We start from the raw sequence: 72,089 nt of genomic DNA on the forward strand, positions 1-72,089 counted from the left end.
TTTAATATAAAGGGCAAAGATTATTGTTTTAAGCCGTCTCATATAAATGTTATATGCTTAAACGATAAGTTCAAGAAATATGTAATTGGGGGAATGTGATCTAAAGAAGTTAGATTCATGAGACCATTCTCTTTCGTATACATATCCTAAACATTCCTGATCATAGGATTGCCAATTGGGCATTGACGGTCTGTTAAGATCAGTACGTGCTAAGTGACTAGTCTCGAGTCATTGGTGTGACTGACTCCAAGACAAGCATGTAGGTGCTTAATGGAGAATGAGTTCACTGAACACTATTAACAAGGAGTTCTCATATTCATGTCACATGAGAACTCATGGTTGGGATAATGCAAAGTAGTCATTTGACCTAAGGCATCATAGTTGTCTAGTGGTTAGGTCTTTGATCTTTGATTATGTCAAAGTCACTCCATCAGAGGGTGTCCACGACATAGTTGGGATTAAGCCACTTAGCCATGAAGGGAAGTGAATGCGCAACAAGGAATCTCTAACCTTCAAACCATTTGAGGGAGAATACTCTATGATATGATTAAGAATCTCTGGCTAGAGTATGAATGAGATTTAGGAAGTCATTCCAAATCATATTCAAGGTAATCATATAAGTAAGAGAATCACATTGGATAATAGACATGAATAAACTATCAAACCAAACAATGTGGTCAAGAGTATTGTATTAGAGAAGGACCGTATTGCATTGTAATCCTAAACTGAATAGGTTCTCCACCTCTTCTGATTAGCTTGGGTAGCCATTACATACTGCTAGGTGTCACTCATGGTTTGTGGAAGCCCTAAAGATGAGTAATCACTAAAGGGAGAATTGAAAGTATGTTTCAATTCACAATCGATTTGAAGAGTTCTAATCGCCCACTGTCTCGCTAAAAGGAACCTAATGGATCATACACCGTGTAAGGTAGAGATTGAATAAACAATGGAGATGAATAAGGATAATTATATGGTTTAATTATTTATGGCTAGGATTAATATGTTAATTAATCAAACGAATAAGTTCGTTATAGACCTCGGGTTAGTTTTGGGCCACAAGGCCCAATGGGATTTGAATGTCAAGCCTAATAACTCAAGTTGTATGACAACTTAAAAACACAAAGGGCTTGAAAGCCCAACAAACCCTTAAGGCCGGCCATATAGAGAAGGGTAGTGAACTTGCCTTAATTGCAAGTTTGCCACTCCATTGTGAGGTGGTATAAAGATAACTTTATAGCCATTTCATCCTTAGGGTTTCTTTTGGAGAAAAGATGAGAACACAAGGCTCTATTTTCTCTCTAAGAGGCTGGCCACCCTAGAGGAAATTAGGCAGCAATCTTACTTCCTCTAGGTCACTCATCTATTCATTAATGCTCTCCTTGGTGTGGAGACTTAGAGGTTCTCTATTTTGGGAACTTGGAGAATCAATTCATCCATCCTCCTCCAAGAAATCCATGGAGCTAAGAAGTAAGGAATGAAGGCCCTATCTCTTGGGTGATTAGTCTTTGCTTATGCAAAGAGGAATCAACAAAGGTATAATATTTCTCAACTCACTTTGTTCTTGAGTTGAGTCTTGGTTCACCACACTCACTAGGCCTTGAATTTCATGGGTAAAGTTTTTGAGTGCATACAAGCATGATTGCACCTTTTAATTGTTAATTGCATGCATAGATGTTGCTCAAATGAACTAGTTTTCACAAATATTTCCTTCATTTTCGGCCATGAAATTTCTGAAGAATCGATTGAGATATCGGGTGGGAGATCAATGGATAAATGATAACATGATTATTTTTATATAGAGAGACATTTGATAGTATTAGTAATGAAGTTGTCATGCAATGCTTTCACAACATGAAAACGCATCGAGGAATATGGTAATATGTCACATCCCAGCCCGGGCCCCCACCACATCTCGTGCTCGACTCCGTCGTAGCACGATATTGTCCACTTTGGGCCCCGACCACGCCCTTACGGTTTTGTTTCTGGGAACTCACACGAGAACTTCCCAGTGGGTCACCTATCATAGGATTGTTCTCGCGCGAACTCGCTTAATTTCGGAGTTCCGATGGAACCCGAAGCCAGTGAGCTCCCAAAAGGCCTCGTGTTAGGTAGAGATGAGAATATACATATAAGGCTTATAGGATCCACTCCCCTTGGCTATGTGGGATGTAACAATCCACCCCTTTTAGGGGCCCGACGTCTTGGTTGGCACACTTCGGGCCAGGGATTGGCTCTGATACCAAATTGTCACAACCCGGCCCTGGCCCTCACCATATCTCAAACTCGACTCCACCGCAGCAAGATATTGTCCGTTTTGGGTCCCGACCACGCATTCACAGTTTTGTTTCTAGGAACTTACACGAGAACTTCCTAGTAGGTCACCCATCATAGAATTACTCTTGTGTGAACTCGCTTAACTTCGGAGTTCCGATGGAACCCGAAGCCAGTGAGCTCCCCAAAGGCATCTTGCTAGGTAGAGATGGGAATATACATATAAGGCTTACATGATCCACTCTCCTGGAAGATGTGAGATGTAACATAATATATTATATCAAAAAACTTATGGTTAATATGTAAGTATTTTGTAGTAAATTCGTTAGCTTTTTATTTTGTGAATTTGTTGTTTAACAATGCCTCAATCCACACAGATTGCTGACTTCGACTATGATCAAGATCATGTTCACGAATGATATTTGCAGCCTTCTCTCTCCTTGATAATTCCACCAACATTTATGAGAACGAAATTCCAATGCAAATAAGCTTAATTTGGATTTTCAAGAATTTCTTCAAAATCTCCCATTACATGTTCGTTGTAACTCACCCCAAAATCTAAAGTACAAGCAAATATATCAAACCATTAGGTGGAAAACCCTAGAAGGATAATACTTCATATTTTTCATTGTTTGGGTGATCTCAAAGACATCGACATGCGTATAATTATGTTATGAAGTTAATGGAGAACCAATTATACTATGCTTTTCTAGATCACTTCTTGCTACAAAGTCATGGATTCTCAATTTTTTTTATCTTCCGTTATGATGGATTCTCAAATCTAAATCTTCAATTTTGAAAGGGAGGAGATACAACATAGAAATAACCTCATAATTCGAATATGTTAAGTGGTGGGGTATAAAAATAAAAATACATTGTGAAGTCAAAACTTGTAGGTTTGGCTTTCCTTGTCAAATATTGTAATTGAACCACACACATGCTCAATATAGTTTTAGGTTATACTCTGATTATGGGTTGTTGCTGCTAGAGTAAATGTTTAAGATGTGACACATTTCACCTTAAAAGGTTTGTTCATGCATGGGCATTTCATATCTATATTTGCGTTGCATTCTGTCTAGTTTGATTGTCTCGTTAGTTTTGTGTGCTGACTTCTAGCTGTCTAGGCACACAAATTAATTAAGACAACCCACATGGGCTGACTAATACCTTTTTGCTAGTGGTCTGTTTCTGGCCCTTAATCTGCTCACATTGTCTGATGGGTTGACAAGTGGTTTTTGTCCTTGTTGGATGTGCAAAAAATCAAATTTGTCTATATAAACTCAGCTAGGGTTGTCATCCTCTTTGGTTAGGGATTTTACATGTTTCATAGGAGTGTTCTTAAAGCTTTGACCTGCCTCTTGGTGTTCCTTATTAGAAATCCTTTCCCACAAAATCACATTCATGCACTAATCACCCAAAGCATTGTATATTAGGGTAACATTGTCTTTGTGATTTTGTTTTAAGTTTGTGGCTAGGAGATTCATACTTTATGTCAAGAGTGTTTTCAAGCTTGTAGCTGCCTTTTGTGTTCTTACTTGAAACCCTAGCCACAAAATTACATTCATGCACTTAACACTTAAATCGTTGCATATTTGGGTTGTATTGTCTATGTGATTTTGTTATGTGTTTTGGTCAAGTTTTCCAAGTTTCAAATCTTTAAACTGACCCCTTTTGGATTCACGTCTATTTCATTCTTCAAGTGTTTGACTGGTGAAACTGACTAGACACTGAATCCAGATTTGCATCAACTTCATCATAACGATATTTGTATAAGTTGATTTCTTCTCGGTGCCACAAGATGATGAGCTCAGGAGGAGCTGTCATTTCATGAAGCCCGAAGGAGTCCATCTCGTGTAAGGCAAGGTTGCACAAAGACAAGCAAATATATGGATTTTTAATTGCAGGATATTCCCTTGGTACCAATTTCATACATTAAACTCATGAATTTGATTTTGTATTATACAATAGATGACACATTTTTAGGAAGAGAATAGAATAACCAAATAGTAGAGTAGAAATTAGATAAATCCCAAAATTAATAGATAAAATTTATATCTATTAAACTAACGCCACTGTAACAATTTATATTAATTAAATTTATATCTATCAAACTCAATGCGTCTAATTCTTGTATATATGAGTCAAACTCACTTACACTGTTGTGAAAGCCTAAAAGTATAAAAGAATAAACTCAATGCGTCTAATTTAGACCTGGCATTCGTGTTGTGTTTCCCGTGTTCGTGTCGTTTTCGTGTCATACCCGATATCTTAACGGGTCATGTCGTGTAACACCTATTAAAATAAACGAGTAAAATGACCTGACCTGAAATCGACCCGATAATATTAACAAGTAATATAACCCGACCCATTACCCATTAAGGAAAATACATTTTAAACCAATAAATAATCAAATGAAAAACATAATTCTAAATAAGTATATACATACCATATTATCACATTCAAAACATAAAAACACTTTGTCCTTCAAGTATTACATATTTACATACCCAAAATAAGAGCATAATAAAAATATAAAAAAAAAAACATTAGAACATTACAAAATATCAAATGTTCAAAAGATTTGCAAAATTAAGGGAGTTATGTTTCAAGGTTTGGAACCTTGCACATTTTCTTACAATCAAACCCTTCAATTTTCATCAATCACCATAGGAAACGGTATTGGAACTTTGGCTTGATATATTGTCTTCAAGAGTTATACTGATGATATTTTTAGTGAGGCTTTCTACATTAGCACTCTCTTCTCATTTATCCTATGGCTATTGTGTAAGTAAAGTTTTTAATAGTTTTTTAATTAATGTAGAAGTGTGAAAAATATAGAAAAAATATATAAAAGCTCGTAATGACAAACTTTACAGCTTTCATGAAGGGCTTAACTTTGAAATGTGCCACTATAATCATATAAATCATAGATCAAAATTTAACCGTCGATTATTGTTTACATTTATGCTTCATTTTTCTCACCAATTTTGTTTTTTCAGATTTTCTTTTTTGAAAACATGATCTATTAGAGGATATAGGAAGATCAACGGTTCAGATTGTTGATATTATGTTCAGAGTTTTACCGTTAGTGGTGTTTATAAAGTCTCTACAAACTATATAACATCAACTCATATTTCAATTAACCGTAAATATTGGGACGTGATATCAAAGATCTGAACCGTTCATCTTCCTACATCCCCCAATAGACCATGTTTTCAAAAAAAGAAAATCCTAAAAATGAAATTCAATATAAAGAATAAAGCCTAAACGACAATGGACAGTTAAGTACAAATTTAAGGTTTATGGATTATAGTGTTGGATTTCGAAGTTAACCCCTTCACGAAAGTTGTAAAGTTTATCACTACGAGTGATTGTGTGTGTGTGTGTGTGTGTGTGTGTGTATATATATATATTTTTTTTTTTTTACATTTCTCACACTTCTACAATAATTATTATTAATTTTATTACTTTTACACTCAAATAAAAAACACTATTCATGACGGTTTGGAGGGTTTTAAAAATCTAAACGATAATGTAAGTGTAACCATTGTCTACTCGTGGAGGAATGATGAATCACGAGTGTTTATATATTCCTTCACATTTTTCATACTAGTAGGGATGTCTTAGTGCCTATACTAATACTATACTAGTTGATTTTAATTTTGTACAGCAACATGTTAAGTAAAATTTATCCTATTAATGATAATAAGAAACTCTCATAATAAAAATAAATAAATGAATAAAACTTAATTTTTTAAACTTATATAGAATAATTATACAAAAATATATATTTAATATAGAATATACCAATATATACAATATGACTATTGTATTTTATAATAATTTTTTTAGTAATTAAACTTTAAAATTATAATTTATTTTTCTTAACGGGTCGAAACGGGTTATCCACGTGTTACCCGCGTGTATACTCGTTAAGAACCTGTTATTAATAGGTTCTTCACGGGTCCCTGATAAGGACCCGATTATTTATCGTGTTGATCCAAAACCCGTTATTTTCGTGTCGTGTCACCGTGTCATGTAAGAAATTGCCGGGTCTAGTCAGATTCTTTATTTGAGTCAAACTCACTCACACTATGAAAGACCTAAAACTAATAGAAAGCCATGCTAAGCATCCCTTAACTAACCCACGTACATTGGTCTCATCCCTAAACCCCTCTCTCCCTCCCTCCCTCTCTCTCTCTCATATTTTATTTGTTATATCTGGGTTGGTGTCCCACTCTGAATTTTAGAGCACCAAACCGGTCAGAAATTAGATAGCAAGTGAAAGTTGAGGTGAGAAATCATATAAATCTGTTTCACTCACTCTCTTGTGTTTCTTAAACCCTTTAAAATAGGAATCATGTATAAATCTGGTTGTTGGATTACATTATTTATGTTGATATCTTGTAACGGATCTACCAAGTAGCTTGAAGACATGAAAGGAATTCAGTTAAACGCACTTGTCTAACTGAAGTGACATTTCCCACTTAATTGGTGAGGTTGGTGAGTCTTGGGTTATGGCCATGATGTATGTCATGTCTAATATAAAACCGTTTCCCAACTAAGTCATATTAACGGGTTTAGTTCACCCACTTAACTATAATGTTTGTGCTTATTGCTTATGATGGTGACAACATCATTTGACTTATCAATTAACTTTAAGGGTGGTGCTATCCGCAAGCATTTTTACCTCTTACACATTTTTTTCAATTTTTAGCTATCGGATTGAATGAATTGAAAAAAAAAATCAAATGACAAAATTAACAAGGAGTGTGTGAGAGGTAAAAATGAGTATGTAAATAGCATCACCCTAACTTTAATTGCAATATATCGTGCATAGTCATATCACGAAAGTACGGTCACACTGTCCTAACCAACTTACTTAATTTAGGTCTATTATGTTGTTAAGTTTTGTTTTAATAAGTAGTACACAAATGGTAAAAAATAAAAGAAAAAGATGATAGCTGGTTAAGTAATAACTTAATCATCAATTTTCATGTTATTTGGGCAAAATTTGTAGACAAAAATAGATGATAGTTGGTTAAATATTAACCCAATCAGCAGTTGGGTAATACTAGGGAGACTAAACTTGTAGACAAACTTTGCAAACTAAATTATTTATCACCAATAAGAATAAACTCATTTATCAAGGCTTAAGTAATAATCTAATCATCAATTTTTATGTCATTTAGTTTACAAAATTTAATCTCTGTAACATTACTCAACTGATTAAATATCACAATTATGCATGTCACCATTTGTCAAGTAAATTATCAATATTTTGTTTTCGACGTTAATAGCAAGATAATGGATTGATTTGGGAGTCAACCGCATATGTCCACTTTTTCAAAGAAGAAAAACTTATCTTTTTTTTTTTTTTTGAAACACCGAAATAGATTAAACTAGGCAAAGATGCCGAAGAAAAACATGAGAGCCTACAAAGAGGCAAACAACCAAGGATAGTGCAGACACAGGTAGTGGAAGGAGCTACAAGGATCCTGATGCCGCACCTGGTGCGAAAACGTCACTCCTAACACCACCAACATACAGACCTAGTGTGGACAAGACAGTCCATCATTACATAGAACATGAACTAGGGAAAATAGAGGTTTGTCCAGCCAAACCATATTGCACATTTCTGGACTCCGTCGCGACGCCAAGAGGTGCGCGACATTGTTTGCTGATCTTGAAGTCCAAGACCAGCAACAGTCATGGAAAGACTTTCCTAATCTAGCACACTGTTAAAGAATAGGGAAAGCATCCCACCTACCATTCGAAAGTGAATCCCGCAAACATGAAATTGCCTCAGAGGAATCATATTCAATTATCACATTACGCCAACCCAAATGTTGACCCAACTCAGTCATGCTTGATTGCTAATGCTTTAGCCATCATCACACTTGTAGCCTCCATGGGGTACCAACTTGCACCTACAAACTACCCCTCATGATTTTGTGCAACTACGCCAGCAAATCCATGACCCAAATTGGTATCCCAACTAGCATCCACATTTATCTTCATTACCCCCGAAGGTGGAGGAGACCAAGGAACAAAATGCACCGGTGCTGAAGAAGTAGAAACTGGACAACTACCCACTGACTGTTTAGCAGCCAAGAAAGCCTCAATTGTAGTGGAAATTGATTGAATAACATACCTAGGATTAATTGATTGTTGGTTGAAAATAAAATTGCACCTTGTTTTCCAAATATACCAACATGTAAAAGCTATATAAGATAGACCCTTCTCTTATCTGAAGTCAATCTAGGAACCGCCTCTAGATAGTTAAGTAGCTAAGCTAGCCATGAAGTGATTTTATGCTTTTGTATCCGGACACCCAAAGCTCCTCCAAACCACACCACCTCCACCCAAGGACAGAGCAACAAAAGAGGCTCAATAGATTTGTCATGCGCATTACAAATAGGACACAAAGGAGATGGAGAAGATCTTTTAAGAAATAAATTAGCCATAGTAGCAATAGCCCCATTAAGGGTTTTCTACATAAAAACACTTGATTTTTGGCAAAGCCTCCATTCTCCACATCCATTTCCAAAAAGAGCTAGGAATGATGACCGAAGTGGATGAACTCATATGTCTGAATTGTCCCTGTCTGGTAATAGCCCAATGATAACTCGAACAAACACCATTTTTCGCGAAAGGCCACACTAAACGATCCGGACTCAACGGGTCACCAATGGTAGTATCCAAGATCGCATCATAATCACGTTGCAACACAAAATCTTTCAAAAAATCAATATTCCATTGCCCAATAGCCTGAGAAATCAACGAGCTAGCCCTCAAATTTCTAGTGACTGGCACCATACATTGCGGTTCCGGTTGACCCAAGGGGACATATGGTAACCATCTATCCTTCCACACCCAAACCTCACGACCATTCATAATCTGCCAATGAGAGCCCCTAAGTAAGATATCTCGTCCCACTAGTAAACTAGACTAGGCCCAGGAAGCATGCCCTCCCCTCTTAGATTCAAGGAAAGCAATTAGAAAAATAACAAGTTTTAAGAACTTGCGCCTACAATGTATGCGGCTCCTGTATCAATCTCCAACATTGCTTTGCCAAAAGAGCGTCATTAAAGATTTCAAAATTTCTAAAACCAAGTCCACCTTCAGCTTTAGATCGGCATAACCGTGCTTGAGATACCCAATGAATGTGATTCTCTCCACCCCGTTGACCCCACCAAAATTGTGAAATCATTGCATCCAGTTCATGACACAAACTCTTTGGGAATTTAAAAAGGTTCATCGGGTGGGCAGGATTGCTTGCGCCATCGCCTTGATGAAGACTTACCGTTTTGCTTATGAAAGCATTGATTGTTTCCACCCTTGCAATTTCCCCAATATTTTCCCTTTAACATAGGCCAAACCACATTTCTTTGACCTACCCCAAATAGCTAGTACCCCCAAATATGACCCATAATCTCCGACTTTTACCACGCCAAAAATGTCAGTTAGTTCCCTTGATAAGCCATCCAGAACATTTCTACCAACGAACACACTTGATTTCTGTTTGTTTACCTGTTGTCCAGATGTCAAACAATAGTGATCAATTAATTAAGTGAGACACCGACAATTTTCCTGCGTGGCCGAGAGGAAACTAAGGGTGTTATCAGCAAAGAACATGTGGGAAATAACCGGACTAGCCCCATTCATTTGAACACCTTGTAACCATTGCCGTTCACTGGCCTATTGAAGCATAAGAGAAAACACTTCAATGACCAAGAGAAATAAATAGGGTGATAATGGATCACCTTGACGTAGTCCTTTTGAATGAGCAAATTTTGATCCTGGATGTCCTTTAATGAGAATGGCAAACCTTATTGACGATAGACATCGCATAATCATACTTCGCCAACAAGAATTGAAGCCCATCTTCTCCATCATAGCCAATAAAAAATCATATTCCACCCGATCATACGCCTTACTCATATCTAACTTGATCCTGAGCTCAAACTTGTGTCGTGAATTTCGAAGCTTGAGAAAATGGAACAATTCATGAGCAATGCCTATATTAGACTATATTTGACGACCCGCAAGAAACGCATTTTGTCTAGGTGATATCAAAGTCGGCAAGATCACTTTCAGTCGATTCGCCAAGACCTTGGAAAGCACCTAGTAAGAATAATTGCATAAACTAATAGGTCTAAATTGTGAAACAGAATCAAGTTTCGGCACTTTCAGAATTAAGACAACTTGAGTAGCATTAATCCGAGCTGGATGCTTTGACTTCTCCATAATATCCCAAATGAACTGATTCACATCATTCGCAATAATATCCCAATATGAATGATAAAAATACCTTGAAAGCCATCAGGACCTAGAGCTTTAAGTCCCCCCATTTGTAGAGCAGCTTGTTTTCAAAGAAGGCATTTTACTGAAAAACATTCACATTTCTCGAATATTTCAAATACACGAAAATATGCTTATTTCTTTGTATTTATATAGTTATACATCAGCAGCTTTCACAAAAACATATTGGGAAATTTTATTTGAACCCATGTAACCTCACTCTACACCCAACTTAAATTTAAAATGTGAATGGTCAGTTTTACCCTATTGTATAATTACATTCAAATACAAGATGAAATCAGAAATCAAACTAAAATTTATCAATAAACCCACTAATCAATATACCCACCTCCGGTTCCAATGACAACTGAGGGCCTAAGTTAATTATTATTACTAGTGTATGTGTATGTATAAAATGATTTTGAGTCCTATAATTCATGCAGATTTGAATTACTGTGGCTAAAACCCAAGTGATGCCTAAGAATATGGATTTACAGATTACAATTCCACCACCCAATACACCTAATCTTAAAACCGAGGTAAAAACTTGAGATTAAAGCATTTGAAAAACGCTACTGCATTTGTTTATGAAGCGGCAATGGGATAAAAACAAGGGAACTTTAACGAAAAGCACCCGGTACTGTTCACTTTAACGAAAAACCACATTTTTACACTAAAAAGTCAATCTTGGTACTATTCACTTTACCCTTTATTTTGTCCTTATCATTAAAACTCAAAGTTTTCAAGCCCTTTTCATTAGTTTTCCATAAAAACAATGGGAATGCAATTCAGATAAAGCACTCAAGGATTAAAACCAACTTGATTTCTATTGTAAGAGAAATAAGCATATTTGTTTAACATTTTAATCTCAAATAAGCACAAAAACACCGTAGCATATGAGTTAATTACTTCATCTAATCTTGTCTGCTCACATTACTTCCCGATTCCAGATTGCTTGTTTGATCAATTCATCAAACACGACTCCATATATGTATGCACATTACACTCTCAATCAACGAGTTGTGGAAAACAAGTTGTAGAACACTGATTTTGGATTTTTATTTTTAAACTGGGTGTAAAGATAAATTTGCATATTATATTAGGTTTGTGAGGGTAGTTTAGGTAGTAAAATTGGGTTTAAAGAGATATTGATAATTTAATTAAGAACTATATGGGTGTAATAAATAAGTTGGGTGTAGAAAGAGGTTATATGAGTTGAAATAAAATTTCACAAACATATTTAGTGGGTTTGAACTTTGAAGTTTTAGTTAGTGGAAAAATTATACATAATATTTATCTAGATATTTGGTTAAAGGTCTTGAATTCGATTTCTTTTTTTGTTGATTAAAAAATAACGTTGAAATTAATGGATTTTTTAAATTTTATTTGTGTTAGTAACTTGGTGTTCCTTATCTTTTCGATGTAAAAATAAATTTCTTAGTTCCAAACATTTACACCCTCAATTTTTTTTCTTGGACATATGAAATGAGATCGAACCTATAATCTATCACATTTTCTTTTTCTCATCGTCACCTGAACTTGTAGAAAGAGATATTGGCCAATAAATGTCATGAAAGATATGTGCACCTAATACAAAAAGATAAGTTTAGTTGGGGACCATCTTCTGATGGGATTTTAAAGTTATATTTTAAGTTAGTTTTGACTTAGTTTTGAAGAACATGTTATATTTTTAAAGAATATGTTATATTTTAAGGTTAGTTTTGAGTTTAATTTTTTAAAATAATCCAACCAAACAAGTTTTTAATACTTAAAACTTGAAAAGTGTTTTGAGTTTAAAATGTTGAATTCAAGTACGGTCCTAAACTTTTTACATGACTTGACTACTACTACGAAATCATCTAAATAATCAAAAAAGACTTGCTCGATTTTCTTACATTTATGATAATTTTAACAATTGTTCTTATGCTGCAGTTGCTACTCATTTCTGAAAGTGTATTTCCTACTAGACAAGTAATCATACTTTCAGAGAAGTCAAGAGTTTTCATATAATAGTGCCTCGATTACGATTGGATGAGTTTGGTAATAAGATCTTATAGAAGATCTCTTTGTGAGTTTTGCTCTCCGTTAATTAAAAAACAATCACTCTCTTGTAATTATGTTGTTAGAACATAGGCTGCACCACTTTCAGATGGGTCATGAAGAACCTACTTTTGCCTCTTTTTTTTTCTGTTTTTTTTTCTTCAAACAATCAATATTATCTTTACTGAGAAAAGGAAATGGGCTTAGCCTCGCTCAAATTTGTTTTTGGCGAGAATCGAAGTTAAGACTTTTACTTATAAGTGAAGAAGAATATCACTAGATCGTAGTATTAAGTGGCTATTTTGCTGTTTGGATTTTGGTTTCCATCATCAATACGTGATTTGTTACATATCACATGTAAATATTAATTGATAGACAATGTTATGTGTCGACCTTCATTAGGAGGCTTGAGCGTGAGAGCATCTCTAAAAACCTTTTATCCAAACCTTTCTCTTGTCGGAATATAGTGATGGCATAAAATGCCTCTTTGTCTAGTATTACATGATTGAACTACCTCATGCTATTACCTTTTCTTCTTGCATGCGCACCGCACATATTTCATTTCATTTTAACACATGATCTAGACTCCTTTCTGCTCGTAAGTTAAAACAAAAATTCATATGTATGTAAGAAATGCCAACTACGTACATCTCCCTAACCTAGTTGTGTAATTTTAACACATGATTCATATTTATTTGCCACTTTTAGAGAAATAATATTAATAAAACTTTATAATATGTAAAATGATTGTACCATGTGTCCACACAATAATACACTCATATTACTCGTATGTCTTGTAAGGAATTCGTCGAACTTTCGTTCACATTATTATTTTTGTATTACAGCAATAGCATTAGAGCAACTCTAGCCCTTCCAATTGTCCTTGCAATTCTGTGATTCAAACCCCCAACCCCAACAAAAACAGTTCCAGCCCACACAAATCAGTGGAGCTGTAGTCATGCTAACATCATCATGAAAAAATAAATTTACTGGTGAAGGTGTTGCAACAAGAGACGGTGGGCGAGGGCGGAGTCTGGCTTCCCTGCGGTCGAGAAATTCAGATTAGAAGACGAAGTGGAGGAATCCGGCTTCTCTGGGGTAAAGAAAAGAAGTTGGGGAGGCCTTCCCATGATTTCTGAGTTTTGAGAGGGGGGAGAGAGAGAGCGAGAGATCTATGGTTGACATTAAAGAAGCCAAGATTGAGTCATCGAAGTGTTGATAAATACTAATTGTAGTTTGTTTGGTTTGTCTGTAAATTGTTAGTTTTGTTAAGGGCATAAATGTAATATGTCAGAATGCCCACAACTATATATAACAAACTCTGTGTAATTATTCATTGGATTGAATAATAAGAAATCATTCCGTTTCTATATGGTATCATAGCCTTTTTCACCTCACGGTTTTCTCTCTCTCGATCCTCTTCGCTTCCAATTTCTGACTTTTCTTCTCAATCTCTGCTGTGATTCTTCTCTAATCTTCTTCGATCGCATCTTCGATTGCATCTTCGATCTTGTTGATTGGTGTATTTCTCTCTGCCATCAGAAATGACGTCACCGTCAAAATCGTCTTCTCCCATTGAGTCGGTGCAAGCTGCAAACCCTAATTTCTCCAGTTCTACGACACCTTCGAATTCGTATGCCTCTCTTACCATACAAAACATTGGAAGTATGGTGCCAATCAAACTCAAACGCTCCAATTATCTTCCATGGCATGCATTATTTGCCCCAATTCTGCGCAGGTATAAGCTTCTGAGTATTATCGATGGTACTGAGGTTTGTCCCTCCCCTCTTCTTCCTAATCGTTCTATTAATCCAGCCTTTGAAATTTGGTATGTGAAAGATCAGAATCTTCTCATCTGGTTGAATTCTACTTTGTCTGAAGAAGTGATTCCTTTCACTGTTGGTGTCTCATCGTCTCGGGATCTATGGCTTAAACTTGAGCAGCGTTTTGGAGGTGTCTCTGATGCTCACATTCATCAGTTACGATCTCGTCTTCAGTCTATTCAGAAAGGTTCACAGTCAATTTTTGATTATCTTCAACAGATCAAGGAAATTTCTGATGCCTTGATGGCAGCTGGTGCTCCCGTCACCGATCGTGATCTAATTGCAGCTACACTGGCTGGCTTACCTGATGAGTTTGAATCTTTTACTGATTCACTTCTTCTTCGTCTGTCCACCACTACCCTGGATGAATTGCATGGTTTATTACTCACCAAAGAACTCTCAATGTCTCGAAAGAAGAAAGCTATTTCATCTAGCCTCACAAAGCCTTTCCACGCATTTGCTGCTCAATCGCAGCCTTCTCTCTTGCCTACACAACCACCACATCAAGCGCTTGCTGTTCAACCTCAACCTTTTTGTGGAAATTATCGTGGAAATCATCGTGGCAATTATAGAGGCACTGCTCGTGGACATCGTGGCAACTTTAAAGGCAATAATTTCCGTGGCAATAATTTTCGTGCTAATACTTTTCGTGGTGGCCACTCTCAAGGCTCTAGTGCTCTCACTTGTCAAATCTGTGGATCACACAGTCATGAAGCTATTGACTGTTTTGATCGCATGAATCCGGATATTTTTGGTAAAGTTCCTCCAACCAAACTTACTGTTATGTGTGCACATTTTTCCTCAAAGCCTGCTCCTTCTTGGCTTATTGATTCGGGTGCAACTTCACACATTACAAATGACATTTCTAACATTTCATCTCCTACTCCTTATCGTGGTGAAGACAAGGTCTACATTGTTGATGGTAAAGGTTTGAAAATTAACAACATTGGTTCCTCTTTTTTACACACTCCCTCTGCTACTTTTAAGCTGCAAAATGTTCTTCATGTACCACAAATGCAGCACAATTTACTTTCTGCATATCAATTTTTCAAAGATAATTACTGTTCTTTGACACTTCATTCTGATGGATCCTTTGTAAAGGATCGTTCTACGGGGAAGACGCTTTTGCGGGGATCGGTTAAGGATGGTTTTTATCCCCTGCAATGTTCATCTCCATCACCTCCATGCTCTGCTGCTCCAACTACTGCCTTAATCAGTCTCAAAGCACCGGTTTCAGTATGGCATAATCGTCTTGGCCATCATTCTTCATCCATATTCAAGCGTGTTCTGTCAAAGAATAAAATTTCTATTACTGGACGACCTTCAGTGGACTTTTTTTTGTTCCAACTGTGCTTTTGCAAAAAGTCATAAGCAATCCTTCAGTTCTACTAGTTCTACTTCTTCTTCCCGTTTAGAACTTTTACATTGTGATCTTTGGGGCCCTGCTCCTGTTATGTTAGCAAGTGGTTATAGGTACTATCTGTTACTTGTGGATGACTATAGTAAATACAGTTGGTTCTTTCCATTAAAGTCCAAGTCTGAAGTGTATTCTGTAATAGTTGAGTTTAAGAGTTATGTAGAAAATCTTCTTGGTAATAAAATCAAAGTTTTTCGTTCTGATTCAGAGGGTGAATTTACTAGTATTGCACTACAGAATTTTCTCAACACTCATGGTATTATTCATCAATTTAGTTGTCCACACACACCTGAACAGAATGGTTGTGCTGAACGGAAACATCGTCATCTTGTAGAGACTGCTCGTACCCTTTTGGTTGCTTCTAATGTACCTCATGTTTTCTGGGTAGAAGCCTTTTCCACTGCTATATACTTGATTAATCGACTTCCAATTTCTGGCATATTGCAATCTCCATGGGAGTTATTATTTCATATTTTACCTGATTACAGTCGACTCAAAGTATTTGGTTGCAGCTGTTTTCCATGGCTTAAGCCTTACACAACCTCCAAACTGGACAGTAAAAGTAAATACTGTGTGTTCTTGGGGTACAGTCTTCAACATAAGGGATACCAATGCTTAGATCCTTTAACGCAGCGGGTCTATATATCTCGCCATGTTGTTTTTAATGAATCAACATTTCCATTTCAGCACTCTCAACCATTGTCCAAGTGTGATTCTCGAATAAATGCAGCCTCTCCAATTGTTCCCTCCATGGATTTGCAGTTTACTATTCCTAAGAGTACATCCCTTCATCTTTCTGCACCTGTCTCATCAGTTCATCATGGTGTGTGTCCTCTGCTGACTTGCACACCCATAATGCTCCTACTCCGCATGCTATCAATCATTCTTCACATGTTGCTCCTGTTCATCCACCTACTGCCACTACTGACACACATGCTGCTACTACTGATCATTCACCTATTGCCACTATTGACTCACATGCCATTACTGTTGACTCACATGCCCCTACTGTTGACTCACATGCTGCTCCGATTCCTCATGTTTCTGCTACTGTGCACAATAGTCATCCTATGACTACACGGTCAAAAGTAGGAATTTTCAAACCCAAAGCATTCTCGGCAACCAACCATCCTCTTCCCTCTTCCATTGAGTTCGTCCCCAATACTTATTTGCAGGCTTCTAAGCATGCTCACTGGAGAACTGCCATGCAAGAAGAGTTTAATGCTTTGCAATCTACAGGCACTTGGGTTCTTGTCCCTTCTTCTCCTCTTCACAATGTTGTTGGTTGTAAATGGGTTTTCCGGATTAAGAAACATCCTGATGGTTCTATTGATCGATACAAGGCTCGGCTTGTTGCCAAAGGTTTTCACCAACAAGAGGGCATTGACTATAAGGAAACTTTCAGCCCTGTAGCCAAGCCTGTTTCTATTCGTATACTATTGTCTCTTGCTGCTCAGTTTAATTGGTTTTTAAACCAGTTAGATATTAGTAATGCTTTCTTGCATGGTGATTTACAAGAAGATGTTTTTATGCAATAGCCTCCTGGGTTCAGTGATCCCTCATTTCCCAATCATGTTTGCAAGCTTAAAAAATCCCTCTATGGTCTTAAACAAGCTCCCAGGGCTTGGTTTGACAAATTATTTCAAGTGTTGTGCTCCTTTGGTTTTGAGCAGTCCTCTTCAGATGCTTCTCTGTTTGTTTTACAAGCTCCAACCTTGGTTATAATTTTTGTATATGTTGACGATATCTTAGTCACTGGCCCCAATGCTAATCTTTGTCAACATTTTATCAACAAACTGAGCATTGTCTTTCCAGTTAAAGATATGGGCTCCTTACACTATTTTTTGGGTCTTGAAGTGCACAGATCTTCTGAGGGTATATTTTTACATCAAGGAAAATATTTACTTGATCTCCTTCAAAAGACCAACATGGATGGCGCCAAACCCTGTTCCACTCCCTTAGGGACGGCCAAACTTGATCATACAAGTTTACTTTTGTCTAATCCCACAGAGTATCGATCCTTAGTGGGTCCATTGCAATATCTCACCTGGACACGACCAGACATATCTTTTGCAGTGAATCAAGTATGTCAATTCATGCATGCTCCACGAGATTCTCATCTTCAAGCTGCTAAAAGAATTCTCAGGTTTTTGAAAGGTACTATTACCCATGGATAGGAAATCTTCATCTTACAGCATATTCAGATGTTGATTGGGTAGGGTGTACCTTTGACAAAAGGTCCACCAGTGGCTACTGCGTCTTTCTTGGTTCTAATTTGATCAGTTGGAGTGCCAAGAAACAGTCAACGGTTGCACGCTCATCTACTGAAGCTGAGTACCGGTCTTTAGTTCACACATCGGCAGAAATCACATGGATCTGTAAAGTTTTCAGAGATATCGGTTTTTCACTACCTCAGATTCCTCATCTTTGGTGTGATAATATCTCTACAATCTCTTTAGCTTCTAATCCTATTTTCCATGCCCGGACTAAACATATTGAAATTGACTATCATTACATCCGTGAACTTGTTCTTGCTCATCTTATCAAGCTTCAATATGTTTGTAGTCAAGATCAATTGGCCGACATTCATACCAAATCTCTGTCCCGGCAGCGATTTCTCTATCTTCAATCCAAGCTGTCTCTTGGTCCTTTTGATGCTTCCAAGTTCAGCTTGAGGGGGTGTAAAGAAGCCAAGATTGAGTCATCGAAGTGTTGATAAATACTAATTGTAGTTTGTTTGGTTTGTCAGTAAATTGTTAGTTTTGTTAAGGGCATAAATGTAATATGTCAGAATGCCCACAGCTATATATAACAAACTCTGTGTAATTATTCATTGGATTGAATAATAAGAAATCATTCCGTTTCTATAGACATTAATATTTGTTTTTACGAAATACCTTTCTTTGACCAGTGTGTGTCGTATACAATCTATCTGATAAGAGATACAAAGGTAGACAAGTATACACGCTGTTGTGTGTAAATTTCTGTCTGAGTTGACATATTCAAGACCGTATCTCTTATTCTTTGTCCAACAGAACAGACGATATGGATAAGAATTAACAAAAACAGGAAACTCAATTAACTTGCTCCTAAATAAGACAGATTACAAATTACAACCTTTGGCAGTTGCCCTTTGGTTCGTTAACTCCCCAGTCCCCCCCCCTCTCATCACGGCAAAATTTACGATCCCTGAAAGCAACGGCTGCGATTACATCACCACCCAATAAAATAAAATAAAACCATTTAAATAATCAACATGTTTTGGGTACAACATATCCAAAACCAAAACGCAGAAGAGGTGTATAAATATAGCAACATATTATATATTCGTGTGTGTGTGTGTGTGTGTGTGTGTGTGTGTGTGTATGTATATGTATGTATATATTCCAATGACATCCAAGTTGGTAATTGTGGTGGGAATTTGGGTTTCCTATATTGATCCTCCAAGAATAACCACCTCCTAAAGATATCCCATTTTTACTTTCTCTAAAAATTTGCCCTCTGCATTTTTTCTTCTTATTCTCCTGCCTTCTCTCTCTCTCTCTCTCTCTCTCCCTCCCTCCCTCCACAACTCAATGTAGTTGAGTCTTTTCCTCCTTTTGTATTCAGGAGGGCCTCTTCTTTCTTCTTCTGGTTTAGTGGGGTCCCATTCCGGAATTCCTACTGTGTAATTTGGGAAACCCTGCGAAGCCTAACCATGGCGGTGGAAGGTATGCTCTGCCCCTCCTCTGTTTTTACTTTTCCTTTTTTTGTGTGTTTGCGGCGGCCGGTCGGTTGTTGTGACCCTGCGTGGGCGGTTGCAGGGAAACTGATCGGCTGCGAAAAATGAATGGGAAGTTTTGGTGTATCAACCTGAAAAGGCAAAAGAAAAGTTTAGGAACAAAATTTTGTATATGCTTCTCCTCCTCCTCTTCCTTTTTTGGCTTGTGTTGCAGCCCTTCAAGGGTTTTTGTATTTTTCAATCTTTCATTGCTATATATTTATTAACTCGGGCGATGTTCTAATTAATCTAACTTAAATTACGAGATTTGTTGCTCAAAATTGGGTTGCAAAAGGACGAGCACGCTGTTCTACACAATTGCGCTAAATTGCGATATTCTAACCAATCTAATCATTCGTTGTCATTTTGGTTCCTGAAAAACCGAAAATAAAACATAGAATCTTAAGATGGTCAGAAATTTGTCTTTGTTTTGCTTTTGCTCTGTTTTTTTTTTGTTTTTTGTTTTGTTTTGTTTTGTTCATTGCATAACGATTTTGTGGCGCATTGCAATGGCAGAGACCGTAGGAGAAACTAAAGGAAACCCAGAAATGGAATCAGAATCACAAGGCGGTCTGAGGAAGATGGAGTCGTGCGAGGAAGACACGTCACCGAGGGGCGTGTTGGAAATCCCTGTCACCGACTCGGACTACAGCGGCAGCAGCTGCGCCTCGTCATCTTGTTCCGAAAAGACGATGGGCCAGCACCGGACGCTAATGCGCAGCAACGGGTTGCAGAGGAGAGGCAAGGGAATGTTCGATGCCTTGAAGAAGAAGTCGGCGAGGCGGTTTTCGACCATTCCAATATTGGCTGCCAGCTACGAACTGTCCAGGAGAAACTTGAGGAGGAGACTGGCTCGGATTTGGAGCACCGAGGAGGAGGAGGAGGAGGAGGAAGGAGCTGATGAGATGTCGGTTACGAAGCCGTCATGGAGGAACTTTGATTACGCTGAGCTTGCTGCTGCTACTGGCAATTTCAAACCTGGTGAGCCATTGTTTTCCATTATGTTATTCATACAAGTCCGTCTCGGTTTTTAGTCCAACTTTTCGACTAAATTTTGTTTGGAAATCAATTGTGGGACCTGGCTGCTTTACCACTACTCTAGTATCATAGATTCAGCTAACTAGGATTAGGTTTATGCTTTCAACGACCTCTTCTTTATAATATAAAATCAAAAATATTATTAAAAACATTCTTTTTATTATTGAGTAAGGGCGATGGGGAAAGTGATAATCCCCATGCGGAAAGTGTTAGAACATACTAAAATGAAAGGTTAAACTTTGCGCTTGCGTTACTTTTTTTTCAAATAAAAAAGTATCATTTATTTTATAAATTTAATAGATACAGAATTCTTATGTATATTAGAAACGGAAGAAACATTTGGCTTCGTATTACTGCTAATTAATTATGTAGGTTGTCATTGCAATTGACTTTACCTTTGGCACGATTCTGATTTTTACTGCTACTAACTATATTGTTGGACCCATTTTTGTCAAAATATTTCCAATTTATGTTTCTGTTTTGACAGCAAAAACGATTTCTTTAGTCTTTGGGGAGTGATTTTGGCACTTTTGGTTCAGCTTCTGGCATTCCAAATCGATTTTCTATAGTTTATCTACGCCGCGCGAATAATTGAAGTGGTTAATTTTTTCACTTATTGATCCATGGCAGATAACCTGATTGGCAAAGGTGGGCAAGCAGAAGTTTACAAGGGGTTCTTATACAATGGAACAGTTGTAGCAGTAAAGAGGCTAATGAAGAAAGATAACGAAAAAGAAAACGAGGATCGAGTTGGCGATTTCTTGGCAGAGCTTGGGATTATTGCACACATAAGGCACCCGAATGCTGCTCGCCTACTTGGCTTTGGCATCGACGGTGGTTTGCACCTTGTCCTGCAATTTTCCCCACATGGCAGCTTAGCTTCTCTACTCTTTGGTACCGCATTTGTGTTCTTGTTTTCTTAATCCGTTTGTTTCTCCAGTATCGTGTTTTAGTTTCGCTGATGAGAAGATATTCTGCGTATCAGGTACGTCAGAATGTATGGATTGGAAGATCAGGTTTAAGATAGCAATTGGGATAGCACAAGGTCTGCGATATCTCCATCACGAATGCCACAGGCGCATCATTCACCGGGACATCAAAGCCTCTAATATATTACTAACCGAAGATTATGAAGCTCAGGTATTTTTTGTCTTCTTCAGGTCTGGTTAACTTCTCATCTATGGATTTTCTAAACGTAATCGGAGTTCTATTTAACTGTAATTGCAGATATCTGATTTTGGACTAGCAAAGTGGCTCCCAGAAAAATGGACTCACCATGTTGTATTCCCTATTGAAGGCACATTCGGGTTAGTTCGCAGTTTCAATTGTTCGTTTGTTATGATTGCTAACTTTCATCTGTCATACGTTTTCAGGCTTACGAACCTTCAAGTGTTTCAGGTACTTGTCTCCAGAGTACTTCATGCATGGAATTGTCGACGAGAAGACTGATGTGTTTGCATATGGGGTTTTATTACTGGAGCTCCTGTCAGGTCGGCGTGCAGTTGATTCAACTCAGCAAAGCCTTGTGATATGGGTAAGCAAATGTTATGTAAAACTTACTGTGTTTACGCCCCTTTTGCCTTTACGGAATTCAGAAGTGGAAAAGCGGTTAGAATTAGGATAGATCGTGAGTCCAATCCCATCTCCATGTATCATAAAATTGCAAGTTCGATAGTCAATTTTTCTCTCGTGTTATACGTAGGCAAAGCCGCTTCTAGATGCGAGTAATATGAAGAAGCTAGCAGATCCTCGGCTGGAGGATGCATATGATCCGATTGAGATGAAAAGAGCCATGGTAACGGCTTCAATGTGCATCAGTCACCAATCCACAAAGCGTCCATACATGAATCGGGTATGATATCAGTTTCTTGTTTCCAGTTAATTTGTTTGCTCAACCGTTGTGCAAGTTTGATGAATGTTGATAATTTGTGAGCGTGCAGGTAGTGCAGATCCTGAAGGGCGAGGATGGCGTTGCAGATCAGTTGAGAAAGAAGTCTACAGCAGTGAGATCACTGGTCCTAGAGGCATGTGACTTGGAAGATTACACTTGTTCGAACTACCTCACCGATCTCAACCGCTACCAGCAATTGGTGTTGGATCAGTAGACTGCCGTTGCTCTTTCTCCTGCAGCCTCTCGTTGTTGTTGCATTGCAGCTATCAGTGTGAAAGTTTTGGGATTGTAGTCCCCTTTTGCTGTATCTTTCCTCAGGCACTCGAACTGAAGCAACTGTTGATTGATAGCTACATATTTGTAGAGAATACTAGGAAAAGTGGCATTTTGTTATTGTTGTGGCATGATATGTTATGTTGTGAAACGATCAATTAGAAAATTGTACATTCAGACGTTGAACGCAGCCAATGCTTTACTAGTTGAACGATCGAGATTGATAACCTGGCAACATAACATACCGTAATATCTAGCAAAAGGAAGTTACTTTTAACAAAGTGTAGCCCATGATGGGTGTGTTTATGTTATCTCTTCATGTAAACAATTCTGAATCAAGTTGAATGTTTTCCTTGATCAATTTGTCATTCAATCTTTGCATTGGTTCATTAATGTAATAATTGAAAATTTTGGGACCCAAACGAAAATAAATATTTGCAGAAGCACCCTCCAAATCATTATACACAAACACCAACCAGTAAGTTTACCACCAAGGTTCAGTTCGCCTCTGTTCTCTGTACGAAACTCAAATCAACGACCCAGATCCAATTGGATTCAATCACCGCCGTTCGATCTAATGACACCGGAGGTAGTGCTGCAGGTCGGCCTTCTGATCCTAACCCTAGCGATGTTCTTCGCCATACACAATCTCTCCAGAAACGTCCTGACCAAGCTCCGAACCAACAACCGAGCCAACCTCCAATCGACCCGCCACTTCGTCCACGGGTCGCATCTCCTGACCCGAGCCCGATCCACTCCTCACAAGGCCCAATCTCAGGCCCACGCCAAAAACGCCCTGACCGAGGCCGAGAAGGCGCTGTCTCTGTCGCCCAGGGACCCGGGCCCACACATCCTCAAAGCCCTGTCGCTCGATCTCTTGGGGCACAAAACGTCGGCGCTGAAATCGCTCGACGCGGCTCTGTCGCCGCCTTGCGTGAAGTCGCTCTCGGAGAAGGAGCGCGGGGACGCTTTGGTGAAGAGGGCCGAGTTGAAGCTCGGGCTGAACCGGAGGCGCCGGGTGGACTCGGCGGTTGAAGACCTGGTGGATGCGGTCAAGCTGGGTCGGGCGGAGGGGGATGCGACGGCATTTTGTCTTTTGGGTCAGTGTTACGAGTGGAAGGGCATGAGGGATGAAGCCATAGACGCATTTGAGCGGGCCTTGACGGTGGATTCCGGGTCGGATTTGGCCAGTCAAGGCTTGGATCGCTTAGGATCCTAGCCCATGAAATTGGTATAATTTGATGGATTGTATGAACTTTTCGGGTTTAAAGGCCCATATTTTTGTAACAAAGTATATGTAAGATTTGTTTTTCCTTGAGCAGCAGTATGTAGTGATTTTCTTTCACATGGTAAAAATATACAGAATAAGCCTTGGTTGTAGCACACGTAGAGTAGATTAGGCAAGTTGGTTAGAGCATATCTCTTTTTGCACCCGAGTTCAAAATCTTTTGTTTTAGTTCAAAGTTGTTTAAATATCGTATTAGCAAATTCATATTAGGCAAGTTGGCTAGAGAGTTGCGCATTGTGTTGTCCTTAGTTTTTTGCCCTACCGATCAGTCCGACAACCAGTCCGGCATCGGCAGCTCGAACCTCTGCCCCGGGCCTTCTCTGATCTGAATTCATATATTATATGTGGAGATGAAAAACGAACAAAATCAAAGAGAATGCAAGCGTGGAAAGACATCCAAAGAGAAAATTCTTAAACAAAGTAATGGACAACAACATTCCACATTTCCCACCTTAGATACAAAACCCAGCTTCCTACTGTCTATCCAGAACTTTAGCCTCCAAACAAAAAACCTCCTATGCCTTTCCTAATCCTAAATCCTAAGGTTGAGAGGTGGATTGGAGTGAGGGTCAGATGTTGGTCAGCCGGATAATGTTAGCGGCTAACATGCTAATGCAACAAGTTCTGTTTAATCCTATCGCCGACGACTACTGTTTGGTACTCTTATCAATGGGATTGGTGATTAGGCCAAATGTAAAACTCAGCTGGCTGCTGCGGCATCATGCTCATCTGAGTTGCAATGTTAGGGTTTAGTCCAGCTGAATCCGACGCGCCATAGTAGTTGGGTTGAAATTGGTGGAAGAGGTGGTGATAGTAAGTGCTGGCAGCTGCAGCATCGTATGGGATCCCACATGGTATGGATTGAACTGGCTGCATGGAAGTGAAATTGATGTTGCTGCCAATGCTGCATTGAGGATGCTGCTGATCATGGTTCACAGATGGTCTCTGCTCTTCTGCTTCGAGTGAGAGCTTTAAGCGCTTTGCTGCCCCGCCAACAGGAAGAGAACTCTTGCCAATAGCTTCAACGTCGTATCGGTTCATCTCAAAATTTGTAACCGCATTAATACCCCTAAACTTTATGGCCGCTATATCATACGCCTCAGCGGCCTCCTCTTCAGTAGCTGTCCACAATAAAAGGCCAGGACATTATCAAAATGTGCAGGATAATTCTCTTCCAAAGACCAGGAAACATCCAATTTCAATGTGGTGCGGTATCAGACGAATCCAGATAAAAACTAACAAATCAATCAGGGTATCTAAAGAATTCATGCTTAGGGTTTAGAAACAAAATTAAGATCAACTCGGGAGACTTGAATTTGTCTCAAGTAATCAGTATGTCACTGTGAAGTAATTTTAAGCCAAAAAAGTACTATAGAGATCCAAACAAAACATGCTGGTTAAAGTCGTTACCGAATGTTCCAAGGTATAGGTCTTTGTTCCCGGCAACACGGCCTATTCTTGCTTGCCATCTGCCTTGTTGATGATGCCTGCAATATTGAATTAAACAATGCATAAATGAAATACAACTTGCTTATGTAACATATATAACAATTCAGGGTTTAAGAAACAAAATGTAACGAAGAATGATTTGAATATCGATGTACTGACCTTGTAACCCCTCTGTAAATAGAAGCACCTCTTGAAAAACCACTGCTTTTCCTGCAAGTGAAAAATTGGGGAGAAATGTTTAATTAACCGCACATAACATACGCGGGGGGGAGGGGGGGGGGGTGGAAATTCCGAAGGGGATCGGTCAGAGCAAACCTTCTGAGAGAGGCAATGAATTCTTGCTTGGTCATATGCTGCATATCTTCCAGTTCTTTGCTGTAAGTTGAAACCTGAGAATTTGAAAACCAAATTGTTAAGTACTTCGCCGCCCACCTTCTCAGTACTAAAGAACATTCGAAATATTAGAATTAATTCTTTGTGCATTACAGGGAAGTTGGTGGTCGCGGTAGGACCCCAGTATTTGAGAGCAGCCAAATCATAAGCCCTTGCTGCCTTATCTTCCTTGTCATATCCACCTGACAATTTCACAAAGTTTAATCAGCTTTTAAATATAAGTCACATAATTAGAAGCAAATTTATTTTTATAAATATAAATTTCTTACCCAAGTAAACTGTAGAACCGGATCAGTAGTTGAGTGACAGAAATATATCCATAATCCCACATTTTATGCAAAAAAGTCAAAAGAATTCAACATCAGCTTAAATAGCAGTCAAAATTTTCAGCTAAAATAGATAATCTTCATAGATTTGAACTTAATCAAGTTAGTTAAAACAATAATTTCTCTTTACTTTGCGCCTAAGTTTGAATTCTACTAATCATAATTTAAATGAATTCCGTATCAATTAGTGTGAAATTAGGGATAAAAGTCCCAATCACAACTACTCTTTTACTTTTTGGACTCAGCTTGTCTAAGTTACACTCCAATATTTATTTAACCTTTTACCTCACAGGCAATAGTACATGTAACTATACATGGATTTGGAACCCATCCCGATTCCTTTTATGAGAATCTTAAAGATCCTTATATCTTATTTATTTATCATAAATTGTATGATCAAAAATCATTTTAATTTTAATTTATTTAAAATTAAACACAAACAACATTTAATAAATATTGACTACAAAATGTATAATGAAGAGATAAATGTGAGGATCCCCCATCCTACAACACATATCAAGTTTACCAAGTATGGACCAGAATCTAGGTCTCGCACTTTATCAGGCTCCAGTCCAGGGAGGTCACTTTCAACAAGTTTCGGCGTTGATAAAGGAGTATAATATAATAACCAATTCAAGTGGGTGCTTCGGTCAAACCCAAAATTGTAGAGAGAGGGAGATGAAAGCAAAAGCAAAAGCAAAAGTTGAAGGTGGTCAGAAAAATATCAGAGTCGCTGAGCTCTGCAATTCTGTAAATTCACAGGTGGAGAAGAAGGAGATGGAAGAAACTGTGAGACAACAAAGCAAGGAAATTTAAAAACCCAGATGAACAAAATGGCGGCCGATCTGATCATGTCAAAAGATTGATTGAAAGAAAGAAATATAATCAGAGAAATGAAAAGAAAAGGAAATAGGATCCTATCGGCATTCTTTTTGTGAGGATTCGAAAACTTCATCGTGTCCGTTCATTTATCATCGTAAAGATTAAAAATTCTCAAAAAAAAGAAGGAAGAGACAAGAAAAGAAAAGAGGGGAAACTCAGAAAACACGAAACAGTAAACGAACGTACCAATTTGTGGTACATAGATAGCAGCGTCAATCAATCATGCGAGACTAGCGAGACTAGCGAGACTAATGAAAAAGAAAGTTTCTTTCCAATTAAATTTGATTCATTGGTTTTGCCTTTGTATACTGCATCTGCACAGTGGCGGAGCTAGAATTTTCGGTGAGGAGGGGCCTCTCATAAAGGTTTTTTTTAAAATTTTTTTTAAGCGGATGGTATTTACAAAGCTAATATGATATATATCAAAATCAAATGTTCAAAACAACATATGCACATATAATATTACATACTCACAAAAAATTATAATTATCCTTGACGACTATTCAACTCAATGAGATAAATAAAAACTTTACGAACCATAAATCTCATGTAATATGTAGAATAAAGCAGAAACAATAGAGAAACAAAGAAATTTAAAACTTATTTGTTTAATAGATTTCAAATTTAGGATTATAAAATGTATGAGATATCAAAAAGAAAAGGGGAATTTTTTAAATTTTCATAATTAAAATTGAATGTTTTCTATTTAAAGAAAACCGAAATATTGCTTTGATTTTAAATGCTATTAATTTGTGTTAAGGAGATAGATAAAATATTAAAGCTAATTGGGAGATGGGGTTATGCTTGAAACTTGGAAAGCAGGACTTGAAGCAATATAAGGATGCATAATTCCCTTATTTATATATATATATATATATATATATATATATATATATATATATATATATTTGTTTTAGAAAGCTAGGATAGGCCCAGGCAACCCCTGGTCCTTAACTCCCTCCGCCAGTGCATCTGCATGCAAGCTTCTTTTCAGAGCTACAGTTTTTACTCTATGCATTATGTGTACGAAAATGCTACGAAACACACTAACATTTTTGACCGTGTATCTTCATTATCGCATCAGACCAAAGATTTAACAACTACACATAGCGGTACACAAAAACACCAGGGCGTATTAAGATATACCGAAGCATACTAGAAAATCTCCATACCTATGAGTGTACACAATTACACATGTTCGTATACTGTATCTATTAACACAGAATGCAGAAAATGAGAGAGAGAAAGAGACCTTGACGCCCTTTCCTGGCCTGACCCTCTCTTCTACAGCTGTTATCCCATAGATGCGCTTCATATCTACCCGTCCACCGGTGTCTGCGCCAAAAATACACAGAGATAGATTCAGAGTCGCAGACGGTCTTTCTACTTTTTTATCCATTTTTATTTACTTTCTCATTAGCTTAAATTAATCAGTCAAATCCTCAAACCCCACAATTTGCACAGAAAGTCGATTTAAAAGCCCAAAACCCAACATTTATTAAAAGCCCAACTCCCTTAATTATTCCCTCCCAGACGCATGCATTGCATTCCCACCAAATTTAATCAGATACCCCTTTATTTAAATATGGAAAATGTCAACATTAATTCAATAATTAATTAATTAAATGAGAAAAATGGGATTATGGGATGGATTTCTTCTTCTCACCTGGTGACCCCTCTGTAAATCGAAGTCCTCTGACCAAAAGTATCAGCAATCTTCTTTGAGCCGTCGTTGTCGACGGCGACAATGGCCTTCTTCTGATCGGAAGAGCTTTGAGTGGTGGTGACTCCAAGCGACAAAGCATTCGTCCTGCAGCTGGAGTTGTAGACCCCCAACTCGTTCCCGTTCGACTCAATGGAATGACCCCCGAACTCGGCGCAAGCGAGCTGCTGCTGATGCTGAGTCGTCCGGGCCATGGACGCGGAGTCCTCCACCTCCGAGCCCGAGTTGGTCGAAAAGGCTTGGAACCCGGTAATCGCCTTGAGATCTTCCTGCTGTTGGTGGTCGCCGCCGAAGTAGGTGGAGCTCTGGTCGTACATGTGGGTCAGGGACGATGAGTCCTGGGTCTCTGTTTGGCTATTGGAATAGCGCACCATTGATGACGAATCGCCGAGAAAGTCCTCGAGCTTCGGGATGTGCTGGGTATGGCTCTGTGGGTCGACGAACGGTGACAGATTCGGCGAATCGGACTGGCCTTGTTGCTTGCTTTGATCCTCACCGTCTGTGAAAAACACTTGGGATTTTGGGTTCGTCTGCCACCCTTAAAAAAAGAAACAAAATAAAACAAAAACTCTGATTATTACGCACATGCAGTTTAGAGATATAGAGAGAGCATTTATATTTTCTTGCCAACCAAACAGAAATTTCTTGTACTTTTGCTCCGACTCACCTCCCTCATCAGCCAAACAGATGACAAGTTTTTCAGATTTTCACGTGACCCAAAAGTAAGATTTCAGTCGGCGATTAAAGACAAAAAAAATGTTCTTTAGTCATATTTTCTCAGTGAACACTTATCACAAACCGGTTGTAAACTATTTTCTCGGCAACCAAACAGAGCACAAAGAAAGCTCGATCGGACAAAAGAGAAAGAACCCACTTACCGTTGCTGGCATAGAAGTTGTCGAGGAAGTAGTGGGGGGAGGCGGCGGAGGACGCGTCATAAGGGACGAAGGGAGATTGATCGGACTCAGAGGACCTCAGCATTTCCATGGGAGACATGAGAGAGAAGGACAACCAATTGCTCGCTGGAGCCATGTATTTGTATCTGACTAATAGACGTTTCGGGTTTGCTTTTTGTCAGCTTGTAATAAATCTGAGGAACCAAAAAATGGAGGAATCGTCACAAAAAGAAACTAATTAATTAAATTTTCTCAGCAAACAAACAGCCACTTGAAAGAAAAAACCAATTTCAAATTTTTACATTTTTGTTTCTCACTCCCCCATAAAACTGAAACTGCCTCGAGCGTTACTGAAGAACGATACTCACGAGGTTAAGCTGGTAGATTAAGCTGGCTAATAAGTTTGATTAAGGACTCGTAAGCACAATGCATGCATAACCCATTTGGGTTTTAGCTCAAATGCTTCAAAGTTGAGCTGGGTTTTTAGAGAGAGAAGCTTAAAGTTGAAGAGACAGAGAAGGTGAAGGAGAAGAAGGAAGAGAGAGATGAGAAAGAAGTTGTGGTTTAATATAAGAAGAGGAGAAGAAAGTGAATAATAAAAAAATGGGGGTGAATAGGACTTTTGCGGGTGGGGGGAAGAAATTTTGCCCAAAACAAGTTGCGGAAGATCCGGATTGGGCGGCTCCAGCTCTGCTGTGCTTGAGTCCATCTTCAACCGAAGGTTGGCCAGATGGCTAGTTTTAGCTCTCTGGTCCTTCAAGATTCTTCAACATATTAATATTTTAATGAACAATACAAGGTCATATTTGTCTCCATCTCCAACCGACGGCCAAAGGGTCAGAGGCCTCGTTTTAGTCCTGTCACAAAAAACCGTCTCCAACCGAGGGTTAAACATAATTTATTATTTAAATTTAAAAACTACAACTTATATTTAAAAACTACAACTAAAATTTAAAAATGAAAAATTAAATTTAAAAACTACAATAACTTAAATTTAATATTCATAATCATTATTACCTTCATCATCCGCCATCGTAGGAGTATAGTCTGTCACAAACAACTGCAGTCAACTCATAATTTCTTTTTTTTTCCTATCAAAATAGGTCTTACTCATTGGAGTGTAATTCGAAGTGTTCCTTTCCATATTCTTATCATTCATCTCTTCTTGTATTTGCTTGACCTGTTCTTCATGCCTACACTTCCTTTCTTCCGCCTCAAGGGCATTTTGCTCCGCCAATAATCGCAATGAGGCCGCCACTTCATGTTGAGCGGCGTAATCAGCATTTGCCTTGCCCTTTTCCCTCAACCTTTGGGCCTTGTTTCGTCTCATAGCCCTAGGTAAAGAACTTTCGGATGGAGTCGGATTTTCTACCCTTGTTTGTTGAATGGTAGGAGATCCATCTTCATTCATATTTACAAATAGGGATGCAGCTCCCAAAGGATCCACACTATGTTGAGGTGGATCTTCAAATAACACCCACCCTTTACAAATTTCCCAACAACCGTGAAACTGAAAAGGTTTTGAGCTGCCCTCCATATACAATTCCTCCACTTGGCGTACCTAAAAAATATAATTACAAAAATTTTAGAAAATTAATTCATGAAATTAAATGTAATATAATGACATATAATTACAAAAATTAAATGTAATATAATTAAACATTTAAAATAAACTGTGAAAACACTAACTTCGTCATAGTAATTGGCGCCGCTTTCATGTCTACTTGCGGCTGCTAATAGTGTTTGATGCCATTTATTCAAACTTGGATGAAGATGTTTCTTCCATCTTGAAGAACAACTTTCGTGGTTTCGGGTATTCGGTGGAATGGTGTCTTCGTAGAACTCTAAGTATTTTTTGGACAAATGAGTCTAAACATCTTCACTTGTTTGAGAAATCCCCCTCACACCCCCTCACACTATCTTTTGAGACCCATCTATAAGCCTTGCAAAGAGCTTCATCTTCTTTTTGGGTCCAAGCCCTACTTTTCATTGCAGATGAGGCCATTTTTTTTGAAAAAAAATGAAGGAAATATTGAAGGAAATTATTGAAAAATTGAAACAAATATTATAGATGAAGGAAATATTGGAAAATATATTGAAGTAAATATTGAGAAATATATTGAAGGAAATATTGAAAAATATTGAAGAATGAAATATTACAAATGAAGTGAAGAATTGAAAGAACTTCACCATATTTATAGAAGAAAAGAAATGTTTAAATTAAAAAAAAAAAAAAAACCCAACGGCTAGCTGCAATGGCTAGCTGACTCAGTTAGCCGTTATATTAAAAAAAAATTCAAACTATTAGTGTCGGTTATAACCGACAATATTAAAAAATCCTTTGTTAATGTTGTTGGTATAACCGACAATAATAGGAAAACTATAAAAAAGAATAGTTAGCCTGGGGCTGGTTGGCTGGCCGAAGTAGCCAACCCTTTGGCCCTTTGAAATTTCGTGGGGCCCTCCCAGATTCCTAAGCCCTCTGGCCTAGCCCTTGGTTGGAGACGGTTTTAGGGCTATTTTCGGCCATCTGGCCCTCTGGACCCTTCGGTTAGAGATGGCCAAAGGCCATCTCTATGGCTGGTCAAATAGCTCGTTTTAGTCATTTAATCCTCCAAGATTCTTCAAGATATTAATATTTTAATAAACAGTACAGGGCCGTATTTGCCTCCGTCTTCAACTGAGGACCAGATTGCTCATTTTAGCTCTGTCACAAAAAACTGTCTCCAACCAAGGGCTAAACATAATTTATTATTTAAAAACTACAACTTAAATTCAAATCCAATGGCTAAGTGAAATAGAAGTTATAGGAAAAAAAATAGAATTTAAAATAAAATGAAACAAATTTTGTGAAATAGAAGTTAAAAAAATGGAATTTAAAAAACAATATGAAACAAATTTTGTAAAATAAAAGTTATAGGAAAAAATAGAAGTTATATGAAAAAATTTGTAAATAAAAAATAATAATAAAACTGTAAAAAAAAAAAAAATCAAATGCAACGACTAGTCAGCTAGCCGTTGCATTTGAATTTTTTCTTAAGAATTCCTGTCGGTTATAACCGATAGGAAATCTGACACATTTAAAAAAATTATGGCCAGCCCTCTAGCCCTTTGGCCCTTTCTGATTCCGTGGGGCCCTCTCAGATTTCACAGCCCTCTGGCCTAGCCCTCGGTTGGAGACGGTTTTTTACCTATTTTCAACCTTCTGGCCCTCTGGACCCTTATGTTGGAGATGGCCTAAAATGTATCTCATTTGAGTCTCCTTAATATGTTAACACATATTTTTTAACTTAATTTAAAACTTAATTCTGTTAACTTTATTAGCACTCTAAAAATCTCATTCTGCACTCCTTACAAGTGTAATTTTCTTTCTAATTATAAAAATTTAGAATGCCAAATGAGATTTTAAGAATATTAATAACAATTCCCAATAATAAAAAACTGTTGAGTTAACAAGGTGAGCAAACCCAAATAAGATTCTTCACCTTCTTTTATGTGGCTGTTGAGTGAACAAATTTCTCTGTTCAAGCTTTCTGGTAGAATGTGAGATTAATGAACAAGCTTTTGCATCCCAACTGGAAGGTGATCAAAGAACTCCATGCTATGAATCAAGTATGGATACACACACACACACACACACACACACACACACACACTTATTGAACCATTTATATTTTTCTTGCTGAAATATTCATATATAAATTTAACTCTTATATATTGTATTTTTCATTTTTCCTTAAGGATATGGACGGAGAAGATAATCCCAGTGAAGCCAATGGAACAAAAGCATATGAAAAGCCAATTCTGAATTATGAAATAGGTATTGACTTGAATTCTGTTATAGACTGTGAAAGCAATGAAACAGTACATTTGGAAAAAACTGATGTCCGGAAACAATTAGTTCCAGTATTAGGCATGGAGTTTGAGACAGAAGAAGATGCCTTTGAATTTTACAATGCATATGCTTATACCATTGGCTTTAGTGTTCGAAAAACTAAAGCTCATACAAATGAGGATGGCAAGTTAACGGATAGACTTTTTTGTTTGCTAATTAGAAGGGTATCGTAAAAAAAATAAGTGTGATCCCAACATCAGTTGTGGTCGATCGGCAAAGAACTATAAGGTTCTTAAATTTATTTTGAGCATACACATCCAACATCAAGTCCTAGTAAGACTCATTTTTTAGGTCGCATAGGAACGTGTCTTTTGCACAAAAATTTGAAGTTGATATGGCTGATATTTCAAGAATTGCTCCAAGAGAAAGTGTAGAATTTATGAGTAGACAAGCTGGTGGTCATCAAAATCATGGATTCATTTATGATGACTATAACAACTACTTGTGTTCTAAGCGAACAAGAGAGATCAAGTTAGGTGATACAGGCGGAGTGTTGGAATATTTACAAAAATGTAGTTGAATGATTCTAATTTCTTTTATGCTATACAACTGGATCAAGATGATTCGATTACTAATATCTTTTGGGCTGATTCAAGGATGATGGTGGATTATGATTATATTGGTAATGTTGTATGTTTTGATACCACATATAGAAAAAATAAAGAAGGAAGGCCTTTTGCAATGTTTGTTGGTGTCAACAATCAATGTTTGTTGGTGTCAACAATCATAAACAAACTATTGTATTTGGATCTGCATTATTGTATGCGGAGACCACTGCAACATTCAGTTGGTTATTTAATACTTTTGTCAAGGCTTCAAGGCTTTGTTTGAAAAAAAAAACCAAAAACTATTCTAACTGATCAATATGTAGCAATGGCCAAAGCATTGTTTGAGAAGTAGCCACAAACATGTCATCATTTATGCTTCTGGCACATACACCAAAATGAAGCTAAGCAACTTAAAAGCGTTTTTGAGAATTTTAATGATTTTGCCAAGGGGTTTAGTAGTTGCATAAACGACCATGAGGATGAATATGATTTTCTAGATGCTTGGAATAACATGCTACATAAATATAATTTTACAAACGATGATTGGTTGAATCGATTGTTTGCCATAAAGAGAAATGGGCATTAGTTTATGGGCGGCAAAATATTACTACTACTTAGCGTAGTGAAAGTATGAACAGTGCTATCAAGAAGTATGTCAACTACAAATATGATTTGCTATGATTTGTTAAACATATTGAAAGGTTGGTTGATGATCGTCGGTATCAAGAGTTAAGACCTGAATTTAAAGCAAGTCAAAGTTCCCTTGCATTGTCATTTCCAGTAGAAATATTAAAGCATGCAACATTATTTATACACTAGCAGTGCTTAAATGGTTTCAAAACAAGTTATGCAAAGCTCATGATTGTGTCTTGATCATCAATGGTGAGATTGGAAGCATCAGCAAATATGAAATCATCCCTCATAGGAAGAATTGTCATTATACAATCACATTTGACTCGACAGACAATATTGTTTTATGTAGTTGTAATAAGTATGATTTTGCAGAAATCTTGTGTGCACATGCTCTAAAGCTTCTTTCTACAAGAAATATTACAAGCATTCCAACTCAGTACGTCTTGGAGAGGTGGACAAAAAATATCAAGTCTAGGAGTGCAAGAGTTACTGTCAACATATCAAGTAAAGATTACCCAAATGCCAACATTGTAAGGCGTTATAAAGAGCTATGTCGATTTCATATTCAATTAGCAGCACGAGCAGTAGAGTCATCGAAAGCATATGAAATTGCTAAGACTGAACAAGACATTGGGAGAGATTGATGCATGTTTGAAGGAGAAAGCAACTCAACAACCAACTCAAGTGAGTGCATCTGAGCTCAGTGAGACTATATGCATTAATGATAATGTCATTTAAGTTAGAGGAATCAAAACTAAGGACAAAAGTTGCTGGAAGTTCTAAGAGGCCAAGAAATGCTCTAGAAAAAGCCACAAAAAAAAAAAAAAGCCTCAAAATAAGGAACTAAAATATTCAATTGTGGACTCCGTTGCCGGTTCTATACAAACAGCTTTACCTTGTACTCCCATATTGCAATCGGTATGTAGCCTTGTGATTTGTGGATTCATTGAAACTTATGGTTTTGAACATTTATTTTACTTTCATTTAGTGATGACTTCCATCTAATTTTGTACGGTTTTATAAATTTAGGTTGGTCAACCCAATATAATGCCTAGATATATGCATTTTGGACAGCCATGTGATTTTTCACAGGTATATAGGTTCACTTATACAAGCATACTTCTACAAGCTTGCACTTATTTTCTTAAATATATTGTTTACTTATAAGCATATTTTTTTGCACTTTTGTTTATATGTATATTAGCAATACTATTTAGGATCCAAAATTGTACAAGCAGTTATCCGCAAGGTCCAACTAGCATGGTTAATTTATTGCAGGTAACTATTTTGCAATGGGTTAATACTTTCTTTTTTTTTTCATTTATAATTTCTTTCTTGAAGGACTAATTTTATGTCATTATATATATGCATATAGGCGCAGATACAATTACCAACAACGAAGGATTGGGCTTTGATAAGCTCTCAAATGACAAGCACCACGAAGACACATGATAATGATATGAAAGTGCAAGATGCAATGAGAAGAGTGCTCAAGGAATTTACTTGGTTTTGGGACTAAAGCTTTAAAGATCCATCTTATTTAGTTTGATGTTTGGAAAGTAGTGACTATCGGTTCTTCTGATTTACTAATGACTCATAAAATAGTTTGATTGAAAAGAACGAATTTTACTTTGGTTTTAGAGTGAAATTTGTTCAACACCAAGCACCTGCAAGAGCTTTCATTAGTCATAAATCAATTCTTGCATTTAAATGACATATATAGCACTATAGTTTTGGTTTTGTGTAACTCAATTACCTCAACTATGAATGATGATTTCATATTTGTTATAATCTCACTTGCCTCAAACTGAAATATAGAGCACTACAGTTCTAGTTTTGTATATAGTGAAAATTGGAGCTTTGTATTTTCTGCACGAGGATAGCAATAGCAACATACACACAATCGATAATTACTAAAGCCCTCAGTTTTCCTACTCAACTCTTTACCCAGTAAGTAGTAGTCCCACTGCTTAGAATCTTTTTTGTCTTCATTAATCCTTAACTCCTAGAATCATTTTTGTCTTCATTAATCCTTGTTCACCTTGGCAACTCAACACCCACGAAAAGAAAGTGAAAAATTCTATTTCAAATATGGCTTTTCATATGCTTCACTGGGATTATCTTCTCCGTACATATCCTTAAGGAAAAATGAAAAATACAATATATAAGAGTCAAATTTACATATGAATATTTTAGCAAGAAAATTATAAATGGTTCAATAAGTGTATATATATACATATCCTTATGTGCAATGCTTCAGATTATGCATTAAGGACTGTTTTAGGACAAAGGAAGGACAAGAAACCACACGTCATCTATTATGCATCCTGGACCTTGAATGGTGCATAATTGAACTACTCCACTACTGAAAAAGAACTTTTTGTTGTTGTGTTTGCTTTAGATAAGTTTCGTTCGTATTTACTTGGTACTAAAGTTATAATTTACACTGATCATGCAGCTTTGAAGTACTTACTCACCAAGAAAGAAGCTAAGCCAAGACTTATTCGCTGGATGCTTCTCCTTTAAGATTTCGATATCGAAATCCGGGACAAGAAAGGAAGTGAAAACGTGGTGGCTGACCACTTGAGCCGTTTGGTACATGATGAAGAGACCATACTTATCCTAGAAGCATTCCCAGACGAGCAGCTGTTGTCCATTAAGATAAGTGAGCCATGATATGCTGATTTGGTGAATTATTTAGTGACTAAACAAGTTCCAAGCACCCTAAACAAGCTCCAACGTGATCAACTTAAAAATGATGCACAGTTTTATGTTTGGGATGACCCTTATTTATGGAAATATTGCCCTGATCAGATTCTATGTAGGTGTGTGCATGATTTGGAGTTTAATTCAATTTTAACTTTCTGTCACACTTATGCATGTGGAAGTCATTTTGGTACACAACGCACATCACTTAAGGTTTTAGAATGTGGATTTTATTGGCCTCCTATCTTTAAGGATGCTAGAACTTCTTGTATGACTTGTGATCGTTGTCAAATAGTGGGCAATATAGGTGCGAATGATCAAATGCCGTAGACCCCCATCTTTTCGGTCGAAATTTTTGATGTTTGGGGTATTGATTTCATGGGTCCTTTTCCTTCCTCACATGGTTTCCTTTATATTATGCTTGATTTGGATTATGTGTCGAAATGGGTGGAAGCAAAAGCCACCCGTACTAATGATTCTTAAGTGGTTGCAGATTTTATTAAAACTAACATATTTGCAAGGTTTGGAATGCCAAAAGTACTTATAAGTGATGGGGGTTCCCATTTTTGCAATCTAACCATTGAGGCGCTGCTCAAGAAGTACAATGTCACGCATAAGGTTTCCACACCTTATCATCCTCAAACAAGTGGGCAAGCCAAGGTTTCTAATCGAGAAATCAAACCGATTTTGGAGAAGACCGTTGGACCAACTTGGAAGGATTGGAGCTTACGTTTGGATGATGCACTGTGGGCATATCGTACAACGTACAAACCACCAATTGGGATGTCACCATTTCGGCTCATCTATGGAAAATCGTGTCATCTTCCTGTTGAGTTAGATCATCATGAACATTGGGCAGTCAAGACATTCAATATAGATATTGATGCCGCTGGAATTCATAGGAAGATTTAATTGAATGAGCTTGAAGAGATTCGAAATGAGGCGTATGAAAACGTTCACATTTACAAGGAGAAAACAAAGGCGACCCATGACAAGATGATTCGTGGTAAGACATTCTCTATAAGGCAGAAAGTGTTATTTTTCAATTCTCGCCTTCGTTTGTTTCCGGGTAAGTTGCGTTCTAAATGGATTGGCCTTTTGTTATTGCTAATGTTTTTCCTTATGGTGCAGTCCAAATTCAAAGTTTGAAGACGGGATATGAATTCAAGGTCAATGGACATCGTTTGAAGCCCTACTACGAGACTTTTGAGGAGCATGCTGTGGAGGACATACCTCTTCATGCCATTGGCCCTATTGAAGCTTAAATGGAGGTTTCATCCGGCTGGAAGACGTTAAAGCAAGCACTTCTTGGAAGGCAACCCATGTGTTCAAACGAGGGCTTGATGGAATTCTAGCTCCATAACTAGATTTGTGTTCTTAAACTTTACTCTTTATTGCTTTTACTTTGCCATGATTGTCATGTTTGTTAGTTGTTTTGATTGCTTGCATGTTAGTTTATGTTTGAAACATTGAGGTCAATGTTTGGTTTACGTGTGGGGGGGGGGGGGGAACAAGCTGTTTTTACATGATTTTCGTGGGATTTTACCACCTAGCACCACTAGAGTTGTTTCTCATTGTTTTTAAATGTTTTTAGTGTGTTTTGAAGTGCTTTAATGTTTTGAAAGAAAAATACGAAAATTTGAAACAAATAATTAGAAAAAGTTTTGAAAAATCCAAAAAGAGTTGTTTTAGAGTCGTTTTTGTGTGTTTGTGTCTTAGGGTACCTTCTAACACAATGATGAGGATTTGGTTTTTAAGTGCATGAATGTTAAAGAAAGTTATAAACATGGGTGGAAGTTTGATATGCTCTTTGGTTTATGCTTGGTTGTAGTTGTCATTAACGAATTCACATGTAATCACAAAAGAGAAAAAAAATCAGTTTTTGTAACATGCTTGAAGAAAGGAACTCAAATTAACACTACAACCCTGAGACACTTGAGCCTATGCTTTAGTTGGAGAGTTATTAATCTGAGAATTCTTGTTTTCTAAAGTCGTTGCATGATCTCATTATTTCTTTGCTTGGTTGCTACTTAGAATGCGTTTTTCATCATTTTACTTCCAAATACTAGAACTTATGCCCGTTTCATTCAAAGCTTAAAATTGAGTGCATAACATATAACAAGATGAAGTTGTTTAGTAGTTACCACCAGAGCCAAAAAGCCTTAATCCCTTGCATATGTTTTGTAGGTTTAACCCCGTTGAGCCTTATTTAGCCTATTTTCTTTGTTAGCCACATTATCATTACCTAGCCTAGAATAGGACTATCCATACCCTTGTTCTTAAAGTATAGTGGAGCATGACTTAGAGGGAATTCCTTTTGATCAAACATATTGCAGAAAACAAGTGTGGGGGAAGTTTGTTTCCAACGAAGAAAAAAAAAAGAAAAAAAAACGTGAAAAAGAAAAAAAAAAGAAGAAGAAAAAGTTGAGAAAGAAAGAAAAAGAGTTCAAAATAAGTGAGAATGAGCTCACAAGTATTGATTATTGAAGAAAGGGTCCAAAAGTTTAAATATGGCCCTAAATATTGTGTGAATCTTCCCCTTGTGTTTAAAGTTAGTTGCTGCATTCAGAAGTTAAATTCTAAATGTTGATTTCATTACTTTGCTTACTATTGCTTTAAGAACCTTTGTTTATCCTTGACATTTCTTTGTTAGCCAATACCCTTAGCCCCATTACAACCCTTTGACTTTATCTTGGGTGTTATGTGTTTCAATATGTAGAGTTTGAAATTGGTACGAGCATATGGAATCCCTGGTTCTCGTGTTTAAGTAGTGGCATTCCGCTCATGAGATCATATATATACATGCATTAATAATTCCAGAAAGTGCCTTCTTCAATTATAACATATGTGAGTGTTAGTCTACATGTTTACATCAATCTTCTCACATATACCTAGTATAGGGAGTGTAGTCTAAAAATCTGTGTGGAAATAGAGAGTATATCCGGTGAGGAATTGAGGGAATTCTCTAAGGCATGTTATTACATTCAAACCATTGTTTTAATTGATTAAATGCAAGCTAGTGAGTGGTGACTGCGATTAAGTGTGAGCTCGAGGGTAAGGATGACTAAAATCTATAGGAGTAGTGATCTTTGGCATGCCATGTTTCATTGGAAATCCCTGAGGCAAACGTTCGAAGGTCTAGATTATGTTTCGTTTTCTTTGTTTTGCTCGAGGACTAGCAAAAGCTCAGTTTGGGGGAATTTGATAGGAGCATATTTATGCGACTTAGTTAGCTTGTTTTCTTGCATTTTGCATAGCTAGTTTCTACTTATTAGAGTGTTTGAAGCTATTTTCGTGTGTTTGTAGGTCTAATTGACAAAGGTGGCAAGAAAGTGCAATTTGGAGCATTGTGGAGCAGTTTTGGGCCAAGAATGGATAGCACATGCATGGAGCAAGGTGGATGGACGTTTTTGAAGATCAAATGAGGATAGGAATATGTTAAAGAGATGGAGAAATTAATTTAAGACTTGGAAGATAAGGAATCAGCTAAAAAGAAAGAACATTATCCAAAACCTTATCCAACCTTATCATATCCAAACTAACCTTATCTTATCTTATCCTATCCTAATCTTATCACACCTTATATCCAGCTGCAAGGGGACCTAAATATCTGATTTCTAGAAGGTTTATCTCTGCCCTAGACTTAAGTCGCACCACCCTTTCTAGAACCCCTAGAAAGGTGGTGCCTCTCCCTCTTCTAGAAGCTTAGGAATCTGCCAAGGAATCCCTAAAAGAGTGCCGCACCCTTGTTTTTCTAGAAGCCCTAAAATCTGCTAAAAACCCTAATTCTTTTCCTCTTTGGATTGGGCCGAGCCTTTCCTTGTTCTCCAAGATGTTGGTGCCACAAAACCCTAGCCCTATATATACATGTTTCTGCCGCATAATTCACACCACCACCCCCCATATAATTTTACACCACAATTCATGCCAATTACCCTATAAATTCATCAAGTGCCGCATCAAGGAAGGGAATGAGAAGAGGAGTCTTGTGCTGTGCAACCATCCAAGGGTTGTGCCACAAGCCACCTGCAACCATTGAAGATTTTCAGAGTTCTTTCTTTCCTCGTTTTGTTTCCATGTTTATTTTATTTTGCTTTTTAATTATTATGAACATGAGGAACTAATTCCTTTTTAGTTAGAGGTGAATTTGAAGCCATGGACATATGTTTAATATGAATTGATCACCTTCAGTTATTGTGTTGTAAAACGTGAATGTGATTTACTTAATTGCGTTATTGAGAACTTATTCTTGTGTTTTTGTTAAGGATGCATACTTAGTTTGCATGCAGGGATTTGATGCTAAATTATAAGGGAATTTCACCTAATCGTTATTAACTTATAATTAAAAGTAGTGGATATTGCTAGTCATAATCGTGTTAAGTAAATTCTTGGCAAGAGTATCATGCAGTTCATAGTTACGAATGCTTTCTCAATGCTTATGATTTTCATATAACTTAATGATCTTTGATTGGTATCTCTATCATGCTTTTCATATTGGGAACTTGAGAAGAATAATTTGGTTGCAGTGCGCTGTCCATTCAATTCAATGAACTTAGGAAAATCTAAAAGTAAATTAGTGCAATCATAATTAATTTGGGGCATTGTAATTCATGGTTGAAAGAAACAATACTGGAAATCAATTTGTATGCATATGTTTCATGTGTGGAGAAGGATCCTCTGGGTAGTTTTTCACCATTCAAATCACCTAATTTACTTTGTTTTGCAATCTGTTTAGTTTAGTTAAACTTCTTCCAAATCAATCCCCCCCTTTAATTAAGTGTGTTAGATTAGTTAGAAACGTGTTCAAATATGTCCAATTTAGTGTTTTGAGTCTTACTAGTCTTAATTTCGTCCAAATAACTCCTTAGAGTTTGTTTTGAGTCTGTTTGCTAGTATTGTGCTGTTTAGAGTCTGTTTAGTGTGTTTTGAGTTTTTAGTGTCTAGTTGAGTGTTTTTAAGTCTAGTTTTGTGTTTTGAAGTCACATTTGTGTAGATTAGCATCCCGAGTTAATCCCTAGCCTAGAACGATCCCTACTTTCATATACTACAGCTATCTTAATAGGGTTTAATTTGTGTGTGAGTTAAATTTCACGTCAAGCATGCTTCAATTAGCTTGTCAATCTTGGCCTCAATTTATAAGATGAGTTCGGATCGATAGCGTCTATGAGTTTGCTTTATCGGTCGCGTTCCAAGCTTAACTGTAAGACAATGCACGACAATGGTAGGGTCAAGCCGGGCATTTCTTTTAAGTCCAAGCAAATATGTGTTTGTACTCCATTAGCAGTTGATAGTACTCCTCAATCTCGTCCGTACTTAGTTGTGCACTTACGAAGACAAGCTTTGGCTCCTTGTTTATGCCTAAGTTGAGCTCCTTGAGATCATCAACTGTGGCTTGCCCATCATGCTGGAGCTGTGGTGGCGTAGCAGTGATGTCCTCCTCCGGGATATCTGAAGGAAAAATTTTGTCCTAGCTAAGAACAAGTAAGAACATTTGAATACATATGCATACTATTCAACACTTTAAAGTAGGCATGCATTCAAAAACAATTCATAAAACCCATGACTTTCAAAGCCTAGTAAATGGTGAACCAATAAACTCTTTAACAACATTAAAGAGAAGTAAAGATTTAGAGTTTCTTTACCTTTGAAGCTCATCCTTGTTTACACAAGGGATTCACCCAAGTGGAGGGCCTTCAAGTTACCTCCTAGCTCCTTGGATATTGCTTGTGATTTTCTTCTCCTTTTGTGCTCCTTTGGTCCTTGAAGATGTAAGGAAAGGATCTCCAAAAACACCAAAGATTTGGTGTCTCTAAGTCTCCACACCAAGGGTTAAGTGTGAAGATGAAATGGATGACTTAGAGAAGAAAAGATTGCTAGATTAATCTCTCTAAGTGGCCGGCCTCTTTAGAGAAAATGAGATAAAGTGTTTCACCTCATTTCACCAAGAAAAACGCTTATGAGAAATAAAGCTATAAAGTTGATTTTATACTTCATTTCAAGTGAGTGGCAAACTTGTAATTAATCCAAGTTTGCTACCCTCACCCTTATGGCCGGCCTTACCTTTGTTATTGGGCTAATTGCCCATTTGTTTTAGTTGTCATACAACTTAAACATAATGGGCCTTGTGGACCAAAACGCTTTTGAGCCCCGAAGCCTAAAACCAACTTAAAAAGCCCAATACGAACCTTTCGTAAAATTAATTAACTAATTAATTAATCTTGACCATTCTTCAACTAAACCATTTAATTGCATATCCATTTCATTTAATTTCTTCACTATCGCCCTTACTCGGTGTACGATCCATTAGGTTCCAATTAGCGAGGTAGTGGGCGATTGTTACTCTTAACGATCGATTGTGAATTGAAACCACATTTCAATTCTCCCTTTAATAATTAGTGTTTGCTAATCATTAGGGCTTCCACAAACCATGAGTGACATCTAGCAGTATGTCATGGTTACCCAAGCTAAGTAGAATTGGTTGGAGAACCTATCCAGTTACAACTACAATGCAATACGGTCATTCTCTAATACAATACTCTTAATCACATTGTTTAAGTGATAGTTTGTTTCATGTCTACTATCCAATGTGATACTCATCTATATGATTCATTTGAATATGAATTGGAACAAACTTCCTAAGTCATATTCATTTGCTTTGGCCAAAGACTTACGAATCATATCTTAGAGTATTTTCCTTCCACCATGGAAGGTTAGAGATCCTTTGTTGTGCATTCATATGCCTACATGACTAGATAGCTTGACCCCAACAATGCCGTGGACACTCCGATGGAATGCCGTTGACATGATCAAAGATCAAGGACCTAACCATTAAACATCTATGATGCCTCAGGTCAAATGACTACTTTGCATATTGCAACTTTCGAGTTCTTACATGACATGTATGTTCAAACTCTCTTTTGATCGTTGTTCAGTGTACTCGATTACTCTTTCGAGCACCTATGTGTTTGTCTTAGTGTCCAACACCAAATGACTTGAGACTAGTCATACTCAAGCTTGAGTTGACATAACACATACTAACCTTAGCGGATTGTCAATACCCAATTGGCAATCCTATGGCTAGGAACGTTTTAGGAATGAACATAAGAGAATGGTCTTGATAATCTAACTCACTTAGATCACTTGTCTCTTAGATCAAATACATCCCTTGGATTCCTTTATTGCTTAAACACATGATACAATAAATAGTGATTAACAATAAGCTTTGCCCTTCATTAAACATATAAAAGTTTAATACATTAAGTATTCCAAAAAAGCTATTACATCAAATGAGTGGCTTTGTGGGCATACTTCCAACAATCTCCCACTTGCACTCAAAGCCATCCTCCCATGTATCTAATACCCATATTTTCCATATGACGGTCAAGCTGGATTTGAGACATTGGCTTTGTCAGTGGATCTGCTACGTTATCGGCTGAAGCAACTTTGAGGATGTTGACTTTCCCCCCAGCAGCATATCTTCTACTGATATTAAAGCGCCTGTCAAAATGCTTGTTCTTTTGATGTGCCCTGGGTTCCTTGGCTTGAGCTATCGCCCCACTATTATCACAGTACAAAGTTACTGGTGATGTAATGGTTGGAACCACCCTAAGTTCAGTGATGAACTTCTTCATCCAGAACGCTTCTTTGCCGGCTTCAGCTGCAGCGACATATTCAGCCTCTGTCGTGGATCAGCAATTACACTCTGTTTCTTGCTCTTCCAACTGACAGCCCCACCATTTAGAGTGAATACATATCCGGAGTTGGAACTTCTATCATCGACGTCAGATTAGAAATCTGCGTCTGTATAGGCTTCCACTCGCAACTCTGCTGCTCCTCCATATACGAGGAACATGTCCTTAGTTCTTCTTAAGTACTTAAGGACCGTCTTGACAGCTGCCCAGTGTTCAGCATATGCGATATCAAGCCTTGTGCATATCATGGCATACATGAGACTCCCTATGGCGGAAGCATAAGGAATAACATTCATTTGCAGTATCTCTTCAGGAGTCTTAAGTTCCATGGACTTAGAAAGGTGAATTCCATGTCTAACAGGAAGAAAACCTTTCTTAGATTGTTCCATCTGGAACCTACTTAGCACCTTATCAATGTACATAGATTGGGATAATCTAATTAATTTTCTGGATCTATCACGATAGAGCTTTATCCCAAGTACATAAGATGCATCTCCTAAATCTTTCATGTGGAAGGTTTTGGACAACCACACTTTTATAGAAGAAAGTATTGCAGTGTCATTCTCGAATAGTAGTATGTCATCTACATATAACACTAGGAATACAACTGCATCCCCAACGACCTTTTGATAAACACAATTGTCGTCTTCGTTTTGAGTAAAACCAAACGTTTTGATTTCAATGTCGAAACGAATGTTCCAGCTCCTAGAGGCTTGCTTAAGTCCATAAATGGACCTTTGAAGCTTGCATACCTTAGTCTTCTCAGACTTGGACACGAAACCTTCGGGTTGAGTCATATAGAGCTCTTCTTCTAGGTAGCCGTTCAAAAAGGCCGTCTTCACGTCCATTTGCCATATCTCATAATCATGGTACGCAGCTATAGCAAGCAAAATCCGAATGGACTTAATCATGGCTACAGGAGAGAAAGTTTCTTCATAGTCAATCCCTTCTCTTTGCCTGTAACCCTTAGCTACTAATCTAGCCTTATAAGTCTCCACGTTCCCATCAACGCCTATCTTCCTCTTGAAAACCCATTTGTTTCCAACAGGTACTATACCTTCTAAAGGGTCTACAAGAGTCCAAACTTGATTTCATGGCCTCTTGCCATCTCTTTGAATCAATGTCGGACATTGCTTCAATGTAGTCCCTAGGGTCCTCCTTTGTGTCATTGTCACCTAGAAGGTACAATTCCGCAAATTCATTGTCTAAGCCATACCTCTTAGGTGGCTTACTAACCCGTTCAGATCTACGTGGAGCTAGGGGTTCAGGAACAGGGTTGTCAACTTGTCGAGTGCTTCTTTGTGGTTCATCATTAATCTCATTAATTTCCTTCAATTCTATTGTTTTCTCGCTACTTCCATTGAGAACGAATTCGTCCTCAAGGAACATAGCAGTTCTGGCGACAAAGACTTTCTTGTCGTCAGGGTTATAGAATTCGTATCCCAAAGTCTGTTTGGAATACCCCACAAAGTAGCACTTAACAGATCTTGCTTCAAGCTTGTCAGCTTCAAGCCTTTTAACGTAAGCCGGACAACCCCAAATCCTAATATGATTAAGATTTGTGCTTTTGCCATGCTATATCTCATATGGCGTTTGTGAAACTGACTTAGAAGGTACTCTATTAAGCAAGTAAGCTGCTGTATATAGAGCGTATCCCCAGAATGTTACTGGTAGATTAGCGGAACTCATCATAGAACGAACCATGTTCATCAAGGTTCGATTTCTCCGTTCAGAAACTCCATTAAGTTGTGGAGTTCCCGGTAGAGTCCACTGTGATATTATTCCACACTCTTTGAGATAATCTAGGAACTCATTACTCAGATATTCACCCCATCGATCCGATCTTAGGATCTTTATCTGTTTCCCAGTTTGCTTCTCAACTTCATTCTTGAATTCCTTGAACCTTTCAAAGGATTCTGACTTGTACTTCATAAGATACACATAGCCAAACCGAGAGTGATCATCGGTGAATGTGATATAGTAGGAGAAACCTCCTCTCGACGTAGTAGACATAGGTCCACATACGTCAGTGTGGATTAACCCTAGAATTTCAGTGGCACGCTCTCATTTTCCAGTAAATGGAGATTTGGTCATCTTCCCTTTCAAGCAACATTCACAAGTACCCATCTGGTCATTACCTAATGGGCGGATATATCCGTCTTTCGACATCTTGTGAATCTTATCAAGGTTCACATGTCCAAGTTTAAGATGCCACATTTTTTCTTGGTTAACTTCTTCTCTAGCCCTTTTGGGTTTTGAGGTATTCCTGCTTGCAATACAGTGCATCCCACTATTCGTCTCTAGGTGAAAAAGTCCCTCTATCATATTACCATGAGAGATAATACGACCGTTCAAGTATAAAGTGCAACTCATTTTGTCAAACAATACTGAGTGCCCATCTCGTAAAAGCTTAGAGATGGAAATCAAATTCTTTATACATGAAGGAAAATATAAACAATTTTTAAGTTCCAGGACTTCCCCAGAGGGTAGGTTAAGCATGTAGGTGCCTATTGCTTTTGCAGAGATTTTAGTGCCGTTCCCAACTCGCACAACCATCTCTCCATTGTGCAGTGATTTGCTCCCCGCTAGTCCCTGCATCGTATTACAGATATGTTGACTAGCGCCTGAATCAAATATCCAGGAATTGGAGCTCACTGTAAAAGCACTCTCTATGACAGAAATAGTCTCTTCAAAAGTTCGTTCATAAGGCTCGCAATGCGCACCCTGTATTTCTTCTTCCAACGTTCATCCTTTCCACAATGAAAGCATGTTCCTTTGGATTTCTTTGCCTTCTTCTTATGCAACCTTTTCATTGTGATTGCATTCTCACTCCCACTGTCCCTTTTGAAACCTTTTTCAAATTTACAGCACATGTCAATCATCTCGTTTAAAGCATGATCGAATCTATTCACTTTATAGTTTACAATAAACTTAGTGAAATCATCCAAGAGAGATGCAAGGAAAAAGTCTTGGGCCATTTTCCCATCGATGAAAGTTCCTAAACTTTTAAGATCTTTAAATATCTTTTCCATCTTTTGTCCATGTTTATGGACCGATGTCCCCTTTGCCATTTTGGCATTCATTAGACTACAAACATTTGAGAATCGTACATTACTAGTCTCAATGTCATGCATCTTATGCAAACTTTCAACCATGGCACAAGAAGTGTCCATGTGCTTATGTTGCTTCATAAGCTCCTCACTAAGTGAAGTAAGCATTTGGCTTGTAAATCATCCTCATAGTGTCTAACATAATTTTGACACTCCTCATTTGAAGCTAGTTTCGTAGGAGGTACATGAGGAGGGGATTGCTTAAGCACATACAATATGTCTTTCACCTTTGAGACATTTTCAATGTGGCGATACCAAGCAAGGAAACGTTGGCCCTTAAGGCCCTTTTTGTCAAGTATAATGGTGGGTATAATTTTAGGCATGTCGTTAACTACATAACATAATAGAAATCGTATTAGATTGTTTGTTTAAAACTATTTGATTGGGTCTTTGAATCAAATAGTACCACCCACTATTTTTGGCAAATTCCACATCCCTCAATAGAATTAGAGAGTTATATTGAACTCTTAGCGGGGTATGGGAGACTCACCATTACCAAGCCCACCTCACGATGATACGATGTTGGCTAGCAAAAATAATGATGAGAGAATAACGCATTATTCATTTACAACCTTTTGTAATTACCCATCCATTTGGCCTCTAGAGAATGTTGCCTCACGATGATACGATGTCGGCTCCATTGCACTTAGTTTAAGTTATTCCCACCATGCTTAGTTTGTGAAGGGGTTCAAGAATAGCCTCACGATGATACGATGTCGGCTATCCTCGTTGCCTACACTCACCTCATCATATGTTTATGGACTCCTCCTGGATGTAAGCACATACTTTGAACTCCCCCATGATAGGGTGAAGCCGGTGCATGAGTCACAAACGATTGGAGCCCACCATGGTGGAAGGCCTACGAAGAGATGTTCAAAACATCTCTCGCTTATCAACTTAATATTCATTTGTCGAGGGAGTAGTTTTGGGCTACATCAAAATCATTTTAATCATATTAAAAGAACATGGGCCTATCACAACTATTGGTCCAAGTTAATATGAATTTAGTAGTTTATAATACTCCCACTATTTCGAAGAAATAAGTGAGACTATATGGAACTACTAACGAATGCATTGCATCCTCATACGGACTATATAGTCATATTAGGTCTTAGGATGATTATGAACCGTTTGGTTTGATCCAACACAAGCCTTGTGTTGGACCTTGGGTTTAAGGTAGATAGTTGTTGATTTTAGATACGCGTTTAATCCAATTAAACCGTTATTTCCTATTGGGCGTTGGACCCAACTATTCCATTTTGCATACATATAAACAAAAGTAATACATGAAATAATAAGAAGGGCTTATGCCCTTTTACAACACAAATGATGGACTTATGTCCATTTACAACAAATTGAATTAATCAGATTACATTCAAATCTACACTACCAAACCCAAACATTCATAATGTAAAGCGGCCAATCACATAGCTCAATTATCGAGGCCTTTGGTTCATAATCACCATTTTCTCAATTAATCACATTAACTAAGAAAGCAACTTAAACAATTGGTTTTTGGGTCCATAGAATTGATTTAAATGGAACTAAATGAAATGAAAATCCAATTCTCATTAAAGAGACAAAACAATTTTGTTCTCATCCTTTTGGGCCAAAAGGAAACTATGACCACAACAATTGGGCCATAATGCAAATACAAAAACTTTTGGGGTCACTTTGTAAAAAACACAATAGTCCACAACTTCATGTAATTACAACTAGATCCCAAAATTTTATTAATGTAAAAACATCATTAAAGGATCAAAACAATTCGTCCTTTAGAGTTTTTGGGCCTTAACGTAAAAACGTAAACTTTTGGGCCAAAGAACAAATACACAAAAGTATCAAAACTTTATGTAATTGCATAAAAGACCCCAAAAGTACCCCCACTAGGGGGTGGCCGGATTTTGGAGTGTGAATGAGTGTGAAAGGGATTTTATGCAACTTGATTTTGGTGGGTGAGGTAAAGGTGAAATTGATGGTTTCTAAGAAAAAGTTTTGTAAAACATTAATTAGTTTTGTCAAACATTAAAGCCAAAATTAATGCTTCACCAATAACTATCACCCATCAAAATTAAACCAAAACTTTATGAAAAACATAAAATTTTTGAATCAAAACTTCAAACAGTTTTGTTCTTGGCAAGAACTCCAAGAACATTGAAGAACACCATGAAAACTCATAATAGCTCCATGAATGTTTTCACTCACCAAAACTCAATTTTTCACCACTCAAAAGAGGGCTAATATCCTAGGGTACTTAGGGGTTCCAAAAATCACCTTAAAACCATTTTAACAAGACAAACATGAACCCAAAAAATCACCCTAAGGATTTGGCCGAAATTCCCAAAATACACGGCACCAAATTTTAGTTCCAATATTCATGCTTAAATGAAATACATCTACAACATTTGAGATGCTAAATTTTCTAGCAAAATTTATATATTCAAAAGCAAGAACAAAGCTTGTAACATTTACAACATTTAAATCATAAATCATGAAAATCACAAAACCCAAAAGGATTCACCATAAACTAGGCCTAGGCTCTGATACCACTTGAAGGAAAAATTTTGTCCTAGCTAAGAACAAGTAAGAACATTTGAATACATATGCATACTATTCAACACTTTAAAGTAGGCATGCATTAAAAAACAATTCATAAAACCCATGACTTTCAAAGCCTAGTATATGGTGAACCAATAAACTCTTTAACAACATTAAAGAGAAGTAAAGATTTAGAGTTTCTTTACCCTTGAAGCTCATCCTTGTTTACACAAGGGATTCACCCAAGTGGAGGGCCTTCAAGTCACCTCCTAGCTCCTTGGATATTGCTTGTGATTTTCTTCTCCTTTTGTGCTCCTTTGGTCCTTGAAGATGTAAGGAAAGGATCTCCAAAAACACCAAAGATTTGGTGTCTCTAAGTCTCCACACCAAGGGTTAAGTGTGAAGATGAAATGGATGACTTAGAGAAGAAAAGATTGCTAGATTAATCTCTCTAAGTGGCCGGCCTCTTTAGAGAAAATGAGAGAAAGTGTTTCACCTCATTTCACCAAAAAAAACCCTTATGAGAAATAAAGCTATAAAGTTGATTTTATACTTCATTTCAAGTGAGTAGCAAACTTGTAATTAATCCAAGTTTGCTACCCTCACCCTTATGGCCGGCCTTACCTTTGTTATTGGGCTAATTGCCCCTTTTTTTTTAGTTGTCATACAACTTAAACATAATGGGCCTTGTGGACCAAAACGCTTTTGAGCCCCGAAGCCCAAAACCAACTTAAAAAGCCCAATACGAACCTTTCGTAAAATTAATTAACTAATTAATTAATCTTGACCATTCTTCAATTAAACCATTTAATTGCATATCCATTTCATTTAATTTCTTCACTATCACTCTTACTCGGTGTACGATCCATTAGGTTCCAATTAGCGAGGTAGTGGGCGATTGTTACTCTTAACGATCGATTGTGAATTGAAACCACATTTCAATTCTCCCTTTAATAATTAGTGTTTGCTAATCATTAGGGCTTCCACAAACCATGAGTGACACCTAGCAGTATGTCATGGTTACCCAAGCTAAGTAGAATTGGTTGGAGAACCTATCCAGTTACAACTACAATGCAATACGGTCCTTCTCTAATACAATACTCTTAGTCACATTGTTTAAGTGATAGTTTGTTTCATGTCTACTATCCAATGTGATACTTATCTATATGATTCCTTTGAATATGAATTGGAACAAACTTCCTAAGTCATATTCATTTGCTTTGGCCAAAGACTTACGAATCATATCTTAGAGTATTCTCCTTCCACCATGGAAGGTTAGAGATCCCTTGTTGTGCATTCATATGCCTACATGACTAGATAACTTGACCCCAACAATGCCGTGGACACTCCGATGGAATGCCGTTGACATGATCAAAGATCAAGGACTTAACCATTAAACATCTATGATGCCTCAGGTCAATGGACTACTTTGCATATTGCAACTTTCGAGTTCTTACATGACATGTATGTTTCGAACTCTCTTTTGATCGTTGTTCAGTGTACTCGATTACTCTTTCGAGCACCTATGTGTTTGTCTTAGTGTCCAACACCAAATGACTTGAGACTAGTCATACTCAAGCTTGAGTTGACATAACACATACTAACCTTAGCGGATTGTCAATACCCAATTGGCAATCCTATGGCTAGGAACGTTTTAGGAATGAACATAAGAGAATGGTCTTGATAATCTAACTCACTTAGATCACTTGTTTCTTAGATCAAATACATCCCTTGGATCCCCTTATTGCTTAAACACATGATACAATAAATAGTGATTAACAATAAGCTTTGCCTTTCATTAAACATATAAAAGTTTAATACATTAAGTATTCCAAAAAAGCTATTACATCAAATGAGTGGCTTTGTGGGCATACTTCCAACAATTTCGTCTTCTTTGTCTTTTTGGATTGTGATATGGAAGACATCTTAGACCTCCTCTTCAGTGCCATCCCCTTAGGCTTGTTGGCATGAACATTGGCCACTGTGGATAATGGTGCGCCTCTTTACCTTCAATTGTCCTTTTGTGTCAACCTCCAAGGTTGATTGGCGTTTCATCCCTGAAAGAATCGAGCTTCAAGCATCCTCTTTTTCTGCTAAACCGTCGAGCTTTTCTTGCTTTGGCGTTGTTTTCCTCTTTCTAGAAGGCTTCTTGGTTTCTTCAAGTCTTTCCAAGCTCAACCATCATGGAGGAGAGCTAGCTGTGATGCTTTGCTTCTTAGGTTTTGACAACCTTTTGAAAACAGAGCTTTGAGGTGTTGGCGTGCTAAGCCGTTTGAAGACGGAAGTTAGGTCTTGTCTACCAATGCGATCAAGTGCCGAAATTCTGGGTTTTGAACAATTCAGTCGATCAGATAGTGATGTTCGAGGGGCAGGTTTAGGCTTATCTTGATCTTGTTCAACTCTCATACTGATATGTTGAGCGCTAACATTTTTCGCTTTGCTTGAAATCATCACGAGTGCATTTGGTGTGAAGCCAAGTTTAGCTTTGTTGTTGTCAACTCTGTAACCATGCTCCTTCAACTTCTTTTGAGTCTCAGTGAGGTCATGTTTTTTATGGTTAATGGTGTTCGCATTCTTCCTTCCAAGATTTGAAGAAAAGGCGAAATTGTACCCAGCCTTTGACATTAGTTTATAGGCATTTAGGTCGAAAACTTCTTGGGTCCTCTTGGTTGGAAGAGAGCTTGGTTCTGCCCCCTTTGGCAGGGGTTTTATGAAACCTTATGGTGATTTTGAAAATTTAGGGTTGCCTAGCTATGTTAGAGGTAAAACTACATTTGTCTTGAGTAGCTTTACATTGTCCTTGTGCAGTTTTATGTCGGCTTTGCTTGTTCTAGTTTCAAATGGGGATTGCCCATTCTTTCTTCTTGACATATGGATATATCGGAAGACGGGTGCATTTGTCCTTTTGAGGTTGTCACACTCCCTTTGGTTGTTGGGAGCTTAGCATGCTTATCGTTGTATTTGCTTGAAGATGACACGTGTTCCTTTTCTTGCTTCTTGGGCAAGGCTTGCCACTCCTTCTTTTTGGATGCGGCTTTGCCTATGAACTTGATTTCTTTTGGAAAAGTTTTGAGCACCATGTCATCCATGTAGAACTTGGCATCCGTGAAGTGTGATTCGGCTTCGATGAATGGCTTGGTGTCGCCTTATATCACCTTTACTCCTTTTCGGTAGCACTTTAAGCATTGATGAAGGGTGGACGACACTACACCATTCTCGTGGATCCAAGGTCTTCCTAAAAGCAAGCTGCAGGAAGTTCTTGCATCATTCACGTGGAATAGCATGCTTGATTTGAGTTCACCAATGATCATCTATACTTGGATCATGCTCATCGTTTTTTGTCCTCCTTGGTTAAAACCTTGGATTATGAGGTGGCTTTGGGATAGTTCATCCACCTTGATGCCGATTGTGGTCATTATTGACTTTGGCATGATGTTTATGGCTGATCTACCATCCACCAGCATGTGATTCATTTTGTGCTCCCTTACACACCCAGAGACGAAGAGATAACGATTGTGAGGCTTTGATCCCAGCCAAGTCTTCGTCAATGAAGTTGATTGTGTCATGGGTGGCACAACATGTGGTATATTCATGTGGCCAAAGCTTCAAGCCTTCGTCCTTGTTTTCTTGCACCTCAGGGTCGTCGGGACTTACCAAGACCGTTATTAGTGCTTTTCACATCTTCTTAGGCAATCGTAGTTCTTCCTTGATGCTAAAGTATGCTAGCAGTCTTTTTTTGGGCGTGAGGGTCTTCTCTTCCTCGATGGCGATAACTTTGCCTTTTGAGGGCTCTTCTATCTCCACTTCAACGATGTGATAGGTAGTGGTAGTACATTGTTGGAAGAAGTCATTTGGGAAGTACTTATGCAAGGAGACGAGAATGCGTGGCTCTTAGTCCATAAGTTCCTCAACGTACGTTGGCTTAGTAGCTTTTATGTTTCTTTTGGGCTTCCTATTGTTGTGGCGGCTGTGCTTTCTCCCTTGTTCTACCTTTGGCTTTGTGGCTTGTGGTCTTGGCTTCCTTGTCTTTTTGTAGGTCACCAGTGTCCTGATAGGAGCATATTTATGCAACTGAGTTAGCTTGTTCACATACATTTATGTTGTTATTCCTTAGTTAATTATGTATTTTAAGCTATTTTTGTGTGTTTGTAGGTCCATAGGCCTTATAAAGCAATAAGATGCATTTTGGTGAATTTTGGAGCAGTTTTAGGCTTGGAATGGATAGCACATGCATGGAGCAAGGTGGATGGGCGAAATTGAAGACTAAAGAGGCTAGGAATGTGTTAAAGAGAGAGAAGAATTAGTGTAAAAAGGACAAAAGAGCTCAGCCACAAAGGGGTGTCACTCCACCATTCACCTTTCCATCATTGTCGTGCACCACTATTGCACTCCCTTTCGATTCCTATGCCGTGCATCATCATCCATGTTCCCTCAATTGACTCATTTGTTGCATCATTCCACTTCCTTTCCTTTGTCTACCATGTGCACAATATCCTTTCACCTCCTTGCACTCATTGATCCACCACTTACTCACCTTTCCACCCATGCCATGCATAATCACCCTTGTCCCCTTCATGCACCAGATTTCTTGCACTCATTTCATGCACCATTACACTTATTACACTTCATTGCCGTGCACCACCCTTGTCTCCTTCATTATTTCTGATTTCATGCATCAATACATTGAATCATTACACTCAATTGCTACACATTCCTTGTTCCCTTCACCCATCAGATTTCATTCAACTTTTACCTCCACTACATGCACTCATTGATGCACCATCCACCACCTTTGGAATCCCATGCCGTGCATCATGACATTTGCTGCACCTTTGACTCATTTCTGCACCATTCCACCTCCATTTCCTTTCTATACCATGTGCACAATCATTCATGTTCCCTAGCTGCAAGACCACTCCATTTTACCATCCATGCTTTGCATCATCACTTCACTTTCACATTTGAATCATTTCAACACCACTCCTTGCACTCATTGCTGCAACACCCCTCCATTTTACCCCCCATGCTTTGCATCATTACTTCATTTTCACCCTTGAATTTGCACACACCACCAATTCACCTTCCTTGCCGTGCACTTGCTCTATAAAAGGAAGTGTGTGTGGCAGCCATAGAGTTTAGTTTTGGCTTGATCATTCATCCCCATTTCAATACAACCTTCATCCAAACACATCCATTCATCTTTACATCCATTCCTCCATATAAACAAACCTTCAAACACTCACCAACACCTTCTGCCATAGCAAAGGAAAGGAAGGAAAGTGCTTGAACGTGCTTGCTGTCCAACTTGGATCGTTGGAGCGTTTAGGTGTTTTCTTTCTTTTGTTTATAATGTTTAAATTCATTTCCTTTCGTTTTGTTGCAAATATGAGTGACTAAACCCCTCTTAGCTAGGGGTGATTTCAAAGCCATGATTATGTGTGTAATATGATTTGATAAATTCCAGTTATGAACTCTTGAATCGTGAATGCAATAGGCTTAACTATTTGATTGATAACTTATTTTTATTTGTTAATTAAGGGTCAACACTTAATTGGCATGCATAAATCCGTTGCTAGAATATAAGGAAGTTTCACATAATCGTTACAAACTTATATTCACATGTAGTGAAGGTCGCTTATAAACAATCGCGTTAAGTTCAATTCCTAGCATGAGTGACATGATGTCATAGTTGCAAGTGCTTTGTCAATGCTTATGATTTTCATTAAACGTAATAATCTTTGATTGTATCTCTATTATGATGTCATGTAGGGAACTTTTGAAGAATGTTTTGGGTTGTCGAATGATGTCATCTAATCCAATAAAACAAGGAAAATCTGAGAGTTAACTAGTGATGTCACGGTTAATTTGGAGCATTGTCATTCATAATTCAATGAAGTAGTAACTGGAAATCGAGTTATTTGCATACATGTCATGTGTGGAGAAAAAGCCTCTAGCTATCTCATCCATCATCTTATTTCTCAAATTTGTTTTACAATCTGTCTAGTTTTTTCATACTTGTTTGTTTGTTTCAACTTCATCCAAATCAAAACCCCCCTTGAGTTTCTTGTTTCAAAGTGTTTCAAATCTGTTTTAGTTTGTGTTTTTAAGTATTTTGATTCAAGAAAAAGTCAATTTTCATCCAAAGTCATTCCTAGTGTCTAGTTTAAGTTTATTTGGTTGTTTTAAGTTGTTTTAAGTATTTTAAGTTTGCTTTGAGTCTTGTGAGTCTTGTTAAGTGTTTTTAAATTTAGTTTTATGTTTTTGAGTCAGTTTAGAGGTTATTAGCAAGCCCTCCTAATCCCCGGTCCAGAACGATCCCTACTTATACTTGTACTACAATTGTCAAAAGAGGGTTAAATTTGTGTGTTAAGATAATTTTCGCATCAAGTTTTTGGCGCCGTTGCCGGGGATTAGCAACTTTGCTAATCCCTTGTTATTTCTTTTTGTTTATTTTCATGTGTTTTTGTTCCTAGTTGCTTATTTTACTTGTTTTCTTGTTTTAGGTGGTTTATGACTCGAAGTTCTCAACCTGTTCATATGCACATCTTGGATTTTGACGACGATTTTGAACGAACTTTGAGACGAGCAAGGAATCAACAACATCCCCAACCATCTCAACCTGCACCAGATCTTGAAGAAGGCAAAGTAGAAGAGCAAGAGGAGGCCATAGCAATGACTTTTGAAGAAGTCTAAGATATGGCAGTAGACAATCGAACAATCAAGGAGCTTTCCGCTTCGGGATTGGACAATGCTCTGCCTTTATGCATTCAATATCCAAGGGCGGCCTAAAACAAAACCGACGAGTTCGAATTAAAGTCCAGTTTATTGCACTGTATTCCTAAGTTCTATGGGTTGTCCATGGAAGATCCTAATAAACATTTGAAGGAGTTCGAGGTTGTTTGTTCGAGCATGACCCCTAAGAATGTTGATGGGAGCATTCTGAAAATGAAGGCTTTTCACTTTTCTCTCTTGGAAAAGGCTAGAGATTGGTTGTATGAGCTAGCCCCCGGAACTGTCACATCATGGGAGAGTATGAAATGGGCATTTTTGGATAAGTTTTTCCCAACTTCTCGAGTCATTCTACTACGCAAAAGGATTAGTGGCATTCAGCAAAACCAAGGTGAATCCTTTCCCACTTACTATGAGCATTTTAAAACCCTTATTGCTTCATGTCCACAGCACCAGATGAAGGAGGAGCTTCTTCTTCAATATTTCTATGAAGGGCTTCTACCAATTGAACGCCAAATGCTAGACGCCTCAGCTGGAAGAGCTTTGGTGGACAAAACACCCATGGCTGCCAAGACCTTAATTGCTAACCGAGCATTGAATGCTCAACAATATGAAGGCATTGGTCAAAGAGACAACCCACGGCAGCAACAAGTTAATGAGGTAAGTGTTATTTCCAAACTTCAAAATCAAATGGCTAATCTTACTACTCTTCTTTCACAGGTGGTTGAAAAACCAAAAGAACAAAGTGTAGCTGCTTGTGGCGTGTGCTCAATGAATGGACATCTCATGGATAAGTGCCCTCAATTGATCGAGAACGAAGGGTGGGAATTTGCCAACACCGTGGGTTTTGGGAGTCAAAACCAACCACGGAATGATCCGTTCTCGAATACATACAATCCAGGTTGGAGAGATCATCCAAATTTCAAATGGAGGGAGCCTCAACAAACCCAACAACAAAGTGCATTCAAACAGCAACCTCCGAGATTCTATCAAAGGTCGTATGCACCTGCACAACCCCAAACACAACCTGCCCAAAATAACTTAGGTTCGCCTTTTGATAATGCTCAAGTTATTCAGTTACTAACTACGTTGGCGAAGGGTCAGGAAAATCAAGCCAAAGATATGCACAATTACGCCAAGGAAGTGCAAAATCAAACTCAAGAGGTGACTGAATTGAAGAGACAAATGGGATAAATGGCGGAGTTCATGGGGCAATTTAGTAGAGAACCAGGTAAGTTACCTAGTTCGATAGATGTGAATCCAAATGGAGGCTTCGAATCTGCCAAAGCCATCTCCTTGCGAAGTGGAAAGAAGTTGGATCTGATCCCAGCCCATCTAAATCCAATCAAAAGAAGGACGAAAAGAAGCAATCTGAGGAGAAAGAACAAGGCCTGCCCTCAGCAAAGATTGACCAATCTTTGCCGCAGCCACTTACACATCCTAATTCGACCACCAAAGGTAAGTTGGGTTCAAATTCCATGACTTCTAATTCCATTCCAACCGATCCACTCTTTCCTCGTAGGTTTATGCAATCAAAGAAGGATGAGAGTGACAAATACATCCTTGACACATTCAGAAAGGTGCAAGTCAACATTCCACTTCTAGATGCAATTAAACAAGTCCCCAAGTATGCTAAGTTCCTGAATGAGTTGTGCACTATAAGGAAGAGGGCTTTAAACAAAGAGGTGGTAAGGGTAAGTGAGAATGTCTTAGCTGTGTTGTAACGAAAGTTACCTCCTAAGTGCAAAGATCCAGGCAGTTTTACAATTCCTTGTGTTATAGGAAATACTCGCTTTGAAACTGCCATGTTAGATCTAGGTGCATCAATAAATGTCATGCCTTATTCAATATATGCATCTATGAACTTAGGAGAATTAAAAAATGATGGAGTGATCATTCAACTGGCCGATAGATCTAATGCATATCCAAAAGGTGTTTTGGAGCATGTTTTAGTGTAGGTGAATCACCTAGTCTTTCCGGCGGACTTCTACGTGCTTGAAATGGAAGACTCGAGCCATTCCCCTCAATTACCAATATTACTTGGCCGACCATTCATGAAGACTGCCCGTACAAAGATAGATGTATTCAAGGGAACATTGACTATGGAATTTGATGAGGAAGTTATTGATTTCAATATTTCTGATGCTATGAGATATCCTCATGATGGTCACTCTTGTTTCTCTATTGATGTGATTGATTCTTGGGCGCAGGAATTCCTTGATGATTTGAGTGAGGATGCACTTGAAAAAACTCTCACGCAAAGCGTTGGACTAAAAAACGAAGGGCTAACACGGCAACAACAAGGAACATCTTGCCGTGCCTATTCAAGAAGAATTGGTGGAGATGGTTGCTGCCCTAAAGTCAAATCCTAGGCATATTGGTAAGTCTCCTAACCTAATTTCAATTCCCAATTCAACTAACAAGTTGCTTCCTTCTGTAATCCAGCCCCCTTCCCTATAGCTTAAACCATTGCCGAGCCATTTGAAATATGTGTTTTTGGGAGAACAAGAGACGCTACCCGTCATCATCTCTTCTTCACTCACTGCACAAGAGGAGGACAAGTTGGTGAGGGTGCTTCGGGAATACAGAACTGCCATTGGGTGGACATTGGCTGATATCAAGGGAATTAGCCCTACCACTTGCATGCATCGAATACTCTTGGAAGAATGAGCCAAACCATATAGAGAAGCACAACGCCGGCTCAATCCACCCATGATGGACGTTGTGAAGAAGGAAATCATCAAGCTACTAGATTGTCGAGTGATTTACCCAATTTCTGATAGCCATTGGGTCTCGCCAGTCCAAGTTGTTCCTAAGAAGTCCGGAGTCACTGTGGTAAAAATGAAGATAATGAGCTTGTGCCCACCCGAATCCAAACCAGATGGAGAGTTTGTATTGACTATCGGAAGCTCAACGCTACGACAAGAAAAGATCACTTCCCGCTGCCCTCTATTGATCAAATGCTGGAAAGGTTAGCCGATCATTCATTTTATTATTTTCTTAATGGCTATTCGGGTTATAATCAGATTGTGATAGCTCCCGATGACCAAGAAAAGACTACCTTCACATGTTCCTTTGGTACCTTTGCTTATCGACGCATGCCATTTGGGCTATGCAACGCACCAGCCACATTCCAAAGATGTATGGTAAGTATTTTCTCAAAATTTATGGAAAAGATCATTGAAGTGTTTATGGATAACTTTAGTGTTTTTGGTGACTCATTTGATGCATGCTTGAATAATCTTACTCTGATCCTACAACGATGCATTGAAACTAATCTTGTCTTGAATTGGGAAAAGTGCCATTTTATGGTAAAACAAGGTATAGTTTTAGGGCATATCATATCAGAAAAAGGGATTGAGGTTCATAAATCTAAAATAGATCTTGTACGTCACTTAACCTCTCCCACTTCGATGAGGGAGGTTCATTCTTTTCTTGGCCATGCAGGATTTTATAGGAGATTCATCAAGGATTTCTCAAAAATCACCCAACCCCTTTACCGTTGACTCCAAAAGGAAGTAGCCTTCGAGTTCAACAAGGAGTGTGAGTCCGCTTTCAAAACCTTCAAGGACATGTTGACTTCGGCCCCCATCATCATGCCACCAGATTGGAGCCTTCCATTTGAGCTAATGTGTGATGTATCCAATTATGCCATTGGTGCTGTTTTAGGCCAAAGGAGGAACAAACAGCCCCACGTCATCCACTACGCTTCCCGGACCCTAAACGATGCTCAATTGAATTATTCTACCACTGAGAAACAACTTCTTGCAGTTGTATTTGCTTTAGATAAATTTTGTTCATACTTACTTGGCACTAAAGTGATTGTATATTTTGACCATGCAGCGTTGAAGTATTTTCTCACCAAGAAGGAGGCCAAACCAAGGTTGATTCGTTAGATGCTCCTACTTCAAGAGTTCAACATTGAAATAAGAGACAAAAAAGTGAAAATGTGGTGGCTGACCACCTCAGCCATTTAGTGCACGAGGAGGACTCCTTACCCATTCTAGAGACATTCCCTGACGAGCAATTGCTGTCCCTAGAGGTAAGTGAGCCTTGATATGCTGATTTGGTCACAAAACAAGTTCCTAGCACTCTAGATAAATACAAGCGTGATAAACTCAGAAATGATACACGATTTTATGTGTGCGATGATTCATATTTGTGGAAGTATTGTCCTGACCAGATTATTCGTAAATGTGTGCACAATTCCGAGTTTAATTCAATTCTTGCATTTTGCTATAGTTATGCATGTGGGGGTCATTTTGGCACCCAAAGGACAACCCTTAAGGTTTTAGAAAGTGGTTTCTATTGGCCTACATTGTTTAAGGATGCTAGAACATTTTGTATAACTTGTGATAGATGCCAAAGAACAGGAACAATAGGTGCTAAGGACCAAATGCCGCAAACCCCCATCTTTAATGTGGAGATCTTTGATGTATGGGGTATGGATTTCATGGGACCCTTTCCGCCCTCATATGGTTTTACTTATATTTTGCTAGTCGTTGATTATGTGTCGAAATGGGTGGAAGCCAAACCCACCCGTACTAACGATTATAGAGTGGTGGCAAATTTTATCAAGGCTAACATTTTTTCCAGATTTGGCATGCCGAAGTTGTTCATAAGCGATAGAGGCTCCCACTTTTGCAATCGCACCATTGAGGCGCTGTTTAAAAAGTACAATGTGAAGCATCGTGTTTCCATGCCATACCACCCTCAAACAAGTGGCCAAGCCGAAGTTTCGAATAGAGAAATCAAGCAAATCTTGGAGAAGACTGTTGGGCCAAACCGGAAGGATTAGAGCTTGGGTTTAGAAGATGCATTGTGGGCATATCGCACTGCCTACAAAACACCTCTAGGGATGTCTCCATTTCGACTCATCTACGGCAAGCCGTGTCACCTACCTGTGGAATTGGAGCACAAAGCGCATTGGGCTGTGAAAACATTCAATTTGGACTTAAATGTTGTTGGAATGAATAGGAAGCTCCAACTGAATGAACTTGAGGAGATACGAGCCTATGAGAATGCACGAATTTACAAGGAGAAAACATTCTCAATTGGACAGAAAGTGCTACTATTCAATTCTTGTCTATGATTGTTCCCTGGTAAGTTACGATTTAAGTGGATTGGGCCATTTGTTGTCACTAATGTTTTTCCCCATGGTGCAATCCAAGTTAAAAGCTTAAGGAACGGCGACGAATTCAAAGTGAACGGGCATCGCCTGAAGCTATACTATGAGAGTGATGTGGGGCAGATTGTGGAAGAAATCCCACTCAGTGCCGTGGGCCCTATCCAAGCTTAGAAGGAAGTTTCGTCCGGCTGTAAGACGTTAAAGCAAACACTTCTTAGGAGGCCGCTTCTTAGGAGCTTTACTACGCGGTACAGCTCTAGAAGACGAAGGCAAATGCTGTTGGAACAAACCCACAAACCTTTGATGATCAAGTAAAATCTGACCATCAGATTCCTGCATCTGGTCAATCTTCTTCTTCATGTTTGTAGCATAGTTGTGTGCAAGCATGTGCAACTGTTTATTCTCATGCTTGAGCCCTCTAATCTCCTATTTGAGACTCATCACTTCAGCCGCCAATGATTCAACTTGACGGGTTCGAGCAAATAGACGTTGGGCCATATTGGACACAAAACCTACACACTGCACACTGAGAGCCAGAGAATCCTTAACAGCCAACTCATCAGATCATTTGGAAAATAGTCTGTTATCTTTGGGAGTGACAAGGTTCCGGGCCACCACCGTAACGGTCATATCATTTTTCATCATCAAATCCCCAACGGTAAGATGACCAATAGGGGATATGAAGGATGGGCTCCATATGTTGTCTGGAGAAGGCATGGATGCCTATTCACCAAGGTTCAAGTCAAAACGACGGTCGGAGGGGCCAGACAATTTCAAATGTGTTAAAGAAAGAAGAGGTCGAACAAATCAAGATCTTAGAAGTGCAATGAAAAGAGTTTCTACGAGCGGAAATTCAAGTGTACTTAGAAACGAACTGCGTGCCTCTATAAAAATCAGCACTCGACGAGATTTTAGAGATCGAAGAGGTGAGCTCAGAAATCAAAGAGGCCAATTCAAAGCCATGATTATGTGTGTAACATGATTTGATAAATTCCAGTTATGAACTCTTGAATCGTGAATGCAATTGGTTTAACTATTTGATTGATAACTTATTTGTATTTGTTAATTAAGGGTCAACACTTAATTGGCATGCATAAATCCGTTGCTAGAATATAAGGAAGTTTCACATAATCGTTACAAACTTATATTCACATGTAGTGAAGGTCGCTTATAAACGATCGCATTAAGTTCAATTCCTAGAATGAGTGACATGATGTCATAGTTGCAAATGCTTTGTCAATGCTTATGATTTTCATTAAACGTAATGATCTTTGATTGTATCTCTATTATGATGTCATGTAGGGAACTTTTGAAGAATGTTTTGGGTTGTCGAATGATGTCATCCAATCCAATAAAACAAGGAAAATCTGAGAGTTAACTAGTGATGTCACGGTTAATTTGGAGCATTGTCATTCATAATTCAATGAAGTAGTAACTGGAAATCAAGTTATTTGCATACATGTCATGTGTGGAGAAAAAGCCTCTAGCTATCCCATCCATCATCTTATTTCTCAAATTTGTTTTACAATCTGTCTAGTTTTTTCATACTTGTTTGTTTGTTTCAACTTCATCCAAATCAAAACCCCCCCTTTAGTTTCTTGTTTCAAAGTGTTTCAAATCTGTTTTAGTTTGTGTTTTTAAGTGTTGTGATTCAAGTAAAAGTCAATTTTCGTCCAAAGTCATTCCTAGTGTCTAGTTTAAGTTTATTTCGTTGTTTTAAGCTGTTTTGAGTATTTTAAGTTTGCTTTGAGTCTTGTGAGTCTTGTTAAGTGTTTTTAAGTTTAGTTTTATGTTTTTGAGTTAGTTTAGAGGTTATTAGTAAACCCTCTTAATCCCCGGTCTAGAACGATCCATACTTATACTTGTACTACAATTGTCAAAAGAGGGTTAAATTTGTGTGTTAAGATAATTTTCGCATCATGTCCACCCTTCTTCGTCATCAGTAAGTGCATTTTGGTTGCTTGCCCTCAGTGATGGTTGTGCAGAAGGTGCCATGTGACTTAAGCATGGACTAGAGTGGTCAAGTGTCACTTGGAGAGGCACGGGATCGAATGATCCAAACACAATTGTAGTAGTATATGTTACGGCCATCTTCAAGGTCAAGTTCAATTTTCCCTTGTTGTGTCAGCTTCATGATGAACTCTTTGAGGATGAAGCCCTTGCCAATAGGATAACTTACGATACGATCCTACTTGTAGTACCTAGGATCGTTAACGCTATTTATCTCTTCGGGGCGCTTGCATTCAAGTAGCTCAATCACCTTCTTTTCCAGCAAATCGTTTAACATTGCAGCCACGTCAGAGTTAGGAAAAGGGTATGTCTTTTGCTTCAGTTCCCTCAAGGTGTTTTGGTACCTATCTTGGATGTGAGAAGGCTCACCTTTCTTCATCTCCTTTGTTTTGTTTTTGGAGGAGATCTTGACGGGCGGAGAGGAAGTCTTGATGGAAATAGTGTTGACGGTAAAAGCTTAATTGGCAGACTTCTTCCCAGTCTTGTCTACCTTTGGAGCAAACACCTTATCCTCCTTGAAGTTGGTGATTAGCTCATTTTTCCTATAATTAGCAATATTCACCTCCATGTCATGGGACTAAGTTGCCAACTTTTCAAACGTTCTTAACTTTATGCCTTGGAGGATGTAATTTAACCCTTAATGCATGCCTTGAACGCACATCTCAATGGCGGAGGTTTCAGAAAGCCAATCTTTGCAATCCAGACTTAATGAACGCCATCTATTGATATAGTCAAAGACAAGTTTGTCCTTCCACTGCTTTGTACTCATCAGCTCCAGCATGCTTACTGTGTGGCGAGTGCTATAGAAGTGGTTGAAGAATTCCTTTTCAAGTTGGTCTCAGCTGTTGATAGACTCAGGCTCGAGGTCGGTGTACCATTCAAAAGCATTACCTTTTAGCAAGCGCACGAATTGCTTGACGAGGTAGTCTACCTCCATCCCAGCATTGTTGCAGGTTTCAATGAAATGGGCAATATGTTGTTTAGGATTGCCTTTTCCATCAAATTGCATGAATTTGGGTGGTTGATAACCCATTTGGCATCCTCAAGGCGTCAGTCTTCTTAGAGTATAGCTTTGAGTACAACACAGAATCATGTGAGCTTCCTTTGTACTGCGCCTTAATGGTGCTTATGATCATCTCTTACAGTTGTTGGATAAAGAGAGATCTCATGAGCATTGCAGTTCGATCCACCTCCAGCTTCTCCTCAGCTTTCTTTACCAGAGGCTCATCTTTCTAGTCAGTTTCCTCCTTTGGCGGATCAACCTTTGGGTCAGCATTGTTGTCGTGCTGCGCCTCCAGACGGTTGATGAGTGTAACAATCGGCAAGTTCTTTTCCTCCATGGTCCTTGTCAACTTTGCGATTGCTTCGCTCATTTGTGCCAACTGCTCTTCGATTAAAGTCACACCAGAAGTCATTACTTGCATGGCTACGGGATATGGGCTGCTGCTTAAGTTGGCATCGGAAGTTAACAACTTGGAGTACCTCATCGGGCTTTCTTCCCTTGGTATCCTTAGCGCGGCCAGGGTGATCACGGGCTCGTGCCTTAGGTGCTCTTGCTCCTTCGGCAGAGTTAATGTAGGGGTGGAAAACATGGCAGAGATAGCTCTTGCATTACTTCGGGTTATGACACCCAAAGTGCCACCACTTGCGGCAAAGATGTTCTTGTTATTCGCGTTGATTGCGGGAACAACTTGATCCTTTCTTGATGCCATTTGTGCTTCTTGTGGATTTTAAAGACATAGATGAGAGGCAAGATGTCCCACCGGGCGTGCCAAATTTTTAAACATGAAAATTTTGTAACGAATGAAACAAGAACACGTATACAAAGTAGATTTGTATTGATTTGAATTTGTAGGTTACAATCTCTGTTTTCAATTTTCCTCTAATTCAATCTTCAAATTTGATATAGATGTGTTGGTTGCTGATCCAAAGGTCCCGATGACTTGATCTCGGACGAACGATTGAATGATTGCTTCAAGTTTTAAGCTTGAAAACAACGCGTGGATGGTCTTCACCTCAAAGATGTGGCAAAGATGGTGTAGATGTGAAATTTCGTTAATTTAAGGGCCTTGACGACTTGATCTTGAATCGAATGTCGTTACAAGTTTTGAGCTTGCACCAAAGTCTTGAAAGAATCGGCATAAGTGCTTGTTGATACTTTAAGGGAGTGCTTCGGCTTTTGGTCGAAAGAAAGCTTCAACTTTGGTTGTGAGTTCTTCGAATAGAGCTTTGGCGTAGAGGTTCTTTTGAATGTAGGATTTTTCGGCCCCTTTGTGTGTTTTGGATCCTTGTATTTATAGACTTCCAAAGCCATGCCTTTTGATGGATTTGGCCTTGATTTGTGTCTTGATTCATCCATGGGAGGATTTAGGCATATTTTGTGTCTTAATTTCAACCACCTTCCTCATATTGGCCAAAATTTATAAGCTTTGTTGCCTATTTGTGAGCAAGCTTCAATTCTTGCTAATTTTGTGAAGATGCTTTAGCTTTCTTTCTAGTGTTTTTTAGAGATTTTGGGCCCCTTGCCGATTTTAAGGGGGATTTTCTCCCTTTTGCTAAATTTTGGGAATGTTTTACATTTCCTTTGCTTGATTTGTGCCACACGTCATTGATGACTTGTCCATTTGTGATGAGTCATATGCCACGTGGAGCCTTGTGATGCATCATTTGTATGCAACGAAATTTACATGTCTACAGAGACCTCTAAGTTCAAATACCAAGGATGATGAAGGAAGAAGATGAGTGACATTGGAAGGGTTTGATGTTAGTAAACTCTCCCAATGTGACCGGCCTCCTAGAAAGAAAGAGAGAAAATGTTCTCTCATCTTTCCATCAAAGAAACCCTAATGAGGAATGGAGCTATAAAGCTAATTTTATAGTCATTCCAAATGAATGGAAAACTTGGAATAAGTCCACCAATACCATCCCCTTCTTTGTATGGCCGGCCACATTTAGTTAATTAGGGTAATTTGCTCATTTTGTTTTAGTTGTCACACTACTTAAATCGTATTTGTCTTTTGGACCAAAACTTATTTGGGTCCCGAAACCCGAAACTAACTTAAGGCGTAATATATGATTACATTGAATGTGATTTGGAATGATTTCCTAAATCTTATTACTCTAGCTATATATTATTAATCATATTATAAAGCCCTTAACGATTTGAAGGTTAGAGATCCATTGTTACGCATTCACCTACCTCCATAGCTAAGTAGCTTAACCCTAACTATGTTGTGGATACCCTCTGATGGAGTGCCTTTGGCATAATCAAATGTCAACTATGATGCCTCAGGTCAAATGACTTCTTTGCATTATCTCAACCATGAGTTCTCATGTGACATGAGTATGAGAACTCTTCGTTGATTGCATTTAATCGACTTATTCTCTATTGAGCACCTATACACTTGTCTTAATGTTAAACACATTAACGATTCGAGACTAGTCACTCTTCCGGAGAGAAGACATAACATATACTGATCTTAACGGATCATCAACACCTAATTGACAATTCTATGATCATGAATGTTTAGGATATGTGTACGAAAGAGAATTGTCTCATGAATATAACTTCTTTAGATCACATTCTCCTAATTGACAATCCAATAATAGTTGCCCTTATACTAAACTAGTTTAGTTTAACATGTGAAATGTCTGTGAAGTATGATCATATGATTGGATTTATGGCACATTTTCAACATTGGTTGAGTCGCAGAGCATTTGGCATGAACTTCTTCAACCACCTTCGTCGGATGAGCACCTCGATGTCATCTAAGTCGACACAAGCATCAGTGATATGGCCATGATCACGATGATAAAGAAATTACTCAGTCTCATTACTTATTCTATTGAATAACAGTTGAGGTTTTCTTGTGTTGGGAGTTGTCGCTCTATGAGCGGGAACATTTCCTCTCGGGAAATGTACAACTTGAACTTGTCTTAACTGTTAAAATAGAAATTTTTACCATAGGTTGAAAATTCTCAAACCTTCTATTCTCTAGGGGATGGTTGTACACAACCCTCACTCCCTAATTAGCACACGCAGGGCGAGGGTAGATAGAGGGTCTTGTGTTCCATGTCTTTCTAGATTGCACAGTATTCCGGCCTTATTCAATTGCTTGCCCCTGGAATAGCTAGTTACCTTCCATACTAGTCATTTGAACATTTATAAGGGATTATTGTTTAGATGAAAGTAGAAGCCACCCTCACGGAATCCTTCCACAAAGGCAATATAGGTGGTCTTCATTGCACCCCTTACATCAAGATACTTGTTGTTGAACGAGATATATACTTCCTTAGAGATTCGATCAAACTGTGTTTCACTAAGGCTTAATCAGTTGAGGTGTATTGTTCTTTTGAATCATTTAGTGGTCGAGAAAAGCCTGTTTAGGCTTGGAGAACAAGGTGATCATCTTTAGGGTGAGTTGCTTGAACCAATACCTTATTGCTCCCTATTAAGTGAGCGAGAACAAGCGACACTTGGTGGCCTCATTATTCTTTACTCATTCGATAGCTTGGATGAAACAATAGAGATGGTCCTAGAAGTTTGATAGCCCTTCCTAGCTCTTCATCTTCAGAGTTTTGCATTGGTGTCCAGTTAGTAGGCTCCGACAATAGGGTTTTATAGAAGGGAGAGGGACTTCTTCCTCCGAGTGGCCGAGGCTTTTAGGTCGAGAAGCATTTTTTACGTCTCTTAATCGATCTCATACACTTTTGATCTCATGGATTATCATCTCTTTCAAGTGGTCCTCATATTAAGACACTCGTGTGGGCCCTTGTCTGGAACTGTAGCCCTTAGCTCGATCGTTTGAGCCCCGTTTCCTTGATTGCCCTCTTCAGATCGACGCATACTCTAGTTTATTACATTTCGTGCATTGTTATAGTCACTATTCTAAAAATCCCCACCTAGCGCCGCCTAGGCCCCACCTAGGCAATAGGCGGCTAGCCACCACCCCAATTAATGCGTAGGCATTTGAAAATTAAAAAAGGGCGCCTAGACCTCCTAGGCACTCGCCTAGCGCGCCTAGACCCACCTAAGCACCTGCCTAAGTTGTGATTCACTTGGGTAGAAAATAGATAAATTTCATTTTGCATTTTATTTTTTCCAATAAATTGTAATAGACTTGTTAAATACTTCAATGAACACACATTATATGTTTGTTCCCCATGTTTTCATTATGTTCCAATAGCTAATAATATATGTAATTCTATATTGTATTTTATGATGAAATTATATATATATATATTTTAAGTGTAAACTGACACTTGTTTATACGAAATATAATAGATTTAATTAAATCCCCCTAGTACGCCTAGGCGCCTGCCTAAACCCCACCTAGGCGCCTAGGCACTAGGCCCTAACCTGCCGCCTGACTAACGCTTAGCGTCTTTTAGAACCTTGGTTATAGTTCAACGAGATATGAGGATGGCTATTTGGATGACATGGGTCATCTAGTGAATGACCTCTGACTTGATCAACATCTCTTTTGGGGGGGATTCCTTCTATCCTCTCCTTGGTCTGGGTGCCTTACTCTTGGAGGTCGGCATTCTTCTCCTAGAATATAGAATTTGGTGTATGAAAGAGATTGCCTAGGTCGTGCATTTCCCCCACTCCGGCGAGGATAACGCTATTTTCTCTTCAAGGCTCACTAGCCTAACCTTTTTTTCTTGTATTCTTCATCTACCAGCCTTTCGAGGCCACTAGACAAGGTCTTCTCTTTCAATCTTCTGATCATATAATACTTGGGGGAGTATATATGATTGCGTAACACGAAAAGTGCTCAACTGGGTAGAAAACACAACAAAAAAAGTATGTGTTTCTCACAGTTGGTACCTAAATGTTAACACAAAACCAGTACAGTTAGCCCTTAGCCGGCTAAGGATATAAAGCTAGATAATTGACAACAAGATTTAAGTGGTTCACCCTAAAAAATGGGCTATGTTCACTGTGGTGGTCTGATATATATTTGATGTGGATTACATTAGCTCTCTAAACAGTGTAGTGTAATTTTACTCTCTTGGTCTGACCGCTTAGAAGAAGTATTTGGCCTCTTTATATAGGCCTTAAGTGAGCCCCAAAAGTTCTGGCTTCTTAATTCTCTTATTGCCCTATCATTAAATGGGTTCGAACACGTAGGTACAGCCTATGACCTATTCCTCCATTATCCATTCGATACATGGAAAGGGAAAGACATTTACACATAGCTACTTGCATGATTCCTTAGGTCGACGCATCTCAACCACATTGCTCGTTAAAGAGTGGTTGAAAAGCACTTATATGAGCTATAAGCCTGACAACATTTATGTCTCTTCATAGATTTTCTTTCCTGCCATTGGGCAACGCGTGGTTGGGAGTTGATGTTTGGATAGACTTGTCCTTGGAGCTTCGTGCCAAAAAGTTATCAGGTCTGCCAACTGGCTTAAGCGCTCGAAAAATACTTTAAGTTGTGTGTTCGTCTACTATGGTCGATAGACAATCCAAGATTATGAGCGGTCTTATGGTGGTCGTATTTCCTTCTCGTGGTGGATGTAAATAATCATCAAGATTTCTTGGGCTGGCTTGCATAGCCGATGTCTTGATCTTCTCATTCTTTGGTGGACTCTGTCTCTAAGCTCATCTAAGACCATCTCCAATGGTGACCTAAAACCAAAAATATTTAGCCCAAAAAATTTGGGTTTTAGCCCAGAAACAGCTTTCCTGCTCCAACTCTTCTAGCCTAAAATTTTAGCCCGAGATTATCAAAGAATGAATTAAGGCTATTTTTTTTAAATTAACTTTTTAAAAAAAATTAAGTAGACTATCCTAAATTAATTATATGAACATTTTAAACTAAAAATATTTAAATTCCGATAAATTTTGAAAAATCACTAAATTAGTACATGAAATTCATGATAAACCACATAAACTTAATACAAACAACATTTAATAAACCACATAAACTTAGATCTTTTTTTTACCGTTAGATTTGATTATATTCGATCTAAGCTGTTGGATTCAATAAATATATAAATATAAAACTAAAAAAAATTAATTTGAACCTGGACCGTTGGATGTAGAAAAGTAGCCCAACGGCTACTTGATGGTCTAACAGTGGGGGAACAACCCCACGTGGGTTGGTACAAATTTTTGAGAAAGCCTAGCACGTGCAGCGCGTAGGCGAGTAGGGAGTGGTTAGTGGGCTTCACAGCCCAGGTTTCAGTCTCAGTTGGTGGGGCCTATTTTGCTTTGTGGCCTAAAATTGGGCCGGTATTTGCCCTTCATTTGAGTTTTAGGTTTTAGGTTAATTTTAAGTCATGGGTTGGAATGGATTTTGGGGGGGGAAGAGAAATT

The 72,089-nt window shown here is 38.3% G+C and overlaps 3 protein-coding genes across 4 annotated transcripts; 2 read left to right on the forward strand and 1 right to left on the reverse strand.

The window, feature by feature from the left end:
- The first annotated feature begins 19,237 nt into the window (after positions 1–19,237).
- LOC126604462 (receptor-like cytosolic serine/threonine-protein kinase RBK1) lies at positions 19,238–23,178 on the forward strand. Its single transcript, XM_050271715.1, has 8 exons — positions 19,238–19,565; positions 20,132–20,596; positions 21,284–21,547; positions 21,639–21,793; positions 21,881–21,960; positions 22,052–22,187; positions 22,356–22,505; positions 22,594–23,178. The coding sequence occupies exons 1-8, from the start codon at positions 19,553–19,555 to the stop codon at positions 22,756–22,758; spliced, it is 1,428 nt and encodes a 475-aa protein (XP_050127672.1). The 5' UTR covers positions 19,238–19,552; the 3' UTR covers positions 22,759–23,178.
- A 42-nt stretch (positions 23,179–23,220) lies between these two features.
- Positions 23,221–24,200, forward strand: LOC126604463 (uncharacterized). Its single transcript, XM_050271716.1, has one exon. The coding sequence runs from the start codon at positions 23,395–23,397 to the stop codon at positions 24,034–24,036; it is 642 nt and encodes a 213-aa protein (XP_050127673.1). The 5' UTR covers positions 23,221–23,394; the 3' UTR covers positions 24,037–24,200.
- Positions 24,201–24,496: 296 nt separating this feature from the next.
- Positions 24,497–30,335, reverse strand: LOC126604460 (AP2-like ethylene-responsive transcription factor AIL6). 2 transcript variants are annotated; one of them, XM_050271714.1, is made up of 10 exons: positions 30,143–30,335; positions 29,757–29,968; positions 28,822–29,416; positions 28,408–28,490; positions 26,217–26,225; positions 26,041–26,129; positions 25,870–25,943; positions 25,714–25,764; positions 25,516–25,592; positions 24,497–25,226 (listed from the first exon to the last, which is right to left on the reverse strand). In XM_050271714.1, exons 2-10 carry the CDS (start codon positions 29,908–29,910, stop codon positions 24,772–24,774), a joined length of 1,587 nt encoding a protein of 528 aa, XP_050127671.1. In that variant the 5' UTR covers positions 29,911–29,968; positions 30,143–30,335; the 3' UTR covers positions 24,497–24,771. The 2 variants fall into 2 exon arrangements, with proteins under 2 accessions (XP_050127671.1, XP_050127670.1); XM_050271713.1 differs by having other exon boundaries at positions 30,077–30,335.
- Positions 30,336–72,089: the final 41,754 nt, after the last annotated feature.

Source organism: Malus sylvestris, chromosome 15, assembly GCF_916048215.2.
Source record: "Malus sylvestris chromosome 15, drMalSylv7.2, whole genome shotgun sequence".
Classification (NCBI taxonomy): domain Eukaryota; kingdom Viridiplantae; phylum Streptophyta; class Magnoliopsida; order Rosales; family Rosaceae; genus Malus; species Malus sylvestris.

What these genes read in the sequence shown, in the direction of transcription:
- LOC126604463 (XM_050271716.1), top strand. Translation starts at nt 23,395, where the DNA reads ATGACACCGGAGGTAGTGCTGCAGGTCGGCCTTCTGATCCTAACCCTA.
- LOC126604462 (XM_050271715.1), top strand. An exon ending in TACTGGCAATTTCAAACCTG is followed by an intron (nt 20,597 to 21,283) that starts GTGAGCCATTGT and finishes GATCCATGGCAG; the next exon opens with ATAACCTGATTGGCAAAGGT. An exon ending in AGCGTCCATACATGAATCGG is followed by an intron (nt 22,506 to 22,593) that starts GTATGATATCAG and finishes GTGAGCGTGCAG; the next exon opens with GTAGTGCAGATCCTGAAGGG.
- LOC126604460 (XM_050271714.1), bottom strand. Translation starts at nt 29,910, where the DNA reads ATGGCTCCAGCGAGCAATTGGTTGTCCTTCTCTCTCATGTCTCCCATG. An exon ending in TTCATTGCCTCTCTCAGAAG is followed by an intron (nt 25,765 to 25,869) that starts GTTTGCTCTGAC and finishes TTTCACTTGCAG; the next exon opens with GAAAAGCAGTGGTTTTTCAA. An exon ending in ATTTACAGAGGGGTTACAAG is followed by an intron (nt 25,593 to 25,713) that starts GTCAGTACATCG and finishes TCAATATTGCAG; the next exon opens with GCATCATCAACAAGGCAGAT.